Below are 72089 nucleotides of genomic sequence, written 5' to 3'. Positions count from 1 at the left end.
TGGCTGCTCGGATAGCAACTTTAATTGCCTTCAGCTGCATTTGATAACTATCTCTGTTCTCATGAAAGTAATTTTCCTTAAACCTACAAAAATATTTCTGCTTTAATCTAATTTGCCTTTGAACATGACCAGTTCGCAATTTGATTTTGTTTTACCATATGACCTTCTCTTAGCCCTAAGGACATACATGAGGGGGAGATTTTCACTGGTGCCAATGAGTGGAAAGGGGGCAGTAGCGCCACTAAAATGGTGGGGAAAGGTTACCATGCCGTTCCAGCCAGTGCTAATTTCAGAAGGACCCACTGCTGGGTGCCGGGCACTCGCCTGATTCAGCCAGTAGGCTGTTTTCCAATGCAAGGAACATTGGAAATAGGAACAGGAGTAGGCCATTTAGCCCCTTGAGCCTGTTCTGCCATTCAATGAGATAATGGCTGATCTGTGAGCTAACTCCATATACCCGCCTTAGCCCCGTATCCCTTAATACCTTTGGTTAACAAAAATCTATCAATCTCAGATTTAAAATGAACAATTGAGCTAGCATCAACTGCCATTTGCGGAAGAGTGTTCCAAACTTCTACCACCCTTTGCGTGTAGAAATGTTTCCTAACGTCATTCCTGAAAGTCCTGGCTCTAATTTTTAGGCTATGTCCCTTCATCCTAGGGTCCTATGACATAAATATAACCCTGATTGCCATTTTGGGATATAACTGGGTGGAGACTGGTCATGTTCAAAGGCACATTGCACAGAGTTGCATCATGCGGCCCAGCCAAAGGGGAGTCGAAAAGGTACGGTTTAATTATCTTTGTGGGGCTAGGAGAAGCAAGAGTGCACCTCTAGGCTCCACAAAAATAATGTGGGCTGTTGTTGCACCAGGTGCCTCCCCTTCCATGAATGCCCCCACCCCCCTAGTTCGACTGATCAAGTTAAATCTAATACTCTGGTCACTATTGTCCAAGCGTTCCCGCACACTAAAGTCCGATACCACCTCAGGTTCGCTACTAAAAACTAGGTCAAGTACCCCCATTTCCCCTACTTTCTTCCCTTACATGTTGTATTAAGAAATATCCACAAATCTTTCAGCTGCTCTGCTCTCAATGCGAGGATCATTATTGGTCCATTGATTAGATGGGAAGTTGAAATCCTCCATTTCAGAGACGTTTCCCAATTCAATTGCTTATGCAGTTTGCGTCCAGAGTGCCTTATCTTGATGTCCACTTGACCTGGAGAGCTATAACAGGTGCCAAATATCAATCTTGTATAGAGTAGCAGTACTGTTTCCTTTAATTTTTAAGTCAATGCCATTTTTATCATGCAAAGTCATGGAAAGTGGAGTTGAAGTCGAAGATCATCCATGATCTGATTGAATCGCGGAGCAGGCTCGAGGGGCCGTATGGCCTACTCCTGCTCCTATTTCTTATACAAATTGTCAGCTGCACAAATTGAAAGTAGCTCAGTGCAAACTACTTATGCTGTTCTAAAACCCATATTACAAAACGGTTAATAACAACAGCACGTTAACTTGCTTTAACAGCAGGTGAAGCTCTGGCGATTTTCATCTGTAAATGAAGTACGGTGTATATAGTATATTCCTTTTGGGTACTGAGTATGTGTCACATTAAGGATTAGGAGAGCAAAACGCACCACTTAGCCTAATTGAAGATATGTAACTAAAATGTAAAACATTTAACATACAATTCATTGTGTATTATGGACTTCACCAGATCACTGTATAAGTAATACTGTGACTAGCTTTCAATGTAAACTTCTTACTATTTTCATTCAGAGGGAAATCTATAGAATTTTAATTGTATGCTCTATGGACCCAATTTTAACTCAAGGCAGGATCAGTGTGGGGGTGGGTGGGCGTAGGGCATTGAGAGTGACAAGCTCGCATGCTGAGGCCTGGAGAGATTTTAGATCCATGCCTCATTTATATATGCAAGATCGACTGCCGCCCGAACCGAGCAGGAATCACTGCCTGGCCGGCGGGAATTCAGGTGGCAGGAGGCCACTGCTGGGGACCCACCAGAATGGTCCCTGTCACAAGGTAAGTCCATTCGGAAGGGGAATCCCTGTTGAAGGGATTGGGAAGCCCGGGACAGGGGTGGATCAAGGCTTCCTTGTGGGGCCCAGAGGAACACTTCCATTTTTTTTTAAATACTTACCTTCTGGTCCTGGCTGCTGTTCCTAGCAAGTTTGGCCTGGTGAGGAAGCCACCACTGCTCCACATTCAGGCTCAGGTTAAAAAGACAAATTGGGCCCCAATGATGTCATTGGAACCGGAACTGCATATTCAAAGAGGACCCCATCAGCTTGGGGCGGGTGTCCTTGCCGCATGCAATTTAAAATTGGAGTTGGCCAGATCAGGGCGGGAAAGGAGAGGCGGCAGCTGGGGAATTTAAATTCAATTAATTAAATAAAATCTGGAATAAAAAGAATCTAGTATCAGTAATGGTGGCCATGAAACTACCAGATTGTTGTAAAAACCTACCTGGTTCACGAATGTCCTTTAGGGAAGGAAACCTGCCGTCCTTACCCGGTCTGGCCTATATGTGACTCCAGACCCACAGCAATGTGGTTGATTCTTAATCGTCCACTGAAATGGCCTAGCAAACCACTCAGTTGTACAATCTCACTACAAAAAGTAATAAGAATAAAACTGGACGGACCACCCGGCATCGGACCACTAGGCACCAGACACGACAAAGGCAAACCAAGCACAGTCAACCCTGCAAAGTCCTCCTCACTAACATCTGGTGACTTGTGCCAAAATTGGGAGAGCTGTCCCACAGACTAGTCAAGCAACATAGCCTGACATAGCCATACTCACAGAATCATACCTTTCAGCCAACGTCCGAGACTCTTCCATTACCATCCCTGGGAATGTCGTGTCCCACCGGCAGGACAGACCCACCAGAGGTGGCGGTACAGTGATATACAGTCAGGAGGGAGTGGCCCTGGGAGTCCTCAACATTGACTTCGGAGCCCATGAAATCTCATGGCATCAGGTCAACATGAGCAAGGAAACCTCCTGCTGATTATCACCTACTGCCCTCCCTCAGCTGATGAATCAGTCCTCCTCCATATTGAGCAGCACTTGGAGGAAGCACTGAGGGTAGCAAGGGCACAGAATGTACTCTGGTTGGGGGACGTCAAGGTCCATCATCAAGAGTGGCTCGTTAGCACCACAAATGACCGAGCTGGCCGAGTCCTGAAGGACATAACTGCCAGACTGGGTTGCGGCAGATGTGAGCGAACCAACACGAGGGAAAAACCTACTTGACCTCGTCCTCACCAATCTACCTGTCGCAGATGCATCTGTCCATGACAGTATTGGTAGGAGTGACAACCGCACAGTCCTTGTGCAGACTAAGTCCCGTCTGTGCACTGAGGACACCATCCAATGTGTTCTGGGGCACTACCACTGTACTGAATGGAATAGATTCAGATCAGATCTAGCAACTCAAAATTGGGCATCCATGAGGCGCTGTGGGTCATCAGCAGCAGAATAATTGTATTCCAGCACAATCTGTAACCTCATGGCCCGACATATTCCTTACTCTACCATTACCAACAAGCCAGGGGATCAACCCTGGTTCAATGAGGAGTGTAGAAGAGCATGCCATGAGCAGCATCAGGCGTACCTAAAAATGAGGTGCCAACCTGGTGAAGCTACAACACAGGATTTTTTTGCATGTTAAACAGCGGAAGCAACATGCTATAGACAGAGCTAAGTGATTCCACAACCAACTGATCAGGTCAAAGCTCTGCAGTCATGCCACATCCAGTCGTGAATTATGGTGGACAATTAAACAACTAACGGGAGGAGGAGGCTCTGTAAACTTCCCATCCTCAATGATGGCAGAGTCCAGCACGTGAGTGCAAAAGACAAGGCTGAAGCGTTTGCAACCATCTTCATCCAGAAGTGCCAAGTGAATGGGCCCCGACAACATCCCAGCTGTAGTGCTGACGACTTGTGCTCCAGAACTCGCCATGCCTCTAGCCAAACTGTTCCAGTGCAGCTACAACACTAGCATCTACCCGGCAATGTGGAAAATTGCCCAGGTATGTCCTGTCCACAAAAAGCAGGACAAATCCAATCCGGCCAATTACCGCCCCATCAGTCTACTCTCAATTATCAGCAAAGTGATGGAAGGTGTTGTTGACAGTGCTATCAAGCGGCACTTACTCACCAATAACTTGCTCACCGATGCTCAGTTTGGGTTCCGCCAGGACCACTCGGCTCCAGACCTCATTACAGCCTTGGCCCAAATGTGGACAAAAGAACTGAATTTCAGAGGTGAGGTGAGAGTGACTGCCCTTGACATCAAGGCAGCATTTGACCGAGTGTGGTGCCAAGGAGCCCTAGTAAAATTGAAGTCAATGGGAATCAGGGGGAAAACTCTCCAGTGGCTGGAGTCACACCTAGCACAAAGTAGATGGTAGTGGTTGTTGGAGGCCAATCATCTTATCCCCAGGACATTGCTACAGGAGTTCCTCAGGGCAGCGTCATAGGCCCAACCATCTTCAGCTGCTTCATCAATGACCTTCCCTCCATCATAAGGTCAGAAATGGGGATGTTCGCTGATGATTGCACAGTGTTCAGTTCCATTCGCAACCTCTCAGATAATGAAGCAGTCCGTGCCCACATGCAGCAAGACCTGGACAACATCCAGGCTTAGGCTGATAAGTGGCAAGTAACATGCGCGCCAAACAAGTGCCAGGCAATGACCATCTCCAACAAGAGAGTGTCTAAACACCTCTTCTTGACATTCAATGGTATTACCATCGCCGAATCCCCCACCATCAACAACCTGGGGGTCACCATTGACCAGAAACATAACTGGTCCAGCCACATAAATACTGTGGCTACAAGAGCAGGTCAGAGGCTGGGTATTCTGTGGTGAGTGACTCACCTCCTGACTCCCCAAAGCCTTTCCGCCATCTACAAGGCACAAGTCAGGAGTGTGACGGAATGCTGTCCACTTGCCTGGATGAATGCAGCTCCAACAACACTCAAGAAGCTCGACACCATCCAGGACAAGCAGCCCGCTTGATTGGCACCCCATCCACCACCTTAAACATTCATTCCCTCCACCACCGGCGCACTGTGGCTGCAGTGTGTACCATCCACAGGATGCACTGCAGCAACTCACCAAGGCTTCTTCGACAGCACCTCCCAAACCCGTGACCTCTACCACCTAAAAGGACAAGGGCAGCAGGCACATTGGATCAATATCACCTGCACGTTCCCTCCCAAGTCACACACCATCCTGCCTTGGAAATATATCGCCGTTCCTTCATCCTGGAACTCCCTTCCTAACAACACTGTGGGAGAACCTTCACCACACTGACTGCAGCGTTTCAAGAAGGCGGTTCACCACCACCTTCTCAAGGGCAATTAGGGATGGGCAATAAATGCTGACCTTGCCAGCAACACCCACATCCCATGAACAAATTAAAAAAAAGGTCCTCAGCTCCATTTTCTGGTTTCTGCCAGGCGGCGGGAGTTAAAATTAGGGCCATGTTTCTGCATAAAAATAATAGTTGCTACACCAGCAACTAACTGAAATTCTATTTCAATCCAAGAACTGCTTTATTCTGACATTTGAGATTATGGCAGATAAAATTAATTTCAATACAATGATTGAATTTTATTTCCATATCAGTGAGTAGACTCACAAGATCCAAAGGCAGTAATGAATGGGAAGGTGTGCATATATCAGAGCTTTACGACCATGTGAATGATTCCTTCGGCACTTGCCTTTATTTCACAGCCAAAAAAAATCAAGAGTTGTGATTATAAAAAACATACCTAGATTTTCATTCAGTATTTCCTAATTATTCTTCCAATAATGAAGCGTGCTCCAAATTATAGTCAACCTAATACAAACTGGCACATCCACATTCCTTGACACATTAACGTGAGATGTCAAAATGTTTACTTGGAAATATGATTTAGGAAAACAGTGACCCGTATTCATCAAACTTTTAGTGTTTTACTTTAACTACTGTAAATATTTATGAATGTAAACATAAGACTTGTAAGTGGAACCCAAAATATATTACAAAGAAGATGAAATGCAAAATACTGCGGATGCTGGAAATCTGAAATAAGTATGTATTATAAGCCCACTGACTCCCACAGCTACCTTGATTACCATTCCTCCCACCCCACTTCCTGTATGGACTCTATTCCTTTCTCCCAGTTTCTCCGTCTCCGTCGCATCTGCTCTGACGATGCCACCTTCCGCACCAGTGCTTTCGATATGTCTTCCTTTTTCCTCAGCCGAGGATTCCCCTCCACCGTAGTTGACAGGGCCCTCGACCTTGTCTGTCTTATTTCCCGCACTTCTGCCCTCACCACTTCCCCTCCCTCCCAGAACCATGATAGGTCCCCCTTGTCTCAACTTCCACCCCATAAGTCTCCACATTCAACATATCATCCTCCGCCATTTCCGCCACCTGCAGCGCGATCCCACCACCAAACACATCTTCCCCCCCTCCCCTTTCAGTATTTTGAAGGGACCGCCCACTTCGTGACACCCTGGTTCACTCTTCCATCACCCTCAACACCTGCTCCCCTCCCCACGGCACCTTCCCGTGTAAGCGCAGGAGATGCAACACCTGCCCTTTCACCTCCTCCCTTCCCACCGTCCAGGGCCCCAAACACTCCTTCCAGGTGAAACAGTGATTTACTTGTACTTCTTTCAATTTAGTATACTGTAGTTGCTGCTCATAATGCAGTGTCCTCTGCACTGGGGAGACCAAACGCAGATTGGGTGATCGCTTTTCTGAACACATCCACTCAGTCCGCAAGCGTGACCCTGACCTGCCGGTTGCTTGCCATTTTAATTCCCCGTCCCACTCCTATTCTGATCTCTCTGTCCTGGGCCTTTTACACTGTTCCAATGAAGCTCAACGTAAGCTCGAGGAACAGCACCTCATCTTTCGTTTTGGCCCTTTACAACCTTCCGGACTCAACATTGATTTCAATAACTTCAGATCATAACCACTGCTCCCATTACTTTTTTTTTGTGGGAATGCAGCTGCTGATAATGGTTCTGCTGTTGCCATTTACAGCTCCTCTAGACCAATCTTTTGTTTCTTTACTTGTCCCATTACCACCCTCCTTGCCTGGCACCATCATCCCTTTTGTCATTTAATTACTCTTGCCCTCTTCCCTATCACAGACCCTCCCTTTTGTTCTTTCCTCCCCTCCCTCCACCTTTTCCCTGGCTCTGTACTTGCTTTAAAACTGTTAACTCGTTAACATCTTCCAGTTCTGATGAAAGGTCTTCGACCTGAAACGTTAACTCTATTTCTTTCTCTACAGATGCTGCCTTACTTGCTGAGCTTCCCCAGCATTTTCTGTTTTTGTTACAAAGAAGATGGTTGTTCAGTCAAAATCATTGAAGTCACGTTTTATAACGCGTGTATCATTTGCCCATGAGTATTGGAAAATCTATAAAAAAGATTCTGAATTATGTAACTTCCAGATTGCAGAAAGTTTTATAAAACAGTGACTATTTGTCACTTTACATTAAAAACAAGTTGATCCAATGACAGAGTCACATAGTGTATTTGCAAACGCTGTTCTGCAAAATTAATTGCGCTGCTCTTTGTAACATCCTTAATGGTTTCTTGATATATTTTCAAGCACGGTGAAATTTCTAAAGCTAATGTTGTGGCTTAATGTACTTTAAGAGTTTCTGGAGCATGAACACAGTAACAGGCTCTGAAAGCTCTCAATGTCACTTTGCTGTAGCTGGCTCTCCTTCTCCTCTGTTTTATGTTTTAGTGGTGTCACTTCCAGCACAATATTGAATACATCTCTATGACAGTGAATTGCTGTCACCCACACTGCTTAATATAGTCTCTGTTGCAGAAATGATTTATTTCTTTGTGTGCACTCCAATTCAAAGTTAGAACATTTTTGAAAGCAATTTTTAAAAATTGAGCATTTACCTTTATCGCAACACTCCAATACATCTCATTTTTTCAAAATCCAGATATCTTCAAATAATTAATTCTGCTGTATGCTTTTTTCAGTGTAATGTTTCATGCACAAACATGTTCTGATGTCTCTTCCACTACAAATTGAAAATTAATGAAAATTTAAATAGTTTTGAACCAAAATAGTGTGGGCATTTGCTAGTGCTGTATTTTTACATTTTTAAATACTGCGGATTAGAACAGATATATTGTGAAAGCCTCCAAACACTTGGGTCCTGAAATTATGCTGTGAGATACTAGGATATGAACATTTAACACATTTGTCTGAAATTTTTCTCTGTTATTTTAATGGCGGTAGTAATCATGTTTAAAATAAATGGGTTAACATCTCTGCTAAAATTGTGGTGAGAGGAATTTCAGAACTGTAAACTAATATTTCAAGACATAATTAGTGGTTATCTGTCTATTCTCTTTACAGGTGCTGATGGACCTGCTATTTTCATGTTTAGTGATGAGTGAACCTCAGTTGTGGCTTTGGACTTTGATATCTAGAAAATCAAAATGGCTGGCACATTGCAAGCTGTACCACAGAGATCCTTTCACCATGGGTGAAGGTAGACCTCTGTCACGTTGCTGATGATAAAACTTTGAAACTTGGGATGGCGTCTAATGGAAGGCATTACCTGAAGGCCAGGTATGAACTCAAAGATAGGCAGCACTGTAAGCAGCATAGATGGACGCATAAAATTACAGATGGAAGCATAAAATTAATAGGTTAAGTGAATGGGCAAAACTGTGGCAAATGGATTTCAATGTAGGCATGTGTGAGGTCATCCACTTTTGACCTAAAAAGGATAGATCGGAGTACTTTCTAAATGGTGAAAAGCTCAAAACAGTGAAGGTCCAAAGAGACTTAGGGGTCCATGTACATAGATCATTAAAATATCATGGACAGGTACAGAAAATAATCAAAAAGGCTAATGGAATGCTGCACTTTATAGTTAGAGGACTAGAATACAAAAGGGTAGAAGTTATGCTACAGCCATACAAAGCCCTGGTTAGACCAGATCTTGAGAAATGTGTTCAGTCCTGGGCACAGCACCTTAGGAAGGATATACTGGCCTTGGAGAGGGTGCAGCGTAGATTTACTTGAATGATACCTGTACTCCAAGGGTTAAATTACGAGGAGTGATTACAATAACTAGGGATTTAGAAGATTAAGGGGTGATTTGATCAAAGTTTTCACAATATTAAGGGGAACTGATAGCTTATATAGAGAGAAACTAGTTCTGCTGGTTGGGGAGTCTGAGCCTAGGGGACATAGTCTAAAAATTAGAGGCAGGACTTTCAGGAGTAAAGTTAGGAAACACTTCTACACACAAAGGGTGGTAGAAGTTTGGAACTCTCTTCCGTAAATGGCAGTTGATGCTAGCTCAATTGTTAATTTTAAATCTGAGATTGATAGATTTTTGTTAACCAAAGGCATTAAGGGATATGGGGCTAAGGTGGGTATATGGAGTTAGATCACAGATCAGCAATGATCTTATTGCATGGCAGAACAGGCTTGAGAAGCTAAATGGCCTACTACTGATACTATGTCCCTATGTAACACATGCTCATACATTCAATGCTCAGTACCTACCATGACTGTGTTGCAGGGAAGTAAGCTGCAGCATCCCCATTTGGTGGAACCACCATTTGATGGGGTACGGTGTATGCTTATATTGGATTGAGGGGGATGGTGGCATTGCACTCTCATGTCTTATTGTGAGTTTTGCTGTTCACGCAGAGTTCCTGGTATCTATTATCCACCTGGCAAAGGCTCAAAAGAATGCTTGTCAATTTTTCAATGACCAACTTGTGACTGTCTTCCTTGGGGAAAGGAAGCATGGTCTCTTTGGGATTGGCTTGGCTCCAAGATGACACACCTAACCATGAACAGTTGGAACTGAGTCAGTAATCCCATATCTGAGCCAAGCGTGTTAGCAGAACCTCAGGACTTCTGTTAATTATTAACCAAACAACTTGGTTTATTCACAGGGTTTGAAAGTTTAGACTTGCGGGCTGGTGATAGGTTTCTGGACATGTTAGTTCCTCAGAGTGATAGATAGTTAGATATCTTGTAAGTTTAAACTGGACAGGAGCACCTGCAATGGCTATTTACTAATGAAAAATGTAATAATGTTGCTATCATTAAATTTAAGACATTAATTATGTTAGATGTTGGTACGCTTTTGAAACAAATGGCCTTTTCAGCTGATTTTAATCTAAACTTTTCACTATATATGAAAGCAATGGTATTGTCACCAGCATTCTTAAATCCCTTAAAATAAATGGTGGCACCATTACAACTATTATTTTCAGGTCAGTACACACACTAAAGTAAGCTGAAAAGCAATAACATGCTAAGGATTCAAGCAAAGCTCAAGTGATTTCTCAATGTTGTCTCAACCTAGAAACATATTTGGGATAATTTCCCTAGTTGACACTGTTGATGTGGAATATCACCTGTCAGCTGCACATGTCAGTAAATTGTGGGCAGTGCATTCATTTTACTGCACAGAACATTGAGGGCAGTCAGCTCACAGCTTCTTGATATGTGTAGACGATCAGATGATGAGGTTCCCTGCTAGCACTGTGAACTCAGAAAATCAGTCCTATGCTATGTCTTGGAAATACACTTTGGTATGCATATGTGTCGCTTACACAGATTAAGTTTCATTCCAAAAATTTAGTGGGAATAAAGCTCCAGTGGGTTTCATGGCAAACAGTGACTTCTACAAGTCCCACAATCAAATCATGTGATTATGAGGTCCCATTTCCCTGTCTTTGATTTGAACTGATATGATATGATGGTTCACCACATATTATAGAGAGATCGTATACATTATTTATTGAATTGAATGGGGCAGTTTTGCTGTCGGACTGCAAATGACCAGAAAGGGAGCTCAGGAACGCATTGTAGTGACAAAAAATATTGTACAGTTGTTATTTCTATATTACCCTTCAAATTCCATTTTGAGAGTTTCTGCAATCAGAGTTCTTTAAAACTGAAGTTTGACTTCATAGGAACAAAGGAATTGCTAGACGAGAAAAGACCAAAGTCCATCTAGTTTACCTTCTACTATCCTGGTAGAAGATAAAACGATAATGGAGTTGTTGACTAATCATAGCAATCAATCTCTATCAATTAGTCTACAACAGACCCAGAAATGACACGAGGAAAACCGCAGTGGTGGAGATCTTTGGGAACAATGGCTTCAAAGTCACCTTTTTCCTCCCAAGCATGCTACACTTACCACATGTCATATCTCAAATTACTCATATACTGTAACCCAAAATATCAATTTAGCATTTCACAGAATGCTCTGCTTGTGGATGAGTTATACCTGTTCCAAGCTACAGACAGAATGAGGAAACTGAATTAAAGATTCAACCATTCCTGAATTGGTGCAACCAATATAGTACAATTATATACAACATTTCTGAGGCAGATCCAATATTTCTACTGCTCAAATCACATTTTCTATTCAAAATAAGCATTTAATGAACATTTTCTTTCTCTTTCTGCTACAAATACCTACTTGAAGTAGCAAGGCTGTTATTTATTTTGGATTGACAGACTGCCAGATACCGAACTTCAAGTCTTCTTAAAGGCAATTTTCATCTAATTTGTAAATGACATTAATACACAAAAAGCCAGCCACAAATCAATTACAATACAATTGCACCTTGGCCACAAATACATTTCTACTGACAGCCGTACCACAATCAAGACATTCTGTTCATTTGGTTGCAACATTGATTTCTTTGCTTACAAATGAATTTGATTAACAGTCTGTTCTTCAGCTTTAAACCCAGTGCACGTAACGTTGTGAAGCATAGGGGATTATAGAGTTGAACTGAATGAATCATGAGAACTGCGGTTTAAAAATATTTTGTCAGAGAAATTTTGTGGTAGTATTGTAAACATCGCTCCACCACACACAAATGTTAGATATTAAAACTGTTAATAAAAGCTTATGTTTTGTACGTTAGAGTTAGGTATTGATCCTATTCTATAGCAGTGTCAAAGTGACAGATTGTTGTTGCATCGTGACACTGTTTTCATTGATAGAGCTAAGTTTAATTCAGTCAGTGTCCCTTTATACCAACAGTTAGAGTTTATTGTGCTATAGTATCAGAGCCACAGATTTGCATATGACAGCTTTTGCTCCTGCATAGAAGGTGAGAGTACCAATTGGTGGAATTGGTCCCATTGGCGTGGAATTGGCTAGGGATCTCTTTCACCGGATCCCCATGCCATTAACTGAGCACGCTGGTCTTTTAGGTCAGCCTGATGTGCTCTCATGTTATTTGTGTGGGAACTTTGCTTAAACATGATAATGTATGTGTAAAAAGATGCTAATGGCCCCTAGCCTGATTTCACATCAGTTCTGGATGGCATTATGATGTTCGCTCTGCTTACCCATCTGGAGTGGGCAAAAAGGGAAGCTCCAGTAGTGAAGGAGCTATTGAAGGGGTAGAGGCTGTTTTGTTTGCTTTTTATTGTTATTGTTCCAGTAGCTTTTTAATGGAGGCTTTTGTTTATTTTTGTTTTTCTTAAAGAGGAATTGTATTTTTTGGCACAAGAATGTGTAGGGAATTCTTATATAGAAACAAAAGTAGCTAAATATTTTCTATAAAATCACCAGAAAACTAACTGTATTTGCATCTTACAAGATCCAGCAGGACAGAAAGCCGATAATACAAGAGGGAACATGAAAATGGACCCTTATGGGTAGATTTTCTGAGTCCTTGCATGCATCGAGGAACCTTTGTACACTGGGAGAAAACATCAAAAAATCATGGGCAGTCCTTACATTCAGAGAAACATAGAATACAAATTTTCACTGCAGCTTAGGAAGCAATGCGGCATCTAACTTTGTGCAATGTAATATCTTTATTCCGTGAGAAAAGCATGCTGATTGGCATGACAATTTAAACTAATGAAGACTTTCAAAGCACTTAATTGTTGTATTTCATACTTGAACTGGTACAAGATGAAAGAGGGCTGCCAGGGAGCTCAACTGGCATCAGAGCCAGATTACCCTTGTCAGTCATAATGCCAGCAACCATGTGTGCAGGTTTTCGCACACCTATCTGACAATAACTGAGGGGGAGCTCAGTCCATGGGATCTGCGTCTGCAGGAAGGCAGTTTGTTGCATGTGCTGCAGGGATACACGCAGTCAACCTGCAGCAGTGTGACAGCATTTCTAATGGGATCTCAGCTCAGGGCCAATATCAGCAGTTATGCATCTTCCAGGTTAGACTAGGGATTATTAGCCGAATCAGCCAATTTATTGGCCACATATGCGGCAAACGGGTAACTGATGCTTTACTCAACAGGCCCAGCACTTCCGTTTCCTTTCCCATTGAATGACAACAGGAGGATGGCTTGGCTATCCAATGTCACCACATTGTTGCATTCCCAAAGTACAAAGAAATGATAGCTGCCATGTGAATAACCAGGCAGCAGGTTCTTATTCCCCTTCTAGCTCCAGAACCTGCTCCTCCTCACTTATCCACTGCAACTCACCTGATGCTACCTCATCAAGCATCCTCTGAAGTATATGTGTAGCTGTGCTGGCACTTGCAAACCCTGGTGAGAGGAACGCAGAGTACTGTGAGGTGTTACTTTGTTCTGGGCCACTGGTAGTGTTAGCATATTGTTCTTCCAGGCTTACAATAATAGAAAAGGAATAAATTCTGGTTCCGAGACATGCCTTCAAACATAGTTTGTAGGTAATGGGTGTGATATTTATTCATTTCCCTTTATGTTAGTAATTGAGAAAGGAAAAAAAAACATAAAGGCATCATAGTACCAGTGCTGAGCTTAGGGAGATATCTCTGGTTTCACCTTCCCCTAGTCTCTTAATGCTCTCATGGGCTAGGATTTCCATGGTGGTCTCCTTCAAAGGAGTCACAGGCTTTTAATTTTTGGACCTTCCACCAGTTCAAATCTACTCTCGTCATGCCGGCAAAAAAGCAATCTTGAGATGTTATAAGTTGCAGTACATACAATTAAAGATATGTGGCCAACTTGCAGCCCATCCTGTGCATCATTCATTGACCATACATTATAGAATCATAGAAAGGTTACAGCGCAGAAGAAGGCCATTCAGCCCATTGAGTCCATACTAGCTCTATGCAAGAGCAATCCAGATAGTCCCACTCCCCCGCCCTATCCCCGTAGCCCTGCAGTTTTTTTCCTTTCAAATACTTATCCAGTTCCCTTTTGAAAGCCATGATTGAATCTGCTTCCACCATCCCCCATAGCGGTGCATTCCAGATCCTAACCACTCGCTGTGTAAAAAAGTTTTTCCTCATGTTACCTTTGGTCCTTTTGCCAATTCTTGACCCTTCTGCCAATGGCAACAGTTCCTCTCTATCTACTCTGTCTAGATCCTTCATGATTTTGAATACCTCTATCAAATCTCCACTCAACCTTCTCTGTTCCGAGGCGAACAATCCCAGCTTCTCCAGTCTATTCACGTAACTAAAGTCCCTCATCTCTGGAATCATTCTAATAAATCTCTTCTGCTCCCTCTCTAAAGTCTTCACATCCTTCCTAAAGTGCAGTGCCCAGAACTGGACGCAATATTCCAGTTGTGGCTGAACCAATGTTCTATAAAGGTTCAACATAACTTCCATGCTTTTGTACTCTATGCCTCTATTTATAAAGCCCAGGATCCCATATGCTTTTTTAACCGTTTTTTCAAATTGTCCTGCCACCTTCAACGATTTGTGTATATATACCCCCTGATCTCTCTGTTCCTGTACCCCTTTTAGAAATGTACCCTTTAGTTTGTATTGCCTCTCCTCATTCTTTCTACCGATTATGCATGTTCATGTTCTATTCAAATGATATGCTGTGTGAAGCCCTTTTGTCAATTTGTCAGTTGTTTCAGTTGAAAGTTGCAGTTTGAATGTATACCCTGCTGGAGTATGGGTATTCATGATAAACAATAAAAGGACTGTAATGTTTTCTAGCGGTGTGACAAGCAACAAGTATCAGGTTGATAAGCAACACTTTGCAGAATGCATACTTGGACCATCTGGTATAAAGTACTATTGTGTAGCCATACCTCGGCTAAGGACTTCCATCTTCTTACTCATCTGTTCTCATGTGCAGTAGATATTTAACACAGAGCTGTTCCTGGCTGCCACTTCCTGTACTGCACTGCAGTCATCTGGAGAGAGTGTCTTGGAGTGCCAATGGGGCAACTCTTCTCGCACCTACCTCATGCAGCAGCACCTCCACTTTGCCAGCCATTAAGTAGGAGGTTTAGATGCCGCTCCACTCCAACACTTGTCCACAAACTCCATTTTCTGTCTCCACATTCATTTTGCCATTGACTGATTTATGCCAGCTACTTATTTTGCCCTGCACACCCTTTGGAAAGGCTGGAAATTTTTAAGTGACCTCAGCCCTTAAATCCTGATTGCAGCATTTCAAGAGATGCTAACGCAATGAATATACCCCTCCCCCTCCCTTTGCTGAACTTTTATCACAAAGCCCAATCCAGAACAAGTGTTGGCTATACATATAATAAGGGCTAATCCCAGAAGGTTCGGAAGAATTGGTCATTTCCAATTTGTGTGAGCTCTCCTGGTATTAGTTCTGCAATGAAAATACTGGGACTGGGAAATTTACCTCATGAGGTCTGTACTTCTCCATCACAAGCTGCCAGGACCCAAGCATGCACTGAGGCTGAAGGAACCCAAAGTATGAAGTTGGTAATTTGAGGTCAGACACTAACTCACTTGATAGCAAATGTGTTCATCCAGATCACTGAATGAACCTAGTTGCCATCCTTGAAAAAGCAATGAAGAAACACTATCCGTGAGGATCACTAAAGGAACTGGTGCAGATGCTGGGGAGGAAGTAAAAAAAAGCAAAGAGGAGTTTGCCAAAAAGGAGGAATCTGTGTCAGCAAACAAGACTGCAGAAAAAAATAATACAAGCTAGGAACTGACACTCTGATACAAATTATTCAGATTTTTGTGTTGACTAGAGCTACATCTGTGCCAAGCAGAATCTCTGTCAGTGCTCACAGAGACTATTACATAAAGTTACATTGCATGAGATGAACCAGGGAAGTTAATATGGCCTGGAACTGTCAGAATATTTTTGTCTCTACCAATTGAATGGACCTTAGCGTGTTGAATTGCAAGATCTCAGTCGGCTTTCACTGGCTTATATATAGATTCATGGGAATGAAAAAGTTGCCATCTGGTAGACTAAAATAATATAGCCCTAGAAAGATTAAAGATATATCGGTCTGTGGATTATTCTGTGCAACATGCATAACAATTTTTAAATTATAATTTGATGCTGTTAACACTGATACTGCAGTTGATACTTTATAAAACTGATAATTAATTTTAACCCTTTGCATAACAGTAAGCAATTATAAGTTCTGCAGTCTACAATGTAAGTGATTAAGGAGGATTTAATTGACGTATAAAAAATAGTAAATTGTGTAGATAAATCCAGACTATTACTTCAAAGTGAAACGAGAAGCAATAAATTTAAACTGGTGAGAAATAATTTTAAAATAGATAATTGGAAGAATGTCTTGAAGAGTAAGGCTGAAAGGTACAATGAATGAGTAAAGATGATAGAGGGATCAAGCTTGTTGGGTCGAATGGCCTTTTCTTGTACTTCAAACTTCATGTGCTCGATATTTGGACGTCCGAGCGGGCAGGTTCGTGGCGGGGGGCTCCGAAAATCGGGGATTCCTGGGGCGGGTCCGGAGCCCGGCTCCAACCCGCTCACTTCCAGGTTCCCCAGTGACGCGCTTAGATGTGCGATCAGCCCCTGCATGCAGGATTCCCGCCGGCAATTAAAGCTGGCGGGATCCCACTTAAATCAATTAATGTGATAGTTCAGGTCGTTAGGAGACCTGATTTGTAGGATATTTTAGGAGGGTGGGATTTTCAACTAAACTGAGAGCGTTTCCCCTACTGGGGGAAAAGCTCCCAGTTGAAATGGACGTGTTACAGCCACCAGCCTGTGGCATCTGCAAAGGTCCATTTGACAGGTGGAGGGGGAGACCCTCACTCATTGCAGGAGGCCACTCTGTCACTTTGGACAAAATTTGGCCTCCACCACCCTCCTCCTAACAATAAAATTCACAAACTTGCAAACTCAACCCCGGTGTGCAGACACTTTATCTACCTTGCGGACCCCCTCAAACGTATATCTTCCGGATGGGGGCCGCCATAGCTGCAGTCATGACCTCCTCGGAGGGCGAACAGCATCACCAGCCTCGCCGGCCACGCCATCCACCTCTGACACATGGAGCTCCACAACACACTGCTATGACACATCCACCTGTATAGCAGGAGGGAGGGCAACTGCAGAGAGAGATGAGTTGCAGAAGGCACTACCCTCGCCACAGGGTCTACAGACCGAGGCTCGGCTTCCTGGACCTCTCTGAGCAGCAGTGCACACGGAGGCTCATGGACATCTGCAGCCTCCTTCATGCCGAGCTGCTCCCGGCTGGCCCGAGCACCATCTTCTTATCTGTCGCTGTCAAAGTCACCACTGCCCTCAACAACTTCTCCTCCGCATCCTTCCAGGGTGCCACCGGGGACATCGCCAATGTCTCTCAGTCGTCTGCACAAAAGAGCCCTGCAAATACACCTACACCCACTCTGCAGTGACACAATGGGTGGCATCAGTTGTGGGTCTTCATGGTGATCCTCAGGAAAGGGCATTATTGCACAAACCAGACAAGATTTGCAAAGACATGGCAGTAGTGGTGACAATATAATATGTAATGTGAGTTGATCAGAAATCAAATATGAATAAAAACCATGACAAACCTTCAAACACCCTTGTGCATCCCCTTCATGCTCACGACACGTTTGCCTTACGCTTTCTACTGCATGTATGTGATGCATGCCCTGTGGCTGCAGCACAGGTAGTGGCAGGTTGGGTGAGGCTGACTGTGAAAGAGATGCATCAGAGGGTGAGTATGAGAGGCAGCCATGAGATTGTATGAGGATTGGGTTGAGTGGTAGTGGTGGGATGAGTACTAGCAAGGTGAATAAGTGCAGGTAAGATGAGGATGGGCTTTGAGTGGGTGTGAGGAGTGATGTGATGAAGTAGTGTTGGCAGTGCAGAAGGAGATGTGGGGTGGGGGCGGTGATGTGGCAGACGGAGTGTAGGGGAATGAGTAAGTGTACTCACTTCGGCTGACTTACTTAGGTCATTGGAGCGCCTCCTGCACTGTATGCAGGAGCGTGATATGTTGGTGGTGCTGGTGACCTCCTCTGCCACCTCGAGCCAGGCCTTCTTGGTGGCAGAGACAGGCTACTTCCTCCCGTCCTCCAGGTGGAAGATCTCCCTCCTCCTCCTCCTCCTCCTCACCCCATCCAGTAAGACCTGGAGGGAGGCATCATTAAACCTGGGAGCAGTCTTCCCCCTGTGATGCTCCATGCTGTAATTTTGGCTGTTTGCTGCAGCATCAGTCAGTGGAGGACTGCCCCTTTAAATAGGGCTCCTCCAGCTGACAGCTTATGATGCGGATGCGCAGTCTGCCCACTGCGCAGCTTTCCAGCGCAAAACCCGGAAGCCAAGGTAAGTGGCTTCAATTAGGCTGCGATCACGTGCGGAGCACCCCGAATTTACTACCCACGCGCCCAGTCGACCCCCCCGCTGCCAACCCGCCTCCATCCTAATATTGAGCCCCGTATGTCCAAACAAAGTGTGAATTTATAAATACTCTGTATGGTGAACTGAAGTACGTAAGGCTTGATTTTTCTCCTTTTGCTGCTGACATGAATTCTGCAAACTCAATTAATGCTTTTATTGAGGAATTCCATTACTTTCTGAACAGCACTGGTCATAAAATTTGGGCAGTGTATATCAGAATTTTGATATATGCTTCCAGCAGCAAAGACATCCACCAGAACATAGATTTGTAAAGTATATATACAACATTTTTGAAACTGAAGAAAATATCCTGAAAATTAATTTTCCCTAATGAGTTTAATATGCAGGTGGAGTGGATCAGGAGGATTGATGGGCATTGGACGTGGGCTGATCTGATCACATATAAAATCTCAGCGTTTTGATATGGGCTGTGATGGACTACAGGTTCTCTGTCTACCTAATGGTCCTAGGATCCTGTCAGGTTGGGGATTGGTGGGGCAGGGTCGGGGAGGGCGGGGGCGGGAGTGAGCAAGGGAGCGAGATCAACCTGCAGAAAGGATCCATGTGCCATGGTGTTTCCCCAGTTCCATATGAAGCAAAGATGCTGGTGTGAAGCTCCTATTATTTGGTAAAAGGACAACTCTGTGACATGAGGCAATCATTCTTTTTTGGAATTACATTCCAATCCTTTTGCGTTAAGGAAGTAATTTTACCAGGCTGCACTGCCAACTTAATGGAAATCCTGGCACGCACTGACCAGAATTTGGTTGGAAAATAAATGACAGTGCGTGCCTGAATTTCCAATCGTGGATTTCAGATCAATATTTATTGATAAGCTATCTGTAATCACTGGTTACATATCTTTGTTATTAATATTCCATTTATAAATTACAATGTTATTAAAATGCACCCAACACTATTGATAACACATTATAACTGAGCTTCTTGAATTCTTTTTTGGGATTGCCTTGCCTTTCATAAAACCAACATGAGTTCAGAACTTACCCTTTGTTTACATTTTCTCCTTTGTGTTGCTGTATGAGTGTCTAAGAATTGACCCTGACCAATGTTTTCACAGTCTTTGATAAGCTCTTAACAAGAAATTTGCACCAGGAATTTCCTTAGGGATTCTCACAATCAGGTGCTGTCACTTTGATGGCAGGTCAGCAGACTGGAAGTGCTCACAAGGAAATTCCAGGCCCTTTTATTTTGCAGATTTCCTTGCTGACATCTTATGCTGGGAGCAAGACTCAGCAAAGAAGTAGTAATCGACCTTCTTGTTCATTATCACTTTCTACCAGGAGTGCTGATCAATTTACTCGTGTCTGCTGTATTTGTTCACTTTAACGCTCAGAGGAAAATATGCCCATCAGTGATAATTTTCTGACTGCGCTCCTGATGGGTAGGCTTGCCCGCTATTCAGGCAAACGTTGATTTTTTTGACTGTTTAAAATGGCAGTTGGGAAATCACATGCAGCACATGTAGAAATTTCTGAAATACACTCTCAGTGGGTGAAGCTCCCTGCTGGGAACGCATAGTTAAAAAATTACCACTGTAATTTACTTTGATAAAATGTGAAACTAAATACAGTAAATGAAATATTTTGCAGACTCCTTTGCTTCCTTAGAAATTTCAATTATTGAAGTCAAAAATATTGCTTTATAGAAATTTCAACAAAAAAAACACTTATTAGGAGTAAATATCAAGCTCATATATTGGGTGCAGTTGCAACAACACTCAAGAAGCTTGACCATCAAGGAGAAAGTAGTCCGCTTGGTCGGCACCCGATCGCCAGCTTAAACATCCCCTCCCTCTACCACCGGCGTACAGTGTGTACCATCTACGGGATGTACTACAACAAGTCGCCAAGGCTTCTTCAGCAGCACCTCCCATTGGAATGGGAATTATTCCCAATGGAAATAAAAATGGGGAGAGATGTAAAATAAGCTGCTGATTCACCATTTTACACTATTGCACAAAGTCAAGATCTACCCCATAGGCTTGTATTTAGAGCATTTTTATGTTGTCAGCTTTTGAAGGGCTGTATCAGCTCTTCTGACACTGTTGGTTAGGTTTGAGGAGAAAATTTGTCGGAAAAAATGTGAAACTATAGGCTAGAAACTGTTGTTGGAGTTAATTGTGGGTTACTGAAAGTTTTGAGAGTAACAGAGCTGGTTACATCTAGATGATTTTGTCTGTGAAGAAAAGCACAAGTAACACCACAATGCCAACTCAAGCATTCATAAACTACACAATGGGGGAAATAAATGCACTACGTTTGATTAGAACATTGTGCTGAGTATTTAGTTGCCATTGCTGTTAATTCTTCATTGGCATTTTCATCTTATTTGCCATGGCTTCATTATCCTGGTAATCAACCTGAATTCTAAGGTCTTATTAGAATAAAGTGAAGCAGCATGCAGCAGAAGACATTTATGCTGGAAACCTCAGTCAGAGTTGTATAGTAAGGCTCCTCCTATTTGGCCCAGCAATGCTTCAAGTGTGATAATAATTCTGGCTGTAACATGAACTTTGTTTTCTCTGCACTCTGCTTCTCTCCGTGTTTGCTGCATGGCCATGCAGAACTGGCTACAGAGCCTCCAGGTCAACCGTAGAGCCAGGAGGAGCATCCACATTCAGGTAAGCATTAAAGAAAAACTCAGTTCAGTTTTTGCCCAATTTGGCATCGGGATCCTGAAACATAGCATAATAAAAGGGCGTAATGTCTGTTGGAGGCAGGCGCCCGGTCATTCGGAAGTTGGCAGTATGGCAGCCGGCACACTTCCGGAGGGATCGAGTGTGGAATACCGCTGCCTGAACTTGTTCGCCCTAACCTTGGTTTTGTGCCTAGAATTCTACCCCTTATTGTCTCAATGTTGTGAACGTGCCAAAAACATGGCAGTGCCAGTACTATATGGGCAGGAAGGTGATGAGCATCATGCCAGCGTAAATGCTGTGAATTTGCTTGAATGTCAAAATTACAAATTCTAGGAATAATTTTAATATAATTAACTGTATTCTGGAGGGTGCTGCTGGCTAGTATAAGACTCAACCAGAAAATTGGATGAGGCCCCAAATTGGTGGAAATCTGGTGCAGGCAGCCTGTGCCCATTTTTCCAATCAATTCCGCCCACTTTATGCCCATCAATTGGGTGTTGATGACTGGAATATCTACCCTTTCCTGTTTTTCCAAACAGAATGAGATAATATTTTCCCAGCATGTCACTGCATGACAAACCTACTTCATCATCTCCCATTGGGTCCTAGGAAGGGGCATCAGGATAAAAGTAACTGGCTTTGTTTTCCATGTCAGAACACTTTCCAGATCTTTGTCCACATGATGGATGTCTACAGCACAGTTTACATTCCCAAGGCCAAACTGCAGAGCATGTCATTACGTTGGATATTTTATGTTGCAGAGATCTCACCTGATAGATGACATTCCACTCTAAAAATTCAAAATATGGACAAAGAAGGTAAGACAGCATGCTATTTTGGAAAGCAGCTTGTATTAAGATATTGAAAAGTTTAAAGAACATAATTTAAAGATTTTAGAGAAATACTGCTTCATAAGATCATATTCCATGGTTCTTTTGCATTCCAGCCACAACAGACACATAACAGAAACTATATTTTACAAGTTCAATTAGCACCTAATAGTTATTTAGAAATAACTCTTTGTGTGATAAATATGTTGAAATAGTGATTTTTGACTATGCGTGAGTTATAATGAGTGTAATTTTAACCTAACCCGTGTGGCAGGCAACTGACAGGATCAGCCGATCCAATCATGTCAGTTTCTTGCCATACAGATTAGGTCAAAAATAACCCCAATAAATCACATATTGGAACTTGTTATTTTACTCAATGGGACAAGAGGGAGTTTGAGCGCACTATCAGGGACAGTTATTGAACAGCCAGAACACAACTGCTAACAATGCCTTCAAAGAGCGGAAATCTGCAAAGCTTTGTTAAGGTTTCTGTGCAATGTGCATGGGGGAGAAATTCAATGTCATTGCGCCTATTTTTTGGGCATAAAATCAACTTGGGGGGGGGGGGGAAACAATTTTGGGTCACGACCTCCCGCACCTGATTTAATTTCTGCGGAGCCAGGAGGACCAGGAGCAGCTCCACAAAAATACTGCCAACTCTGAGGAGCCCCACAAAAATAATTTAAAACTTACCATTTATGGTCCTATTCGGCTGTAGCACTGGCTAAAATTGGGCTGATTGTGTACCATGCCTGCTCCACCAAGTTGTCTCCTGATATGGCAATCGGGGTTCTATGCATGTCATAGGACTTTGATTTGCATATTAAAAGGGCCTCCCGCCAGAAACAGGCAGGCACTCCGGCCGACCAGCAGTAGATCTCTTTCCGGATGGCCTCAGCCAGATCAGGAGTGGAAACGGGATGATAAGTTTATCCCCACAATTTTCTGATGCTACCACCCGGTTTTCATCAGGCAGAGCTGATGAAAATCTTCCCCTTGGTGTTAAAAATTTATGCTGGACCGATGGACTATTTATTCCTTATAGCATCTCCATGACCATTTAAATGATACAACGGCACTATTGTAAGTTTTGATTAGCAGCTCACTTGCCCATTAGTAATATATCCAACCTCCGAGAAAGTGCACTGAGTGAAGTTGCACATTCCTATGAGTGTGCAAAGGCAACTGGAAGAAACATTTAACTCTCATTTTGTGCATTAGCTCTAAGTTCCAGTAGGACTATTAAAATTACATTTTTCTGTCTCTTTTCCCTTAAAGTGCCCACAACTCACATTTAAAAGTGATCTATTCTTTGTCGGTATGTATCTGTTCTCTAAAAGAACTTTGACAGTAGACTTCTTTTAATGAGAAAAATGGAAAATGTCCATGTTTTTCTCTGTAGTTAATGACCTGTTAAGGAAATTGGAGGACCATGCAGCTTTGCAACATGGAATTTCTGAGAATTGAATTTTGTTAATTGATCCTTATTTATAGCGAAAAGAGGCATTATCATGTTTTTCATTAAAAGAGGAATCTCAAGCCTTAACTCTTTTGTATGTTCTGGCATCATTGGCCATAATTACTCTGGGTGGGGGATTTCAATGTCCATCACCAAGTGTGGTTCAATAGTACCACCCTGACCAAGCTGGCGGAGTCCTGAAGGATATAACTGCCAGACTGGGCTTGGGGTAGGTGGTGAGAGAACCAACACGAGGGCAAAACCTACCCGACCTCATCCTCACCAAATCTGCCTATTGCAGATGCATCTGTCCACGACAGTATTGATAGGAGTGATCACTGCACATCCATAGGCCTTTGATGGAAGTACTGGAATTTGCCTGCCCAGATCCTCCACCACTGACTCTGCTCGGGTTAGCGGGAGGTTCCGTTTTGATTATAAAACTGGTGAGCACCTGCACCACTACAGGTGTATCTCATGTTCTTGTCAGAGTGGGGGGAGGGAGGTGGCGAAAGAAGTGGCGGAGGCCAGCCACTCAAACTATGTTGGTAGCCCCAGGCTCAGCATCTGACTGGATGAGGTCTATTGACCTCCTTGTAAAGCAGGCCAATTCTTCAAGCCCTCCTCCTTCTCTCTCCGGAGGTCCAAGCCAAGTTCCAGCCTGGACACCATGGGTTCCAACTCCTTGGCCTGGGAGGCCAATATGCCCCCTCTCTCCCGGGTGGCAGCCTCCTGGTAGAGCTGATGCCGAGGCTGAAGAAACTCCAAGTGGGGGAGGCCCCTCCTGGCCACGCTGCCTCTGATAAAGTGACCTTGTTTGGGGTGGGTGGAGGTTTTGCCCCAAATAAGCCCTTGCAAAAAGTGGCAGTGCAAGCTGTGATTCAGTGTATCTAGGGACTGGCCTAATTTAGGGGCCTTTCATTGCACACCTCCCCAACTTACAGCGAGAGTGTGCTAGAAGGCTTGCAGAAATTTGGATCCAATGTATTTACCAGGTACCTATTAGGAAAAATCATTCTGCTGTACTGCTCATATGAACAAAATATCTTCACTGGGAAGAAGCAATGGAAATTATCACCTTCTCCCAATGATGCCTATTGTAAAGCTCTGTAGCTATTAAGGAGAAAACACCATTTATCAATGAATTGCTTCATTTATTTGAAAAAAAAAAATTTTCTTGTCTTGCAGCATGCAAGGGTCATATTGTTACAGGTCAGATGTTTCGCATTTAAGGGCTATGGTGGAAGGCCTTGCAAAAAAAATACTACCATTGCCCTTAAATGTTAAGCTTTTAACCCTTTTTAACGTGTTATAATAATTTTTAAAACCTTAACCCTTTCTAATCATAATTTAGCAACTGCTTCCCTGGGAAATAGTAAGGATATATTGCTTCTCATGTCACACTCTGCTAAAGCCTTGACTTGCTGAACCCACTAAATCTCTAATATCTTTACATCCGCCTGTAGTTTGCTTTCAGAAACACATACATTTATCAAACCAGCTCACAGTCAGCCTTATGTATTCAGTAACCACAGGGCCATGACACACAGAGAATACTTCTGGGAATCAGATAGGAAACTGAAAGTGGATTACAGTAGCTGGTTTAGGGTGAAATGTTCAAGATCTTCAAAAGGGATAAACATTTTCTTGGTCATTTTTTTTGCTAAATGTTCCTGTGGCTGTTAGAAACATAGGAACATAGGAATATAGGAACAGGAGTAGGCTATTCAGCCCCTCGAGCCTGCTCCACCATTTGATAAGATTATGGCTGATCTGTGATCTAACTCCATATACCTGCCTTTGGCCCATATCCTTTAATACCTTTGGTTGGCAAAAAGCTATCTATCTCACATTTAAATTTAGCAATTGAGCTAGTATCAATTGCCGTTTGCGGAAGAGATTTCCAAACTTCTACCACCCTTTGTGTGTAGAAATGTTTTCTAATCTCCCTCCTGAAAGGTCTGGCTCTAATAGGAACATAACATGTTTTGCTGTAAATATTTGAGATTGGCTTTTTCATTTGTACTTTTACTGAGCTATCATTCCCAAGTGGAAGATTGTACCTTAATTGGCATGGGGACATTTATTGATATTACCCCCTTTCCACTATCAGTTTAAGGGCTGGATTTTTCCTTTCTCACTCTACAGGATCGGCAGGATTTCAGCCCGCTGTCCCGACCTCGCCATGACCTCATCCCAGTTTCTTGGGTTGAGGGTTATTTTGTAGTCAAGGCAGATTCTTGGTGGGATTCCCGTCCGCAAGTGGGAGCCCACCAGTGGACTCCCAGGAAGATCCAGGGGGTGCTGCAGTGCCGTCACCGCTGCAGCACCAAACGAGGTGAAAAGAAAGTTTAAAGGGACTACAGGGCCCCGAAGGCTGGAAGAAGTATTCCACTGAAGGCTTCAGCTGAGACCGAGACCTTCAACGGGTAAGCCATTGGAGCAAATTGAAGGAACAGGAGACCTCTATTAGATTCTCTTCCTCCACATGCAGCATTTGGGGCATTCGCCCACTAAAATTTCTATGCTCATGACATTAGAGGAGTGCTAAAAGATGTGGGAGATTTGGATTGATTGTGAAGCAATTCAAATGATTTTCTCCAATTGCTTCCTCTAATTACCATAATGGGGTTGAAGTTCCTTGCTTGTTCTTTCAATTGGTCACCGTATCTTTGGCAGAAGATCCAGGAAACCCTGGAGAAACCACATGAATGGTGTTTACACTCTTTCTCTGGGGTTTCCCCGGATCTACCACTGCAGTTGTGGCTGATTATCGGGAGGATCCCTGCAGAAATTCACCCCTAATTTATCTATTTGCACAACATTTTGCTACTAAACATAAAAATTTTGCAATTGTAACATTTTTAGGTAGGAAATAACGTGGATGTTTCAACTAGTACAAGCATAACAACATTCTACAAAAATATACTAATGAACATTGAGCCTGGAGAAGAATAGAGCACTGTGGGATGGTGATACGATGGTGGCTGCCAATGTGAAAATTGGGGTTAAATTTCTGCCTGTCTCACTGTTGGTAGAAAACACAAAGGAGGCACAGACTGTGTGCAAGGCTCCTTAAACCCCCAACTTTCATTTAAATCAGATGCCTGTCCTGGAATGTGGCTGGGGTGTCCCCACCTCCCCACACCATGCTGAGATAGTGCTCAGCATGCAATGGGCAGCCAACAACCCTTGTCTAGTAATTAATGTCTAAAAATGAGAGCCTGGCTCTCCTGGTGAATGGTGGGAGACATGCCTGGAGTGCTGTAAATTGTATTAATCAGCTGCTTTTGTATTATGACGCAGAGATTAGGGGCTCGATTTTAGGGTCGGGTTTCCTGCGGGTTTCCAGCAGGGGGGCCCCGAAAATCCCGATATGAGGTCACGTGACCGGATCGCGCCGCGATCCCGACCACTTCCGGGTTCCCCGATGACGTGCGGGGCTGCGTGCGTGGCCCCCGCTGGTGGGAATCCCGCAGGCAATTAAAGCCAGCGGGGTTCCACTTGAGAGTACTTACCTTGCTTCTTGAGGTCAGTTAATGAGCTGAATCAGCTGTCAAAAGAGGAAGTGTGGGATTTTACCTGCATCGCAGCGTGTTTCCCACACTGGGGGAAACAGTCTCTCTCCAACCAGGCGTGTTGCAGCCAGCAGCCAGTGGCAGGTGCCAAGGTGCACCCCACGGGGGAGAGCCCTCACCCACGCAGGAGGCCACCGCGTCACATAGGGCAACCCCTGCCCCCCACCACCCCCCGCCAAGCCAGAGGACAGACCGACACGAAACTGCAGCCCCAGTCCGAGGAACCACCCACCTACCCTGCACAACCCCTCAGACCAACAACGGCCAGATGGGTGGTGCGTGGACACCCTTGGAGGACGAACAGCATGACCAGCCCCAGCAGCCTCGCAGTCCACGCGGTCCGCCGCAGAGACGTGGAGCCCCCCAACACGGTGTTGTTGCACGCCCACCTGCACAGCAGGAGGGAGGGCTACCGCAGAGAGAGACGCATCGCAGAGGGCACTACCCTCGCCACAGGGTCCACAGACCGAGGCGAAGCTCCCCGGACCTCTCTGAGCAGCAGTGCACAGGGAGGCGCAGATTCGCTCGACATGTAGTCGTGGAGATCTGCAGGCTCTTTCACGCCGAGCTGCTCCTGCCTGGCCCCAGCAACAAGTGCTTACCTGTCGCTGCCAAAGTCACCACTGCCCTCCACAACTTCTCCTCCGCATCCTTCCAGGGTGCAGCCGGCTACACCGCCGATGTCTCTCAGTGGTCTGCGCGGAAGAGCCCTGCAAATACACCTGCACCTACTCTGCAGTAACACGATGGGTGGCATCAGTGGTGGGTCCTCATAGTGATACCCAGGAGCGGGCATTATTGGACACAACAGACAGGATTCGCGGAGACATGGCAGTGGTGGTGCCAATATAATGTGTGCTGTTTGTTGCTCTGAAATTCAATATAGGTAACACCCATGGCAAACCCTCCGACACCCTTGTGCACCCCCTTCATGCTCACATAACATTTGCCTTAAGCTGCCTACTGCACATATGTGATGCATGCCCTGTGGCTGCAGCACAGGTGGTGGCAGGTTGAGTGAGGCTGGCCGTGAGGGAGATGCACGAGAGGGTGAGTATGGGATAGAGCCATGAGATTGTATGAGGATTGGGTCGCGTGTTAGTGGCGGGATGAGTACTGGCGAGGTGAGTAGGTGGAGGTAAGATGAGGATGGGGTTTGAGTGGGTATGAGGGGTGATGTGACAGAGTAGTGTTGGCGGTGCCGAAGGAGATGTGGGGTTGGGGCAGTGTTGTGGCAGATGGAGTGTAGGGGAAAGACTTCGTGTTCTCACTGTGGCTGACCTACTGAGGTCATTGCAGCGCCTCCTGCACTGTATGCAGGTGGGTGATATGTTGGTTGCGCAGGTGATCCCCTCTGCCACCTCGAGCCAGGCCTTCTTGGTGGCAGAGGCTGGCCGCTTCCTCCTGCCCGCCGGGTGGAAGATCTCGGTCTTCGCCCTCCTCCTCACCCCATCTGATGATACCTGGGGTGAGGCATCATTAAACTGGGAGCAGCCTTCCCCCTGGGCTGCTCCATGCTGAAACTTGTTCCATTGGTTGCAGCATCTGTCAGTGGAGGACTGCCCCTTTAACTAGAGAGCCTCCAGCTGACAGATCGTACTGCGCATGCGCAGCCCGCCCGACGCGCAGACCAGCAGCGTGGACCCCGGAGGAGCAGGTAATTGATTCCTATTAGTGTGTTGCCTGCTACGATCGCACGGGCAACCCACTAATTTCACCGAGCGTGTTGACCACGCTCCTGAAACCCAACCCGCCGGAAACCCGCAGGCCTGGTAAAATCGAGCCCTAGCTGTTTCAAGCACAGACAAATTGCGGTTGAAATTGCAGCAATAGTGCAAAACAGGCAATGGTGAACGGGCAGCTCATTTTACATGGCGTCTAAATTTCTTTTCCATTGACTTTGTAGACCAATTTCACCCCCACGGAGTGCTTGAACAGCATCAGCAGCAGTGGGGTTGTGTGGGGAGACATTATCAGCCCCTTTGCATGAAAGAAAATCCCAGAAACAAAAATCTGCACCCAGAGAGCTGAACAGTCAGCACATTAACAACAACTTTCATTTATACAGCATTTTAACATAGAAAGACATCTCAAGGCCCTTCAGAAGAGAAAAAGAGTTGGCGTCAAACCTTTGCAGGAGGAACGTGAGAGATGCCCCTCCTGAAGGTCAGAGAGATGTGTTTTAAAGATGGGAACGGAGGTAGAGAGGCAGATATTGTTGGAGAGGGTGATCCAAAGATGTAGATAAAGGCTCTGCCATTAAAGGTGAAGCACAAAGGCCAGAGTCAGAGGACTGGAGAATGTGGGAGGGTTGGAGAAGATCGCAGAGGTGGAGAGGATGAAGCTGAAGAGGAATTTGTAGAGAGGTACATGGAGTTTAAATTTGTTTGATTAGAAAATGGAGCAACAATGTAGATAACCAAAGATGATGGTGATAAATGAAGGGGGGCTTTTGCATGAGATGGGCTTTTTGGGCAATTTGAAGTCTATAGAAGCTGGAGGGTGGGAGACCAGCAAGGAAGATATTGGTGAAGTCAAATCTAGAGGTGACAAAGGTATGGATCAGGGTTTTGGTGAAAGTGGAGGTAATGGTAAAGGTGGTGTCGAGCAATGTTGCAGTCTTGGCAGCAGATAGGATATGGAGTTCAAAGCTAAGTTCTGGGTCAAACAGAGCACTGAAGTTGTTTACAATCTATGGATGATACCACCAAGGGCCAGCATTTAAATGATAAAGTGGAAAGAGTCAAGAATCGATGCAAGGGGAACTCCAGAGGTGTGCCAGGATATGGAGGAGAAGGCATTTCTGGAGATGTGCTGACTGCTGTGACAGGCAGGAATGAAACAATGTAAGGTTAGTCAAACTGAGGTGGACTAGAGAAGAGAGGCATGAACAAGCATGATGAACACTACAGAGTGGTCAAGTAGGTAAAGGAAAGACAAGCACAATGATCACAAGCACAGAAGATATTGTTAGTGACTTTGACCAGGAAGGACCAGGTCAGAAATCAGACTGAAGGGTGTGGAACAAAGAATCATGGGGAGGCGAGCATCAACTTGGAGGTGATGACATCTTCAATGACCTTCGACAAGAAGATTACGTCAGAGTTTGGGCAATAGTTTTTTGGGAATGAGCAGGTCAAGGATGGACTTTTTGAGAAATGGACTGATTTTACTTGTTTTGAAAGAGGGACAGCACCTGAAGAGAGGGAGCCATTAACAATCTTGGTGAGCATCAATACCAGGAAAAGTATTTGAGTGATCAGAAGTTGGGTGGGGAGGGAATCAAGGGGGCAGGAGGTGGGTCTCATAGAAGACGTGCTTGGAGAAGTCAGGTGGGGAAATGGGAGGGAAGCTGCAAAGTGACGGGGAGTCAGGTTAGGATGAGTGAGGGTTTGGGAGGTGTTCAGCGGTGGGGGAGGAGGGGAAGGTGGCACCTGAGGCATGGATGGTCTCATTCTTTCAGATGAAAAAAATCCATGAACTTGGTATTAGAGATTTTGGTAGAAAGGACAAGGGATGTGAGTTTGGGAAGATGGTTTGTCATAGTGGAAAGGAATCATGGATTTTTTTAATCTCCAGGATGATCCTGCAATGGAAAGAGCATTTGACAAGATACAGCCTAAATTTGGCCGTGGATAATGAGCAATGTGTGCTAGATGCACTCAAATCTAACTTAAGGGCGTGAAGGTGGGAGGTTTATCGGGGAGCGATGGGGTTGGGAGATGGTGAGTGACACATTGAGGATGAGGGAACCAGTTAATGGTCAAGAATGGCTGCAGTGACATGATGGGTGGAGAGCCAGAGGAGTTGGCATTGGGAGGTGGGGATTATGGAATAAATTGGTGAGGGACCTGGGATCTAGGAGCAGGGATGAAGGGTAAGGGTATTTGAGTTGCAATTAGGAAGGGATATTTGCATGGTAAATAAGGTAAGGAAATTATCAGAGATGCCATATCAATGATTGATATCTTTGAAATGGTGAGGCCATGTGAAATGGCAAGATTGAGGAGATGTCCACGGGTATGAGTGAGGGAGTTGATGTGAAGGATGAAGCTAAGGGAGGACAGGAGGGAAGAGAAATCAGAGGAGAATTAAGATGGAGGTTGAAGTCACTGAGAAGGAGTGAAGGGAGGAGAGTTTGGCAAGGAAGTTGCCAAGGAGACTTGAGAGGGCGGGAAATAGCAAACACTTTAAATGAAAGATGGGTGGCGGGGTGGAAGTGTGAGATGCTCAAAAGAGGAATAGATGCCTGAGGAGTAGGGGGAGAGCCCGAAATGGGATATTATGATACCATCGCTGCTGTTTAGGCAGGGCATGTAGTGAGACATGTAGCTTGGTGGGGAGGCTTTGATCAGGAGAAGGAATCACCACCCATAAACTAATACCAGGATTCCAATTGACTCATCCACAATGAGGTTGTGAATGGTGAGGGCTTTGTTTGAGAGGCAGTGTAACTTTTTGGAGGTCAATACAATACAAGTGGCCGATGTTTGATGTGAGGGTAGGGAGGGATGTAGTGGAGGGTGAAGAGAGGGATATGAAGGGGTTTAAATAGGGTAGGATGGTCACCAGGAGCAGGGGATGAGGCAATTGGAATTGATACTCTGGGAGGGTCAGCAACAGGTGCAATGGACAGAAAAAGAAAAAGAGAACTCGCATTTATACAGTGCCTTTCATGTCCTCAGGATATCCTAAAGTGGTTAATAGCCTATGTAATACTTTTGAAGTGTAATCACTGTTGGAGGTGGAGCAAAGGGAAACCATGGGCTTGGTGAGATGAGACTAAAGCTTGGGGCAGTGGCAGGACAGTGGCTCAGCTGGGGAATAGGATTGATTAGGATGGGGATCGAGGGGGAATGTTATTAAAAAGAAAGTAGGTAAAGGGAGTTAGAAGCATGAGGAGGTGGGAGAGAAAGAGAGAATTTGGAGGGGGGAAAGGCTGAGTCTGAGCAGCAACCAACATGAGCACGCAGGTGGGTGCAGGGACAAACCTTAGATTACATAAAGAAGAAGCAAAGATTTAAGCATAGCAAGGAAGTCTGGGTTGGCAAGGCAGATCCCCAGAAGTCAAAGGTCTACAAGGAGGTTGAAGAAGTCCAGGGGCTGTGAGAAAGGTTGGAGTGGTCTAGAGTCTATGAAGAGGATTGGAGAAGTTCAGAGTAAACGAAGAGATTGAAGAAGCTATGAGTCTGTGAGGAAGGTTAGGAAAATCTGGGCTCCTTCAGTGGCAGGCAGGGAGCTTGGATGTTCCAGTAGCACAGCAGAGCTTCAGTAGAGCTGCAGAGTCGCTGGGGGAGAGGAGCCCACCAGATCAATTGGGAGCAGAGTCTTTGTGGTGGAAAAAGCATCCAGGTAAAGGATAGAGCAGCAGGGTGGAGAATGTGGTCAGACAGCTTTAAGTCACAGCACAGAGTCACAACTGAGAGGAGCCCATAAGATACGGTGGGAGCAGAGTCCAGTGGTGAAAGCAGAATGCAGGTGAATGAAAGAGAAGCAGGATGGGGGTGGAAAATGTTTGGTTTTCCAACATGCGGCAAGTTTCCTATAGTAAATGCTAATGGAAAGGGACATGTTCCAATTGGCTGTCTCCTAGCATTAGCATTAAATTGACTAGCAAGCAAAATTGTGTGCATGAAGAAAATCTATAATTATTTTTGAAGAGTGCAATAAATTTTTCCAGCAAAATATTGCGTGCTGGGAACACTGAAGTAGAAAATGTTCCCTTATATGTCTAAAAGTATGCACAGTGTTTCTTATTTACAAAATTTACAATTAACTGGTTACCAAACTTTGGGAGGCAACAGCATTTGAATAACACTCCATAAATTCACTTACTGAATGAAGTGGAAGATCAGCCACAGTGAATCTGGATACTGGGCCCACAACTTCCATAGACTGGCCTTCAGAAACCTTTGAGAGCTCTGAAAGGCAACAGCTGTGAACAGGGGAGTTGGTGACTTCTGACTCGTGTGATGAGCAAAGTAATGTTGGAGCCAACTTGCTCTGCTAACTGCACCCAGCCAAATTGTATTATGTGATCCAATATTGTCATGCTACTTTGCATCTGGATGATATTAGACAGTAGTTTCATGGGTATTTTAAATGCTGCAATGTATTTGGAATATGCCTGCACTGTGACTGATGTATTCCTGTCTCGTTATTTCTGGAGATTCGAGTTTGCATGGTACTTTTCAAAGATGCTCCCCTGGCAGATGCTGCACCAAGAATGAAGTCGTGCAGGTCAACAGTACAGCATATGAATTGAACTCAAAGTCCTTCATCTTTAGCCATTTTAGTGTGCTGTTCTTTGCCAGATATTATGTTGCCATAATTTGCTTTCCTCCTCTGAGAGAACGGGGTTTTGGATTATCTTGGAAGTATTAGTTTTTTATATAATAAAACTTTTCACAAAGAAGTAGTTGTGGACAAAGAGCATTATGCATTACATTTGCAAGATTTTATTAAATATTATCAGCAAGAATATTATAGATTAAATTATGAAAATTGCTACAAATACATTTTTATGATGCTTCTTACATTGGAAATATCATTTGCCAGATCTGCAGAATCAGAAAGGCAATGTTATGGCCATTGCCCAGTGTGAAGTGTTGGCAGTATTGATTTCTGTCCATGTTGCTTTTCTTGGGAATCAATCTGGTTTCTTTACCTGTCAATGCTCTATTGCTATTATGTGCCACTTTAAACCTAATAACATATTTCAATCTATTGATTCATTTTTGTAGTGTCGGATTTTAGAAGTGTAGTTGAAATTATGTTAAGTTAGAAACCGTATCCTTCAGTTTTTTGTTGAAAATAATGACCCCAATATTTCTCTCCCCTCTACACTGGAGCAGAAGTCAGATGCCTGACTCAAAGTGTGCGATGCCTGACCTAATTTAAACCTGCCTGGATTGAAGTTTTGGGCCATTACAAGGCCTTGACCTACTCCCACTGCAAGTCTGCCAACTGCAGCGGCCTGTGCCCTGTATTGGGGATGAGAAACCAGCCTCTACTGCAGGCCTGAGAGGCTGCAAGGCCTACTGTCTGTTGTCTGAAAACAGCTGCAGAAGGTCTCCAACCCCAAAGATCCAATGGATTGATGTTGGGAAAAGGGGCCAGTTACCTTTTTAGGCCTCCTATTGCTCTCAGATGGTTCCGAGTGAGGAGTTGAGCAAGGGTATTAAGGATTTGTCTGGTTCCCTGGCATATAATTATCAGGATTTCAAAGCCCAGGGTTCTTACAGTCACTTATAGGTGCAGACACCCTACCTTCACCACCCCCCCCCCCAACTCTTCAGGGGGAGGCCCTGGAAAACCTGAGGCAATGCAAAAGGGGTGAAGACCTGGCATTGTGGGTTTCCAGTTCCCGGGGCCTGAGAATTGAGGCACATAGGGGATTTTGAGATTTGAGATTTTGAGATTTGGGTTGATATATTTTTTGGTACCACAAAGGAATCTAAACTTTTGGGTAGATTTTGCAATTTGGTTCACCAGATAAATATGGTGAGCAGAGCCCAGGAAATCAGAGGAGCAACACTTAGGCATGTTTCTCCCTGATGCATTGTGTGCACTGTTTTGTATCTGGATAAGATTGCTGGCTAGGAGTGCTCTCACACAAAATATCTAAAGGGATAAAATTATGTTAAAATATTTAGATAGCCTGAAGGTGCAAGATTGGCCTTTTTTTGTTAATTAATGCTAGTCTGGGCCAAATGGAAGCTGCATATGAGATGGAGCTCCTAAAGGCGCACAGGCTTTTTAGCCACGTTTTGTCATGGGTAATTTCACAACAAGGTTATAGGACTGGTTTTTATTATTAATTTTTTTTTGGTAATTTTATTTTTTAAACTATGTAGTTTTCATTTTCCCTTGCAATGCAGAGTTATTTATTCATTCCTGGAAAATTCTGTCCAACAAGCAACAGTGATAAACGAAAAAGAATAGTTTCATAATTTTTTTTCTATTTTACCATAACCTACGTTCTATAAATGTGTGCCTTTGTTCTTTTAACAACATTTATAGAGTGCTGGCTGCCAAACTTTGGGACTACCCACCAATCCAAGAATCCTTCCAAAACCCTGCATTGTGGATCAGCGCCAGAAGCCATGAAGTAGCTTTAAATAACAGCATCGTGGAGCTGTGAGGGGGTGAGCTGCGGGTTTTGTATCAGTCTTGTGAGCAGATTGTCTAGAGACTCGATGTTAAATATTCTGGTTAAGTGCTCACGAGCTGAAAGCACTTCCTGATTAAGTACGCTGATTTTACTGATGGGCATTCACTTGCCTATGTGCAGATTTTTGCTTCATCAGCCTAGGGGAAAAAAATTAACTATACAGGGCCCATTTCCCTAGGCACAAGTCTGGAAATGGGGGCAGAGACCCATATCCATGCACTAGGTGTCCCAATGCAGGAGCGGCCAAAAATTATATTGTATTGGCCTGTCCCCAAGCCTTCACTGACTGGACGGTCTGCGGGGGTCTCAGTGGTAGGCCGAAGACTTTAAGACGGCCCTTTTTAGAAATCATTTCAATACCTCTCCCAAGATGTTCAGGTAATCAGGGCTTTATGCTGTTGATTTCCTGAGAGGGCTACAACTGCACCTCGTTTTTCGGCCGCTGCTACCTGTGCTAGACTGTGCCAGGGGGTAGGCTTGGGCGGGATGCCCTCGGGCCATGTTAATATCCCAGATAGGCAATTTTGGTGATCTTTCGGGTGAGCTGCTCCTATCCATTGCGGGAGCAGAGACCTGGCAGAAAAATCTACCCTCATGAGTGTCCCTACTAGAGAAGAATAAAATTCAAATTTCAAGTTATATCACCGTTTCTTCTTTGTCGCTGGGTAAATATCCTGGAATTCCATACCTAGAACCACTGAGGGAACATTATTGCTACAAGGACTGCAGCACCTCAAGGAGAAGGCCCACCATCACCTTCTCAATACAATAAATGCGGCTTTGCCAGTATTGCCCACATCGCAAGAACAAATAAAAAAATTCTTGTTAAGAAGATGGTAAGATTGCTATAACTGGTCTCAGCATTCCTGGATTGGGGGTGAAGGGGGTGAAATTGGCCCGAGTTGCCATTCCTAATCATTATCCAGTATCCTCTGATGGAAGTGTATAACTTTGGGAGTTAGGCGAGGTCAAGATTACGTTCAGCTGTGCTTTCCCAGAAGTCAAACAGCCTGTTAATGCTCATCAAGCCTCACACGTGACTGCATTTGGATATGTACATTAGCTGGACAAAAACAGTAACAAAAATGCTAGCTTCCCTTTTTATAATCTTCACACTTGCTTCTTCTGATTGAACATAAGAACATAAGAAATAGGAGCAGGAGTAGGCCATATGGCTCCTCGAGCCTGCTCCGCTATTCAGTAAGACAATGGCTGATCTTTGACCTCAACTCCACTTTCCTGCCTGATCCCCATATCCCTTGATTCCCTTAGAGTCCAAAAATCTATCGATCTCAGCCTTGATTATAATCAATGACTGAGCTTCCACAGCCCTCTGGGGTAGAGAATTCTAAAGATTCATAACCCTCTGAGTGAAGAAGTTCCTCCTCATCTCAGTCTTAAATGGCTGACCCCATATCCTGAGATTATGCCCCCTCATTCTAGACTCTCTAGCCAGGGGAAACAGCCTCTCAGCATCTACCTGTCAAGACCTCTCAGAATTTCATTTGTTTCAATGAGATCACCTCTCATTCTTCTAAACTCCAGACAGTATAAGCCCAATTGATTTCTAAGTAAAGCATCATCATCTCACTTTGTACCTCATTTAAAGCAATGCTCCTGTTTTTATGTAATGATGACACCTTAAAATCTGATTCAATGCCATATTTTTAATCGCAGTCCTAAGCGTGTCGTTCTCAAGTGACTAAATGTTGCATGAAACAACAATGAAGAAACAAAAACAAATGTTACACAAATGCATTAATACAGAGCTTTCAGAAAGAAAACAACTAATTTTTGTGCAATAATATAATCACATTAGACAAAATATGCACGAGAACAGTATAGGTACAGCGCAGGAGAAGGCCATTTGGCCCATCATGCCTGTACCGGCTCTTTGAAAGAGCAATCGAATTAGTTTGATTCCCCTGCGTTTTCCCCATAGCCCTGTAAATCTTTTCCCTTCAAGTATTTATCCAATTCCCTTTTGAAAGTTACTATTGAATCTGCTTCCACCATCCTTTCAGGCAATGAATTCCAGATTATTATAACTTGCTGCGTAAAAAAATGTTTCCTCATGTCGCCTCTGGCTCTTTTGCCGATCATCCTAAATCTGTGTCCTCTGGTTACCGACCCTTCTGCCACTGGAGACAGTTTCTCCTTATTTACTCTGTCAAAACCGTTCATGATTTTGAATACATCTATCAAATCTCCCCTTAGCCTTCTCTGTTCTAAGGAGAACAACCCCAGCTTCTCCAGTCTCTCCACATAACTGAAATCCCTCATCCTTGGAACCATTCTAGTAAATCTCTCCTGCACGCTCTCTAAGGCCTTGACATCCTTCCTAAAGTGCGGTGCCCAGAATTGAACACAATACTCCAGCTGAAGCCTAACCAGGGTTTTATAAAGGTTTAGCATAACTTCCTTGCTTTTATACTCTATGCCTCTATTAATAAAGCACAGGATCCCATATACTTTTTTAACAGCCTTCTCAATTTGTCCTGCCACCTTCAAAGATTTGGTGCACCCCCAGGTCTCTGTTCCTGTACCCTCTTTATAATTGTACCATTTAGTTTATATTTCCTCTCCTCATTCTTCCTACCAACATGCATCACTTCACACTTCTCTGCTTTAAATTTCATCTGCCATGTGTCTGCTAGTCTGTCCATGTCCTCCTAAAGTCTGTTACTATCCTCCACATAGTTTACTACATTTCTGAGTTTCGTGTCATCTGCAAACTTTGAAATTACACCCTCTGTACCGAAGTCCGGGTCATTAATATATATCAAAAAGCACAGTGGTCCTAATACTGACCCCTGGGGAACACTACTGTACACTTTCCTCTAATCTGAAAAACAACCGTTCACCACTACTCTCTGCTTTCTATCCCTTGGCTAATTTTGTATCCATGCTGCCACTGTCCCTTTAATCCCATGGGCTTTAATTTTGCAAACAAATCTATTATGTGGTACTTTATCAAATGCCTTTTGAAAGTCCATATACACAACATCAACTGCATTACTTCATCAAAGAACTCAATCAAGTTAGTCAAACATAATTTTCCTTCAACAAATCTATGCTGACTTTCATTTATTAGCCCATATTTTTCCAAGTGCCAATTAATTTTGTCCCGGATTACTATCTCTAAAAGTTTCCCCACCACCGCATTAGGCTGACTGGCCACAAATTGCCGGGTTCATCCCTCTCCCCTTTTTAAACTGGGGTATAACATATGAAATCCTCCAGTCCTCCAGCATCATCCCCATATCTAAGGAGGATTGGAAGATTGTAACCAGAGCCTATGCAATTTTTACCCTTACTTCCTTCAGTAACCTAGAGTGAATCCCATCTGGACGGGTGACATTTCTACTTTGACTACTGCCAATCTTTTAAGTACCTCCTCTTTATCTATTTTTAACCTATCCAATATCGCTACTGCCTCCTTTTACTATTTATATGCTTATTAAAGACTTTTGGGCTCCCTTTTATGTTAGCCGCTAATCTATTCTCATACTCTCTCTTTGCCCCTCTTATTCCCTTTTTTAGATCTCCCCTGTACTTTCTGTATTCAGCCTGGTTCTCGACTGTATTATGGACCTTACAGTCATAAGGTCCATAATAATCTCTATATCTTTAGTCATCCAGGGAGCATTAGCTTTGGATGTCCTTCCTTGCCTCCTTGTAGGGATGTGTCTACTCCACACCCAAACCATCTCCTCCTTGAAGGCCTCCCACTGTTCAATTACTGTTTTGCCTACCAATTTTTGATTCCAATCCACCTGGGCCAGATCCCTTTTTAACTCAGAGATTTGCCCTCCTCCGGTTAAGCATTTTCACATTTGATTATTTCTTGTCCTTTTCCATAACTATTCCAAACCTAATGATATTATGATCACTGTTCCCCAAATGTTCCCCCACTGAAACATACTCTGTCTGCCCCACTTCATTCCCCAGAACTAGTTCCAGCACTGTTTCCTTCCTCTTTGGGATGGAAACACACTATTCTAGAAAGTTCTCTTGTACACATTTCATGCATTCCTTCCCCTCTTTGCCCTTTGCACTGTTACTGTCCCAGTCTATATTGGGATAATTGAAATCCCCCATTATCACTGCTCTATAGTTCTTGCATCTTTCTGTAATTTGCCTGCAAATGTTCTCTTCTATCTCCTTCCCACTATTTGGTGGCCTATAGTATACACCCAATAGGATAATAGCTCCTCTATTGTTCCTTAATTCTAACCAAATAGATTCTGTCTTTGACCCCTCAACTACATCATCCCTTTCCAGTGCTATAATAGTTTCTTTGATCAAAACTGCCACCCCCTCCTTTCTTTCCTTCCCTATCTTTCCTGAATACCTTGTAGCCAGGAATATTAATTAACCAATCCTCCCCTTCTTTGAGCCAGGTCTCTATTATTGCCACTATATCATTGTCTCATGTGGCGACTTGTGCCTGCAGCTCACCAACCCTATTTACCATGCTACGTGCATTTACGCACATGCACTCCAATCTCATCTTAGACTGCCTCACATTTGCCCCTGGTCTGATCCCTCCTATTTCTGAACTCTTCTTTACTCTAGTGCTCCTTGTCCCTCTTAGTCCTCTGTGCATCTTGTTTCTCCTCTCTAATGTTTCAACATGGTGCCCATCCCCCAGCCAAATTAGTTTACATCCTCCCTCACAGCACTAGTTAACCTCCCCACGAGGACATTGGTCCCAGTTCTGTTGAGGTGCAACCCGTCCATTTTGAACAGATCCCTCCTGCCCCAGAACTGGTCCCAATGCCCCAAGAATCTGAAGCCCTCCCTCTTGCACCATTGCTCCAGCCACACATTAACCTGTCTTATTCTACTATTCCTCTACTCACTGGGTATAATCCAGAGATTACCACCTTTGAGATCCTGCTTTTTAACTTCATCCCTAGCTCCTGAAACTCTGACTGCAGGATCTTGACCATCTTCCTTTCAATGGGGGTGATTTTAAACCCCCAGAACGGGTGGTTTGGGGACGGGTGGGAGATGAAAATAGTTGTTTTTTGGGTCGCGACCTCAACCCGGCTTTCTTTCCGGGTTAAATGTCGGTGCATAAAAGTACAGGGCTTTTAACCAGCCAGAAATGTTAAGGAACCAAGGGTCTAGTGAGACGGAGGAACTGAAGGAAACCAGCATTAGTAAAAAAAATAGTGCTAGGGAAATTAATGGGGCTAAAGGCTAACAAATCCCCAGGGCCTGATAATCTACATCCCAGAGTACTAAAGGAAGTGGCCCTGGAAATAATGGATGCATTGGTGATCATCTTCCAAAATTCTATAGACTCTGGAACAGTTCCTACAGATTGGGGGGTGGCAAATGTAACCCCACTATTTAAAAAAGGAGGGAGAGAAAAAACAGGGAATTACGGACCAGTTAGCCTAACATCAGTAGTGGGGAAAATGCTAAAGTCTATTATAAAAGATGTGATAACAGAACACTTGGAGGGCATTAATGGGATTGGACAAAGTCAGCATGGGTTTATGAAAAGGAAATCATGCTTAACAAATCTACTGGAGTTTTTTGAGGATGTAACTAGTAGAATAGATATGGGAGAATCAGTGGATGTGGTGTATTTGGATTTTCAGAAGGCTTTTGATAAGGTCCCACACAAGAGATTAGTGTGCAAAATTAAAGCACATGGGATTGGGGAAATATACTGGCATAGATTGAGAATTGGTTGACAGACAGGAAACAGAGGGCTCGAATTTAGCAGGCCTGTGGGTTCCCAGCGGGTGGTCCTCCGGGAGCGTCGAAAATGCGGACGGCGAAATTAGTGGGTTGCCCACGCGATCGTAGCAGGCAACACCCTAATAGGAATCAATTACCTGCTCCTCCGGGGTCCACGGCGCTGGCCTGCGCGTCGGTCGGGCTGAGCATGCGCAGTACGATCTGTCAGCTGGAGGCTCTCTAGTTAAAGGGGCAGTCCTCCACTGACAGATGCTGCAACCAATGGGACAAATTGCAGCATGGAGCAGCCCAGGGGGAAGGCTGCTCCCAGTTTAATGATGCCTCACCCCAGGTATCATCAGATGGGGTGAGGAGGAGGGGGAGGACACAGATCTTCCCCCCGGCGGGCGGGAGGAAGCGGCCTGCCTCTGCCACCAAGAAGGCCTGGCTCGAGGTGGCAGAGGGGGTCACCTGCGCCACCAACATATCGCCCACCTGCATACAGTGCAGGAGGCGCTGCAATGACCGCAGTAGGTCCGCCACAGTGAGAACACGAAGTCTTTCCCCTACACTCCGTCTGCCACAACACTGCCCCCACCCCACATCTCCTTCGGCACCGCCAACACTATTCTGTCACATCACCCTTCTTACCCACTCACACCCCATCCTCATCTTACCTCCACCTACTCACCTCGCCAGTACTCATCCTGCCACTAACACGCAACCCAATCCTCATACAATCTCATGGCTCCATCCCATACTCACCCTCTCGTGCATCTCCCTCACGGCCAGCCTCACTCAACCTGCCACCACCTGTGCTGCAGCCACAGGGCATGCATCACATATGTGCAGTAAGCAGCGTAAGGCAAACGTCTCGTCAGCATGAAGGGGGTGCACAAGGGTGTCTGAGGGTTTGTCATGGGTGTTACCCATATTGAATTTCAGAGCAACAAACAGCACACATTATATTGACACCACCACTGCCATGTCTCCGCGAATCCTGTCCGTTGTGTCCAATAATGCCCACTCCTGGGTATCACTATGAGGACCCACCACTGATGCCACCCATCGTGTTACTGCAGAGTAGGTGCAGGTGTATTTGCAGGGCTCGTCCGCGCAGACGACTGAGAGACATCGGCGGTGTAGCCGGCTGCACCCTGGAAGGATGCGGAGGAGAAGGTGTGGTGGGCAGTGGTGACTTTGCCAGCGACAGGTAAGCAGTTGGTGCTGGGGCCAGCCAGGAGCAGCTCGGCATGAAAGAGGCTGCAGATCTCCACGACTACATGTCGAGCGAATCTGCGCCTCCCTGTGCACTGCTGCTCGGAGAGGTCCGGGGAGCTGCGCCTCGGTCTGTGGACCCTGTGGCGAGGGTAGTGCCCTCTGCGATGCGTCTCTCTCTGCGGTAGCCCTCCCTCCTGCTGTGCAGGTGGGCGTGCAACAACACCGTGTTGGGGGGATCCACGTCTCTGAGGCGGACGGCGTGGACTGCGAGGCTGCTGGTGCTGGTCATGCTCTTCGTCCTCCGAGGGTGTCCACACACCACCCAACTGGCAGGTGTTGGTCTGAGGGGTTGTGCAGAGTAGGTGTGTGGTTCCTCGGACTGGGGCTGCGGTTTCGTGTCGGTCTGTCCTCTGGCTTGGCGGGGGGTGGTGGAGGGCAGGGGTTGCCCTATGTGACGCGGTGGCCTCCTGCGTGGGTGAGGGCTCTCCCCCGTGGAGCGCACCTTGGCACCTGCCACAGGCTGCTGGCTGCAACACGCCTGGTTTGAAGGGTACTGTTTCCCCCAGTGTGGGAAACTGACTGCGTTGAACCTAAAATCTCACACTTCCTCTTTTGACAGCTGCTTCAGCTCATTAACTGACCACAACGAGCAAGTTAAGTGCTCTCAAGTGGAACCCCGCTGGCTTTAATTGTCTGCGGGATTCCCACCAGCGGGGCTTTCGCGCGCAGCCCCGCACGTCAGCGCGGTACCCGGAAGTGGCCGGGATTTCGTCCGAATCCTGTCACGTGATCGGAGATCGGGATTTTCGGGGCCCCCCCGCTGGAAACCCGCAGGTAACCCGACCCTAAAATCGAGCCCAGAGAGTAGGAATAAACGGGTCTTTTTCCGGGTGGCAGGCAGTGACTAGTGGGGTACCGCAGGGATCAGTGCTTGGGCCCCAGCTATTCACAATATATATCAATGATTTGGATAAGGGATCTAAATGTAACATTTCCAAGTTTGCAGACGACACAAAGCTGGGGTGGAATGTGAGCTGTGAGGAGGATGCAAAGAGGCTCCGGTGTGATTTAGACAAGTTGGGTGAGCGGGCAAGAACATGGCAGATGCAGTATAACATGGATAAATGTGAGGTTATCCACTTTGGTTGTAAAAACAGAAAGGCAGATTATTATCTGAATGTTGATAGATTGGGAAAAGGGGAGGTGCTACGAGACCTGGGTGTCCTTGTACACCAGTCGCTGAAAGCGAGCATTCAGGTGCAACAAGCAGTTAGGAAGGCGAATGGTATGTTGGCCTTCATTGCAAGAGGATTTGAATACAGGAGCAGGGATGTCTTACTGCAGTTATACAGGGCCTTGGTGAGACCACATCTGGAGTATTGTGTGCAGTTTTGGTCTCCTTATCTGAGGAAGGATGTCCTTGCCATGGAGGGAGTGCAACGAAGGTTTACCAGACTGATTCCTGAAATGGCAGGACTGACGTATGAGGAGAGATTGGGTCGACTAGGCCTATATTCACTCGAGTTTAGAAGAATGAGAGGTGATCTCATTGAAACATATAAAAGTCTAACAGGACTAGACAGACTAGATGCAGGGAGGATGTTCCCGATGGCTGGCGAGTCCAGAACCAGGGGTCACAATCTCAGGATACGGGGTATGCCATTTAGAACGGAGATGAGGAGAAATTTCTTCACTCAGAGGGTGGTGAACCTGTGGAATTCTCTACCACAGAAGGCAGTGGAGGCCAAGTTATTAAATATATTCAAGAAGGAGATAGATATGTTTCTTAATGCAAAAGGGATCAAGGGATATGGGGAAAAAGCGGGAACAGGGTGCTGAGTTAGACGATCAACCAGAAGAAATTTCTCCTCAATCAACACTCCCAGGGGACTCCTGCACTGCCTATCTGTTCCTCCTAGTCTGCCTGGTGATCACCCACTCCCTCTCCACCTGAATTCTCTGTAGCGTGACCACCTCCTGAATTGTGCTATCCATGAATCTCACAGCTTCCCTTAGGCACTGTAGTGACGCCAACCGCTTCTCAAGCGCAGAAACTCTGAGCTCGAGCAGTTGGCGGCACTTCCTGCACATGTGGTTTTTCAGGACACATAAAGTGTTCTGGAGTTCCCACATAGCATGCAACGAGCCCCAGCTGTCCTGCCATGTTAGCTACAGTTATTTAAACTGTTTGTTTAGTTTTAAGGCACTTTATTGTTTATCTAACACTAAAATACTAACCTCTAAAAGACACTAACCACTAAGAATAATAATCACTAAAAACACGAACCAGTGAACTAAATACTTACTGACTTATCCTCGGTGCTCTTCCTTGTCTTGTAACAACACTTTTTGACTTTTTCTTGAATTTTGATTCCTTTTGTGGCTCCCTTTATGCTCCACTCAGTCTTAGTCTATAGTTCTTTGGTTTAAATCACTTAGCACCTCCTTCCTCCTCTGCACCAAATTCCCACACTCACTAAATTCCCAGTTGAAAGTTCTCACTCTGTTAACAATTCACTCTATTTGAGGTTCACTCTCTGTCTTTCCTAACCTCTGTGCTCAAGTTATGTCCTGGGCATTTAATAATCAGAAGACAATAACATTTTTTATGTTGAAAGCTGAGCTTCTTTCAAATTTTCTTTTGTTTTGGCATCTTGTTCTTTTGTTGAAGTCAATCTTTTGACTATACTTTCTTTTTAATGTGCTAGTTCTTTCTCTAAGATTTTTATTTCTAATTGTTATACCGTTAATGCCATAAGCTAGATATATGTATGAGACAGCTGCAGACAATCAGAACACTTGCAGAATATTGTGTGAATAAACTATTGAAATTAATCAAATTTTAGATTTAATCTTAGATTTAAGTAGGCTATAGATCCTTTTTAATAAAGTACATTAATAAAAGAACAGATCCCAAAATGTGTATCATGCAGAGGTATATTAAAAATTGAGACCTTGAAATGACACCAGGGATTCTCGTATATGAAATTCTTTCCTCCACTATTTTAACAGACGCATTAACTTGGATTAACACCTCTGTTAAAATAGTGGTTGGAAGAAATATGTTAAGTGACAGTAAACTAATACCCCACTGTGTAATTTCAAAGTTTTAGATGGATTCAATATAAGTAAAGATGCCACATTAACATTGACTTTTGCATCAAAGGTTGTGAATCATCAGTCAACCTGACATAGTCTTGTTATACTACGCAGCTTACAGTTTCTTCTTTGCCTTAATACAAGTTGAATAGTATAATTCAGGTGTGAAGTAGTCCAAATATAATTTAGGTAGCTGGTGTGAGGCTGCAGCATAATTTTTCATTTTGAAAATCTTGTTAATGTTAACAGAAATGGGGCCATCAGCACTCCCTTAACATTAAAATTTAACCAGCATTTGAATGCCATTGAATGGAACTCTGCCATATGTGCAAGCATGCATGAGGAGAGATCAATTTTGCTTGGACAGGAGCTGGCAGTATAACTCAGATCTGCTGACCGCACATCACAATATGCAGATCTTGACTCACACCAGTAACTGCACTATAAGTGCCCATAAAGACAAAATATTACATTTGATTTTTATAATTCTGAAGCACTAGAATGCCAGGTCAGTCAAACATCCTGTGTCATGAAGCTTTTGTTAATACCATGGTCCCACATTTAATTCCTTATGCCAATCCTTAGTCATAATCAAAAAGCAGGAAGATGTCACTTAAGCAGATGGCTGTTATCGTAGTTTAAATTACAGGTGGGAGATCATCAATAATTGATTTTTTTCAATAGATGAATCATTTGCAACTTGTAAAAAGAACATAGTAGAGGTAATACTACTCTACTAATTGAAGCAAGTACTCAATTTCCATAAATGTTTCATTATTTAAATTCTTTACTTCAGACATCACCTAAGGCTGCTATATAGAGATTGCGCACTTGGAAGTGCAAGAGAAGCAAATAACGTATCAAAAACACAATTGGATATCTATATAAAAATATAATGACTTTTACTTGTAAAATGGTACATTTACCTAATTTAAAGTTGACTGCAGGACTAATTGAGTATTGATTGAGTTTTATGAAGAAATCATTTTGACTAATTCATACCATATTGTGAATGACAAACCATTTAAAAAATGTTCAGCTGTTGGCTAGCATTTGTGTATATATTATAAATATATAAAATATGATTTGGTATGTTTTGTTGTAAAACTGCCCACATACTCATATCCACAGGCACACCTACCTCGGCATGTCTGTGGGAAATAGTCTTCGTTGGCTGTGCTGCACTCAAGAGTTAGTGAAGTGTTGTGTCATCTAAAATTGATCTTCAGACAAACTCCACCACAATGATGATGCTGCCAACGGCTAGCAAGGTCAGCTCAGCTCTGAACTTTTATGCTGCTGGCTTTTTCCAAGCTGTCTCAGGGGGACATCAGCAACATCTATGGTTCACATATATATTGGGCTGTATTGTTTGCCATGGTGAATAATTCTGTCATATTCCTAATGGTAAACCTACAGCAGAATGAGAGGGTGCACTGCATTTTTATTTTGCATAGCAAAATTCCCCAAAGTCCAGGGCATCATTGACAGCAGCCATGTTTCCCCAAGGGCTCCTGCACACAATCTGGTTGCAAATGGGCTTCCATTCCATCAAGGTACAAATCATTTGTGATCACCAAAATTAGAAGAAATATTTCAATATTCTCAACAAATATACATTCCATTTAGAAATAAAAACTCCACGGGAGAAGTGATCCACCTGTGGCTAACTAAAGGAGTTAAGGAGCATATTAGATTGAAAGAAGATGCCTATAATGTTGCCAAGAAGAATAATAAGCCTGGGGATTGGGAGAGTTTTAGAAACCAACATAGGACGACCAAAACCTTGAAAAAATGGGAGAAAATAGAATATGACAGTAAACTAGCAAGAAACATAAAAACGGATTGTAAGAACTTCTTCAAGTACGTAAAAAGGAAGAGAGTAGCAAAAGTAAACGTTGGTCCCTTAGAGGCTGAGACTGGAGAAATTATAATGGGGAATTAGGAAATGGCAGATGCGTTAAACAAATATTTTTTATCTGTCTTCTTTTGGAAGACAAAAAAGCACACCAAAAATAGTAGGGAACCAAGGGGTAAATGAGAGTGAGGAACTTAAAACAATTAATATCACTAGAGAAAAAGTACTGGATAAACTAATGGGACTAAAAGCCGACAAATCCCCTGGACCTGATGGCCTACATCCTAGGGTTCTAAAAGAGGTGGCTGCAGAGATAGTGGATGCATTGGTTATGATCTTCCAAAATTCTCTAGATTCTGGAACAGTCCCAGTGGATTGGAAGGTAGCAAATGTTACCCCGCTATTAAGAGGGAGGGAGAGAGAAAACAGGGAACTACAGGCCCGTTAGCCTGGCATCAGTCATTGGGAAAATGCTGGAATCCATTATTAAGGAAGCGGTAACAGGGCACTTAGAAAATCATAATATGATTAGGCAGAGTGAACATGGTTTTATGAAAGGGAAATCGTGTTTGACAAATTTATTAGAGTTTTTTGAGGATGTAACCAGCAGGGTAGATAAAGAGGAACCAGTGGATGTAGTATATTTGATTTTAAAAAGGCATTTGATAAGGTGCCGCATAAAAGGCTGTTACACAAGATAAGGACTCATGGGATTGGGGGTAATATATTAGCACGGATAGAGGATTGCTAAAGGACAGGAAACAGAGAGTAGAGATAAACGGGTCATTCTCAGGTTGGCAGTCTGTAACTAGTGGGGCGCTGCAAGGATCAGTGCTTGGGCCTCAGCTATTTACAATCTATATTAATGACTTAGATGAAAGGATGGAGTGTAACGTATCCAAGTTTGCTGACGATACAAAGCTAGATGGCAAAGCAAGCTGTGAGGAGGACACAAAGGGCGTAATTTTAGCACCCGCTATCGGGTGCGTTCCTGGCGGGGGGGCTCCGAAAATCGGAGAATCCCGGAGCGGGACTGGAGCCTGCCCCGAACCCACGCACTTCCGGGTTCCCCGCTGGCGTGCCGGCGTGCGCGCGCAGCCCCCGCTGGTGGGAATCCCGCAGGCAATTAAAGCCAGCGGGATGCCACTTGAAAGTATTTATTTAGGTATTTCAGGTCATTAACTGACCTGATTAAGGGATTATGTGAGGAGGAGTGGGATTTTAGAGCAAACTGGGACTGTTTCCCACACTGGGGGAAACACTCCCAGGTCAAATGGACGTGTTGCAGCTGTCAGCCTGTGGCAGCTGCAAAGGTCCATTTGACAGGTGGGGGGGAGACCCTCACCCATTGCAGGAGGCCACTCTGTCACTTGGGACAAAGTTTGGCCTCCACCATCCTCCTCCTGACAGTCAAAGTCACCAACCTGCAAACTTACCCCGGGGTCCGGAGACATGTACCTACCTTGCGGACCCCCTCAGATGTACATCTTGTGGATGGGGGCCGCCATAGCTGCAGTCATGACCTCCTCGGAGGGCGAACAGCATCACCAGCCTCACCAGCCGCGCCATCCTCGCCGTCCACCTCTGACACGTGGAGCTCCACAACAGAGTGCTGTGACACATCCACCTGTACAGCAGGAGGGAGGGCTACCGCAGAGAGAGATGTGTCGCAGAGGGCACTACCCTCGCCACAGGGTCCACAGACCGAGGCTCAGCCTCCTGGACCTCTCTGAGCAGCAGTGCACACGGAGGCTCAGAGTTACTCGACATCTAGTCATGGACATCTGCAGCCTCTTTCATGCCGAGCTGCTCCCAGCTGGCCCGAGCACCATCTTCTTACCTGTCGCTGTCAAAGTCACCACTGCCCTCAACAACTTCTCCTCCGCATCCTTCTAGGGTGCAACCGGGGACATCGCCGATGTCTCTCAGTCGTCTGCGCAAAAGAGCCCTGCAAATACACCTACATCCACTCTGCAGTGATACAATGGGTGGCATCAGTTGTGGGTCCTCATAGTGATCCTCAGGAGAGGGCATTATTGCACAAACCAGACAGGATTCGTGAAGACATGGCAGTAGTGGTGCCAATATAATATGTAATGTGAGTTGGTCAGAAATTCAATATAAGTAACACCCATGACAAACCCTCAAACACCCTTGTGCATCCCCTTCATGCTCACGACACGTTTGCCTTACGCTGCCTACTCCACATATGTGATGCATGCCCTGTGGCTGCAGCACAGGTAGTGGCAGGTTGAGTGAGGCTTGCCGTAAAAGAGATGCACGAGAGGGTGAGTCTGAGATAGAGCCATGAGACTGTATGAGGATTGGGTTGAGTGGTAGTGGCGGGATGAGTACTGGTGAGGTGAGTAGGTGCAGGTAAGATGAGGATGAGGTTTGAGTGGGTATGAGGGGTGATGTGACAGAGTAGTGTTGGCAGTGCTGAAGGAGATGTGGGGCGGGGGCAGTGATGTGGCAGACGGAGTGTAGGGGAAAGACTACGTGTACTCACTTTGGCTGACCTACTGAGGTTCTTGGAGCGCCTCCTGCACTGTATGCAGGTGGGCGATATGTTGGTTGCGCTGGTGACCTCCTCTGCCACCTCGAGCCAGGCCTTCCTGGTGGCAGAGGCAGGCCGCTTCCTCCCGCATGCCGGGAGGAAGATCTCTATCCTCCCCCTCCTCCTCACCCCATGTATTGATACCTGGAGTGAGGCATCATTAAACTGGGAGCAGCCTTCCCCCTGGGCTGCTCCATGCTGTAATTTTTTCTATTTGTTGCAGCATCAGTCAGTGGAGGACTGCCCCTTTAAATAGAGCGCCTCCAGCTGACAGATCTTACTGCGCATATGCAGCCCGTCCGACGCGCAGATCAGCAGTGGGGAACCCGGAGGACCAGGTAAGTGGATCCAATTAGTGGATTGGATGCTACAATCGCGCGGGAAGCTGACTAATTTCACCGGGCGCGTGGATAGCCCCCCCCGCCGAGAACCTGCAGCCCTGCTAACATCGGGCCCAAAGAGTCTGCAAAGGGATATAGACAGATGAAGTGAATGGGCAAGATGGTGGCAGATGGAGTATAATGTGGGGAAATGTGAAGTTATTCATTTTGGTAGGAAGAATAGAAAAACAGAATATTGTTTAAATGGTGAGAAACTATTTAATGTTGGTGTTCAGAGAGACTTGGGTGTCCTCGTACAAGAAACACAAAAAGTTAGTATGCAGGTACAGCAGGCATTTAGGAAATCAAATGGCACGTTGGCCTTTATTGCAAGGGGGTTGGAGTACAAGAGTAAGGAAGTCTTACTACAGCTGTACAGGGCTTTAGTGAGACCTCACCTGGAGTACTGCATACAGTTTTGGTCTCCTTATCTAAGGAAGGATATATTTGCCTTGGAGGCGGTGCAATGCAGGTTCACTAGATTAATTCCTGGGATGAGAGGGTTGTCCTATGAAGAGAGGTTGAGTAGAATGGGCCTATACTCTCTGGAGTTTAGAAGAATGAGAGGTGATCTCATTGAAACACATAAGATTATGAGGGCACTTGACAGGGTAAATGCTGAGAGATTGTTTCCCCTGGCTAAAGAGTTTAGAACTAGGGGCATAGTCGCAGGATAAGGGGCCGGCCATTTAAGACTGAGATGAGGAGGAACTTCTTCACCTAGGGTCTTTAGAATTCTCTACCCCTGAGGGCTGTGGATGCTGAGTCATTGAATATATTCAAGGTTGGGATAGATAGATTTTTGGACTCTAGGGGAATCATGGGATATGGGGATCAGGGCGGGAAAGTGGAGTTGAGGGCGAAGTTCAGCTATGATCTGATTGAATGGCGGAGCAGGCTTGAGGGGCCGTGTGGCCCACTCTTGCTCCTATTTCTTACATTCTTACGTCCTTAGAACCTGCTAATGAAGTTCCGCTTCTCAGGTAGCAGTCATGGCGGCTTCATTTCAAGGCAGTCCTAGGATTATTCAAGTCACAAAGCTAAACGCAAAGTTGGCTCCATAGCAGGCCTAGGCTATCCCCTTGAACCCTGGCTCACGCTACCTCTTAGTTAGTTGTGAACGGCAGCAGAGTGTAGATATAATAAGGTTCAGGAACTGAACAAACAATTTTAACTCTGGTTTGTGTGGGGAACCTGCTGCAGCTTTCCTGCCCAATGATGATAACAGGAAGAGGATCGGGGATTAGAAGAAGCCATTCAAGGTTAGCATTTTTAGTTTTGTTTTGGGGCCTGAAGGAGCACAAGTGTTCCTCCGAGTCCCACAAGGAAAGTTTAGACCTCCCCTGCCCTTGGCTTCCTCTTCATCCATCTCATGAAACACTCCCGAAACTGCCTCCTTGTGACTTACCTTCTTGCCAATGAGCCATTGTTTGGTGCCGGCCGATGGCCTCCTGCTGCCCAAACTTCTGCTCCTACCCACTGGCCAGCTGCTACTTTCTACCTGATATTGAATGGGCAGCTGATTGTCAGCATGCAGATGAGGCCAAGGAATTGAAATCGCCCAGGCCTCATGCTGCCAACCTTGGGTACGTTTGGAATTTGACCCCCACCTGAATCCCTCTCCCAGTTAAAATCGGGGCTAGTGTGTTTTTGTCCAGTGCTTCTCCTTGGTGGTGGTGTACAATTTTACATGTCCTAGTTCTTAATCTTGTGATGCTTCTACATGTTCCCCCAATGGCTGGAGTAAGTGAAATGGCTGGCTGCTGGGTCTCAGCAGATCATAAAATATCCCTGCAACTACTCCACCATGTTTGCTAATGCAGTGGCTGTCTAGTCTTGCCTGCTTTGTGCCTTATCTTCTGTCATTTAGGGGGTCGAAGTTGCATTAATGTGCAACATTGTTTCCTGAGCAGTTGTCTATGTGAATGGTGCCCCTGTGTGCCAAACAGAGTCACCCTCCTTTGCTGCACTTCAATCAGCAGCATCTCTACGTAGGTATCAGTAAACCCTGATCCACATTCATGATTGCTCAGAAATGTATGCCTTTTACTGTGGGCCTTTAAATCCTAGGAGCTCATTATTTAAATAGAAGAATGTGTTTTATTTTGGAGGGGAAGATAGGTTCAATCTGACGCTCATAATTTCCACAAAAACTAGCTGTGTTTAAACTTTCCTAGGTAGGACACATTTGTGACATCAACAACTTCAGCTGATCAATAAACTCTACCATTTGAAGCTGTACCTGGATAGATAAAACTATCTAATGCTATCTCCAGTTTGAAAAGGAGATTGGAATGCTCTCAGATCTTTGAGGATTTTATAAAAATATGTACCTTTGACAGAGCTTTACTCTTTCTGGTTTAAATCACTGCATGTGCCTGTGTGAGGGAACTCGACACGTATATGTGTAAAAACATTACTGAGCATCTGTGTCCTGCATGAGAACTACAAGATTTGATGGTTGCTGTCTACAAAAATGGAAGGTGTGTTAGCTTGCCTCTGAAATACAGGCTTTGAGTTTGTGGTCATAAATTATAAAGTATACTCACCTACTCCCAGGGGGCAATGCTGTCTTATCTTTCTTGGGAGGTAAGAAGGTTTGAAAGATAATACCAAATATAATTTTTCTATAAAATGGCAACTACAGAGTTTTAAAGTGCACTTTCAATTGTGATTTCAGAGACCCAGTACCTTAGCCACATAGCGTATCAGAATCTGCATGAAACAACAATGTTAAAGGATCTTCAGCACGTTGTATGGTGCTGAATGTTTGACAATTTCACTGTCCACATTTAAAAGGCAAAATGAGACTTTATACTTCTGTGAAATAACACTGAATGAGACTTTACACTTCTGTGATATAATACTGAATGAGACATTACACTTCTGTGATATAATACTGAATGAGACATTACACTTCTGTGATATAATACTGAATGACCTGTACCAGCATGGGGCTGTTCAGAATTCATTTGTAGAAATGCTTAAAATAACTCAGCAACTGTGTTTCTTTTACAAAAATAAACAAAGAATTGTCCTTGATCCCAGGAACTGGGAGAAGGCCCGGTGGTATGGGAGGGAAGGAGTGTGTGCATTGCACAAGGTTCCTTTAGAATATTAACTGTCACATTCATTTTGTATTTTATACTGTGAGAACATGGTGATTATGGAGCTGACGCACACTTCCAACAATGTTCAGTATGCGTAGATGTGCTTTAATTTATGTTGGCCAATCTTATGAGGTTGTTAAACCTTTCCTGGCACTGTGTAGTCACAGACTGGATAGTGGCGATGACACTCACTGCCCACCTTCCTCCATAAATCTTGTCCTACCCCCATCTATAGCTTTCTGTCTCCTGCCACTAGGAGATGTGCTCTCCTTGCCCGTGTCTCTGGCAGTATGATGTCAGTGGTGGCATGCGGGAATCTCTATGCTATTCCAACAGCTGGACTCCCTGAGATTGCTGCTCCTCCTGCTATTCTTGATGAATTCTTGCTGTAGTCTCTATGTTATTGATTTTTTGAAGTCACCTTTAAGCAGCTGCAGCATTTTATTCACTGTAGCTGCACAGAGCTTTTTTCACTTCCTGTGGCGGTCAGCTAGTCAGGAGTGAGAATACTGTTCCAAACTCACCGTGCATAAAAATGTTGGCCTGCCACTAAAAAATGAAACAGGGTTCCAGCAGCATCACATGGGCGGTCAGAAGTCCTGACCCCCGCCCTCTGTACCTTCACCAGGAGGAGGAAAATCCAGATCTGACTTTTTTCAAAGAGATTCTTCCAAGAGACTGCCCATTCATGGCCAATAGGCAGAAAATCTAGTCTGTTCTATGTTGCTGCTTGTTCTTTAAAGTCTTGTTAGTTAAATTGTTTATCTTTGTATTCCTAATATGGATGCTTCTTGTCCTCTTATAGACTGTCCAGATGGTGAAGATTTGCTCAGTGCATTCGTGGCTGTTTTGCCCATCTGCTTGACTGGTATTTGGGAACAGTGGCTTAGACAACCAGCCAAACAAGTCAGAGAAAGCAGAGAAGATTCACTGCTCAATTATTGCTTCATAAAGCAAATCTACCACCCAGACCCCTGGGGCTGTTGCAGGGATTGTACCACACCAGATGGAGGGGAAGACAAGGCTCTTAGTGTAGACTCCCAACATAAAGAATACGTTGAAATTCTTCATATATCCTGGCGTGCCCTTTGCAGTCTAGTGGAATTAGTGAGACTTGATATGGAGTCAGTTCCGATCTCTTTTAGCCCACTAATCCACTTTGAGAAATGCATTGCAATTCTACTGCATTGATTGGTAACATGTAAGTCAAAGTATAGTTATGACTGTACTTGCTGTACTTAAGACTGTATTAAATTACTTTCTCATGTTTTATTCGGTTGTGGTCATCCATGTACAATATACATGTGAGGATCTCTGATGAGGGTAAGTACAAGTTATCATTAATAACCTATCATAGTAATTATTATACCTGTTATATGATGGCACTGTTACATTGCAACTTTAGAAATTGCATGCATAATTTTGCCTACTCCCAGGAATAAACATTCATTGTTCCATAAGTAAATATTGATGACCAGCTAGTATTAGTATTTTTATGAAAAATATTGATCATCAGTATTGTGTGACTAATTTGTCGATGGTACCTTCTGCTGGTGGGCTTTCCAAAGTGCCAGTTGTTGCATCTTTGGTCATCAAACGGTAATTTAAAAAAAAAATTGGGGTCCCATCACAAGTGTAATCAGCCATGAGTGCATATCAGGAATTTAGGGATGGAGGCTAGAGGACACTGCAGGATTTTCCATCCTTCAAAATTACCTCAATACTCAAATTTTTGATTTGTGCTCCCAGCTTGTGAAGCTACACATTGGAAGTACAAAATCACATAATTTACCCCATTTGATGTCTATCTACCCTGATGTCTCCATGACTTTCTGTTAGTCATTTGCAATGAGGCTTCTCATCAACCTAACATTTTTATTCTTTTTATTGGAATAGCTTTGTTTTGCTATGCAGAGTCTACTACGCATCCAGGTCAGTGGCTGTGCCTCTTTTTACATAACAATTTCTGTTGCCTTCATGCTGCTAGTATTGACCTGCTTTTCATTATTGGCCTGGTTTTGACTCATGGCATTACATTTGTTATGAACTCAATTCGTTTGACTTATGTTAATCATTCATGTCAATGTTTTTTTAGGAATTCCAGGTTAAGAGTTGTCTAACCCGCAAGAAAAGATATTCAAGAACTATCTTCACAGAGTTTGGTGCACGTAGCCATGGTTAAGTGAGAATGATGAGCACTTCTAAAGCGCCTAGAAACCAAACACATTAATTTCCCACATACTGAGAATCTGAGTTGTGTTGCATAATTTTTTGTGGAGCAACTCAGGAATGTCTGTCACCAATTATTGATTTGCTAGGGTACACAATGAGCAGGCAGCAAGCTCAGGCACGTCCATGCTTCAAATGTTAGATTTATGATCTATGGAAGAGACAGCGATGATTCCAGTACTCACACTGGGGTTGCACCTACTGGTGTCTTCTAACACTGACCCTGTGGGAAATCTGGTCCAGGAGGAGGTGTTGAGGTTCCCCAGAAACACAAACATTTTCCCCCAAGCAGCCCTTTTTATAGATATAAACACACAAAAAATTACACTGTGATCTTCAAGGGTCCAGGCCACGATCCTGGCCTGGATCCCTCCAGTGGGGCCCACCTCTTCTCCCTGGACCGCACCGGCCTCCACGTAATGTTGGGTCCCTGTGAGGCCAGGGTGCAGGAACTCCTGATTTAGAGAGTTCCTTCCCTTGGCCCCACCCACTCCACCTGATGGGCTTGTAGGGGTGGATCCAGGTCTTAGCAAAGTCTAACAGATTTCCTCTGAAGCTACAGTGGGAATCTGCTGGAACGGCTGAGGAATTTCAACCCCAATATTGCTTAAATTTGTGCGAACTAAATTTTTGATGAAAAATTGATGGGGTCAATTTTAACTCGCTCCACCCAGTTTAAAGGAGGCAATAGCAGTGTCAAAATTGCAGTGCCAGCATTACCACCGCATTCATTCTCCCGATCCAACTGCCAAGACCATGTGTAGGGTCCTGAGAAGGGCGGCCCAGATATTAACCTGTTCCCAGCGGGAACCTTATTACAGAATGCCACTTGGGGTCCTATGATGTACATTGCCTTCTGATGCAATTTTTAGAACCAATGGGCTGGGTGTGCACTGTATATGCTTCGGCTATTGACAATAGGGCATTCAGCAATCGAACCCGCAGTCCTTAAAGGGATCGCTGCAGGCTGGTCGGGTAAAGGTTATTTTTTTACATTTTTGTGGGGCCAGGAGAAGCACAATGCTGGAACAATGGTCAAAACTCACCAGTCTAATGTAAATGAGGCCCGGTCCTCAAAATGGTTCGGACCTCTTGGCAATGTCCTTGGCCCAAAGTCCGTCCAATGGTAAAACAGACCCCAATTACATTTAGCAATAACTTTTATTTCACAATCTCTTTCCTACTGAGGTTCTCATTGATCGTGAAATTCTGAGGGGGTTCTCTTGGTCTCTTGCTGTAACTCTGACCATTTCTGCTGCTTCCCCAGTGTCTGCTGGAGTTATGATGGAGATTATTGGAGCCACCCTGGGAATTTCACACTTATCTTTTATCTAATTAGTTAACATCACATACAAAGGCAATAAAATCACATCATGCTTATTTACAAAAGTAGCAACGTTCCTTTTCCCTCCAAAAAGTAAAAGTTAAAAACACATTTTGGCATCTCAAAGAGGAAGATCTCAATTCTTTTACAGATGATGATGAACAAATTGCCAAAATCATTTATTTCTACAATTTTTTCTTGGAAGTTCTCACTTTGGTGATTTTTTTTGTGAGCAGATAGACAGAGAATGGCACTTAATGGTTTAAGTATGAAATTTGTCTCCTTGATTCTTTGACTTTTAACTTACTGAGGCTTAAAAAAGATTTAAGGCTGTAACTATGGCTCATCTGCCGCTTGATCATCTGATGCTGATGATGGCCTACTGCTAGTTAAAAGTTCACTTGATTGATCAGGTCAGTTGCAGAACTTACCACATCTGCAGGAGGGGAATCTGCTACCTGGTCTAAAACAGGGATCCCACTCGTAGCTAATACCAATTGGCCTGCAACCTCTGTCGTGATGTTATGGGGTCAAAAGTGCTTATTTACATTTTCCTGTGTAACCAACATGGTGGTGTCAGGAGTGGCAATCAGGAAGGGCTCTCTTCTAAGGTCCAAGAGCCTCTAGATTTTCTTCCTACGTTCTTAAGTTATTTTTGAGATGCCAATGTTGCTTTAATTTTTTCATTGTGAAATCACTTTTGCTATTGAGTGTGATTGCTTGATTTGTTTTAGTCATCCATTTGGATATTTTCAAGAATTCTACTGATGTTTTTCTTCCTGTGGTCTTTTAGTTCAGCCGTGTGCATAAAGGATAGCTGTCTGATGGATGTACTCTATCTCCTAGTGTGAGGATCTGCTTAACCTGCCTGGTTATTAAAATTCATGTGACTTCGGGTTTCTCGACAATGCAATAAGAGATTGATTTGCCTGCAGTTTGAAGGGAACTTCAATTCAGAGGAAACTGTTGGTAGAAGACAAAATTCGAACAGGACTAGACAGACTAGATGCAGGGAGGATGTTCCCGATGGGAGTCCAGAACCAGGGGTCACAGTCTCAGGATATGGGGTATGCCATTTAGAACCGAGATGTGGAGAAATGTCTTCACTCAGAGGGTGGTGAACCTGTGGAATTCTCTACCACTGAAGGCAGTGGAGACCAAGGGCTCGATGTTACCAGGCCTGCGAGTTTCCGGCGGGTTGGGTTTCGGGACCGTGGTCAACACGCTCGGTGAAATTAATGGGTTGCCCGAGCGATCGTAGCAGGCAACACACTAATAGGAATCAATTACCTGCTCCTCCGGGGTCCACGCTGCTGGTCTGCGTGTCGGGCGGGCTGCGCATGCGCAGTACAATCTGTCAGCTGGAGGCTCTCTAGTTAAAGGGGCAGTCCTCCACTGACAGATGCTGCAACCAATGGAACAAATTACAGCATGGAGCAGCCCAGGGGGAAGGCTGCTCCCAGTTTAATGATGCCTCACCCCAGGTATCATCAGATGGGGTGAGGAGGAGGGCGAAGACAGAGATCTTCCACCCGGCGGGCGGGAGGAAGCGGCCAGCCTCTGCCACCAAGAAGGCCTGGCTCGAGGTGGCAGAGGGGATCACCTGCGCAACCAACATATCGCTCACCTGCATACAGTGCAGGAGGCGCTGCAATGACCTCAGTAGGTCCGCCACAGTGAGAACACGAAGTCTTTCCCCTACACTCCATCTGCCACAACACTGCCCCAACCTCACATCTCCTTCGGCACCGCCAACACTACTCTGTCACATCACCCCTCATACCCACTCAGACCCCATCCTCATCTTACCTCCACCTACTCACCTCGCCAGTACTCATCCTGCCACTAACACGCGACCCAATCCTCATACAATCTCATGGCTCTATCCCATACTCACCCTCTCGTGCATCTCCCTCACGGCCAGCCTCACTCAACCTGCCACCACCTGTGCTGCAGCCACAGGGCATGCATCACATATGTGCAGTAGGCAGCTTAAGGCAAATGTTATGTGAGCATGAAGGGGGTGCACAAGGGTGTCGGAGGGTTTGCCATGGGTGTTACCTACATTGAATTTCAGAGCAACAAACAGCACACATTATATTGGCACCACCACTGCCATGTCTCCGCGAATCCTGTCTGTTGTGTCCAATAATGCCCGCTCCTGGGTATCACTATGAGGACCCACCACTGATGCCACCCATCGTGTTACTGCAGAGTAGGTGCAGGTGTATTTGCAGGGCTCTTCCACGCAGACGACTGAGAGACATCGGCGGTGTAGCCGGCTGCACCCTGGAAGGATGCGGAGGAGAAGTTGTGGAGGGCAGTGGTGACTTTGGCAGCGACAGGTAAGCACTTGGTGCTGGGGCCAGCCAGGAGCAGCTCGGCATGAAAGAGCCTGCAGATCTCCACGACTACATGTCGAGCGAATCTGCGCCTCCGTGTGCACTGCTGCTCGGAGAGGTCCGGGGAGCTTCGCCTCGGTCTGTGGACCATGTGGCGAGGGTAGTGCCCTCTGCGATGCGTCTCTCTCTGCGGTAGCCCTCCCTCCTGTTGTGCAGGTGGGCGTGCAACAACACCGTGTTGGGGGGCTCCACGTCTCTGCGGCGGACCGCGTGGACTGTGAGGCTGCTGGGGCTGGTCATGCTGTTCGTCCTCCGAGGGTGTCCACGCACCACCCATCTGGCAGGTGTTGGTCTGAGGGGTTGTGCAGGGTAGGTGGGTGGTTCCTCAGACTGGGGCTGCGGTTTCGTGTCGGTCTGTCCTCTGGCTTGGCGGGGGGTGGTGGGGGGCAGGGGTTGCCCTATGTGACGCGGTGGCCTCCTGCGTGGGTGAGGGCTCTCCCCTGTGGAGTGCACCTTGGCAGCTGCCACAGGCTGCTGGCTGCAACACGCCTGGTTGGAGAGAGACTGTTTCCCCCAGTGTGTGAAACAGTCTGCGATGCAGGTAAAATCCCACACTTCCTCTTTTGACAGCTGATTCAGCTCATTAACTGACCTCAAGAAGCAAGGTAAGTACTCTCAAGTGGAACCCCGCTGGCTTTAATTGCCTGCGGGATTCCCACCAGCGGGGGCCACGCACGCAGCCCCGCACGTCATCGGGGAACCCGGAAGTGGTCGGGATCGCGGCGCGATCCGGTCACGTGACCTCATATTGGGATTTTCCGGGCCCCCCCGCTGGAAACCCGCAGGAAACCCGACCCTAAAATCGAGCCCCAAGTCTTTAGATGTATTCAAGAAGGAGATAGATATATTTCTTAATGCTAAAGGGATCAAGGGATATGGGGAAAAGCAGGAACAGGGTACTGAGTTAGACGATCAGCCATGATAATTTTGAATGGCGGAGCAGGCCCGAAGGGCCTACTGTTGCTCTTATTTTCTATGTTTCTATGACAGACTCACATCTGCTAGAGCTCTGCAAATAGCACTTGGGATGAAGACTGCTGCCAGGCGTGCTAGCGACTTACAGGCCATAGGGCCCAACAGCTCTAGAGTGAACAGTCACTCAATTATGTTGGAGGTGTGGTAAAAATAAACATCATCCAGACCAATGTTTCTGTCAGAAGGTTAAATGTCATAACTAACTAAGCCATTTAGCTAAGTGTTGCCAGAAACCAATAGGTTCTGCTAGATTGGAGGCAGGGAGAAGCAAAGAAGGTCCCAAGTCATGTCATATAATGCTATGAGGAATCAACAAGAAAAGACAAAAATATGAGCCATGATTTTAGTCGGGAAAAACGGGTGGGTTGGGGGCGGGGAGGCAGTAATAATTGTAAAAATCTAAAATCCGACCCCGACCCGCCCATTTCTGGTTTTCATGGGGGTGAAATGAGGGACAGGCAACCAACCCTCTCTCAGGCCTTTAGAGCACAGCTTGTGGGCCTGGAGGAGCAGGCGTACTTCCCCCAGGCCCAACAAGCCTACCTGCAGCAACCCCCCCCCCCCACGATCTCCGACCCCCCAACGATCTCCGACCACTCCTATGATCTCTGACCCCGTGGTGACCACCGACCCCAACCCCCCCCCCCCCCGATGGCTTAACCCCTCCCAATGACTTAACCCCACCCCCCCAATGACATAACCCTCTCTCCCCGATTACTTATCCCCCCATGACTGACCCCCTGGTGAACCCTGACACCCCCCTTCCCATCTAACACTTACCTGATCACGTTCTCTTCCTGGCTCTTCTCCCGTTCGACTGAGAACCAGCCTGTCAATCAGGCTGGCCTGTCGGGTGGGAAACCGGCAAAAAAAAACAATGTCCTTATGTAAAATCATAAGGACGTCCAGGAAACCCATACTTCTGGTTTTCCCGTCAGGAATTCCACCCCCCTGTCTCCTTCCCAGCTCCAGGCTAAAATCATGCCCATGATCTCCAACTGAAGAAGTCCAAATGCTCGCTGTTCCAAGTCTCCATATAGAGTATTTTTTTCATTGTTAACAAGATTGGTATTCAACCATCAAAGAAGAAGGTTGAAGCAATGACTTCTCTACCTTCTCCAACAAATGTGGAAGTGTTTCAATCATTTCTGGGTCTCGTCAATTATTACTGGAACTTTGTTCCAAACACGTTGATGGTCACTGTAAGAATTCTGGGAATTCCACCTTTTCCCTGAGTATGGAAAACTTTGGCCATTGACTAAAATCCTAAGATGGAAGGATAGGTGAGAGATCACCAGACGAATCAACAACACACACAGTGGAATGTGGGAGAATTACTGCTTCAGACATGTCTCTGTTTTAATGCAAAACCTACAGCAGGTGGTCAAGATCAGAAAGGCAGTAGACCATTGAAAGAGGCAACTGCTCCAGACATGGTGGGGCCTTGTCTTTGTTTTAAAGCAAAACCGATCAACACCTAGGACATTGGATACAAAAGGAGCCCTGTGACAAATACTCTACAAATCAGAATTAACAATGGCCCATCGAGAAAAGCAATTGCAACATGATGAGAGATCATCAAAAGCCATCAAAGATTTTTAAGGACTTCCTAAGAACTGTTTAAACCGACATGAAGTGCCTCATTTAACGGCGGGGACCACTGTGGGAGAGGGGTATATAGGTGGAGGCTCGAAACACCTTTCCCTCTTGCTTTGTGCTCTTGCTTTTGCTCCCTCTTGTTCTGCTCTCTCTTGTTTTGCTCTCTTGCTTTTCACCCGAGCTCTCCAGGGAGGCGAGGAGCTTCCAGCGAAACCAACGAACCCTACGTGAGAGAACCGGTCAGCCAGACCTGCAAGTGCAAAGGATTGGTGAGCCTCGACCATATGTGTGTGTGTGTGTGATAGGTGTCTCTAGGGTCCCCACCAAACTCTTAGTTTAGCTGGATAAAGTACTGTAGTGGATGTGTGTAACTCAATGTACTGTGTAGGACCGTTTGTATCATTATTTTCTTCGTGTTGATGGTATAATAAAACCAACATTCCAATTCAATGCAAACATCGAGTTTGTGTGTTCTCTGTGCTATTCGACTGTGTGATCCATCACTGGGTGCGTGAGCGTAAGTCCCGTTTTCCTGAACCCCCGATCCGTGAGGTATAACTGATCCTTGGCTAGACCGGGGACCAGATATCTGCACCAATCAATAGGGTGAGAACAACCCCAAAACACCTTACATCACATACCCGTTGAGTCGACTCCTTCTTAAAGTGGGAATGGTCGAAAGACTGTCAGAGTAGTTTTGAACAGCTGAAGACTTTAATAGCAAGTGGACCATTTTTGGAACATTATGACCCTAATTTGCCGCAAATTTTATAAGTTGATGCATCTCAAGTGGGTGTAGGCGCTGTGATTTTTCATCGTTATCGTGACGGTTCCCAATGACTGATAGCGTTCACCTCCTATACCCTAACTTCCTCCAACACCAATTATTCACAGGTTGTACATGAAGCCCTTGCAAACATATTTGGAGTGAAGAAATTTCACACATATCTATTTGGATGTCATTTCATTCTGTAAATTGATCATAAGCCTTTAGCTTTCATACTCTTGGAGAACAGAGGAATGCCTGTTTTAGCTTTGATGAGAATTCAAAGGCAGACTGTTGAATTATCAGCTCATTAGTGTGACATCAAGTTTAAACCATCAAAATTGAATGCCAATGCAGATTTTTTGTCCTGCCTACACAAACGAAGTTCACGTATTTCTGAAGATTTGTGCTTCATGAAATTATTTACTGAGCAACTGAACTCACTTCTCAGTCAGTGACTTACGTAATGTTACAGCACACAACCTACACTATCCAGTGTTAAGTACTATATGGTGAATGGCTGGGCTGATGATGGAGTTTTGTCAGCAGAACTATGATTATACGGTAGACATCAAGATAAATTGTCAATTGAAGATAGGTGTTTGCTTCGCAGACTTCATGTTGTTATTCCACCTAAATTCTGAAATCGTATGATCCAGGAATTACATACCGGTCATCCTGGTACAGTAAGAATGAAACAATTATCTAGAATGTACATGTGGTGGCCTTCCCTAGATAACAACATAGAAGATGCTGACATTGAGTGTCAAACTTATCAGATCAACTTACCTGTGGAAACTAATACTTGGCGATGGCCAACAAAACCATTGCGGTGTATTCATGTTGAGTTTGCTGAGCTGAAGACGCAGAAATTTTCACTTATTTTAGATTCTCATTCTAAAAAGCTCGAAGTGGTTCTGATGTCATCAATAGATGCAATGGCGATGAATGACGCATTATGGTATTTGCTTGCCTGATATGGACTTACTGTAGAGCTGGTCACTGACAATGAACCACCTTTTCAGTCATATGGGCCCCGATATTTACAGAGAGACGGGGAGGGAGTGGGGGTGCGAGTCAGCAGCCAGGATACCCGGAAATACCAGGAAGGCGGAGGTCCTGCCGAAATTAACGGCAGGACCGTATTAGAATTTTTTGACTCGGTTTCCCGCCTGGCAGCTGGCCAGATTGAGAGGCTGGCCCGCTGTCGGGTGGGAATGCCTGCTGTAGAAGGCAGCAGCCGAGGACCGCTGAGGACAGTCCCCTGCAATCAAGAAGATCGGGGGTCGGTGTGGGTGGGAGGGGTGGCGGGGCTCGGAGCGCAGCAGTGAGGAGGTTGGGGGGGTGAGATTGCAGGGGGAGAGATTGTGGGGTGGGGGGGTGATCATGGGGGAGATATCGCTGGGGAGAGTGATCACTGGGGAGAGCGGGAGGGGGAGACATCGCAAGGGGAGAGATCATGGTGGGAGACATCGCGGGGGGAGACATCGTGGTGGGTCGGCATATTGTGGAGGGGTTGGAAGATCGCAGTAGGTTTGCTTGGGGAGCAAGGGGGAAGCACTGCTTCTCCTGGCCCACAAGCATTGCTGGAAAAGCACTTCCCTGCTGGATCCAGCAGTTCTCGGCTCCCTTCAGCTGCCGGGTTCCCCAAGCCCTGAGAAACCCAGTCCACAGCCATTAAATTCAAATGGCTGCCAAAATCTGAGGAATGCAGCGTCATTAATGAATTAAAATGACTGACCCCTTTCCAAAGTGGGTCACTTGACTGCCCCCCCACCCAGCCCACCACCGTAAAACCAGAAGTAGGAGCGTTCGTGGTGGGTTGGGGTCGGGTTTCACATTTTTAGCAATTTAACCCCCCTCCCCGACTCTCTCCTGCCCATTGTGTGTGTGTGTGTTGGGGGGGGGGGTTTAAAACTCCCCCAGGATTTTTCTTAATTTTTGAATAAGAATGGTGTGTCTCATATTAATTCTTCACTCGGACATCCGCAGTCAAATGGGGAAATTGTGAGGGTTGGACGTTTTTTCAAAACTCTAAAGAAGGTGTTACAAGATCCTGCCACCGTACATCAGAAATTAGCTGTAATTATTTTGAGTTATTAAACTACACCTCACACTGTATGCCACCATCGGGTACGGTAGCATAGTGGTTATGTTACTGGACTAGTAATCCATGAGACCTGGACTAAAATCCGGAGTCATGAGTTTAAATCCCACCACGGCAGCTGATGAATTTAAATTCAATTAATTAAATTCAATTAATTAAATAAAAATCTGGAATTAAAATATTAGTACCAGTAATGGTGGCCATGAAACTACCGGATTGTCGTAAAAACCCATCTGGTTCACTAATGTCCTTCAGGGAAGGAAACCTGCCGTCCTTGCCTGGTCTGGCCGATATGTGATTCCAGACCCACAGCAATGTGGTTGATTCTTAATTGCCCTCTGAAATGGCCTCGCAAGCAACTCAGTTGTAAAATCTCGCTACGAAAAGTCATCATAAGAATAAAACCGGACGGACCACTAGGCACCGGACGTGACAACGGCAAACCAAGCCCAGTCGACTCTGCAAAGTCCTCCTCACTAACATCTGGGGACTTGTGCCAAAACTGCAAGAGCTGTCCCACAGACTAATCAAGCAACAGCCTGACATAGCCATACTCACAGAATCATACCTTTTAGCCAATGTCCCAGACTCTTCCATCACCATCCCTGGGTATGTCCTGACCCACCGGCAGGACAGACCCACCAGAGGTGGCGGTACAGTGATATACAGTCAGGAGGGGGTGGCCCTGGGAGTCCTTAACATTGACTCTGGACCCCATGAAATCTCATGGCATCAGGTCAAACATGGGCAAGGAAACCTCCTGCTGATTATCACCTACCGCCCTCCCTCAGCTGATGAATCAGTCCTCCTCCATGTTGAGCACCATTTGGAGGAAGCACTGAGGGTAGCAAGGGCACAGAATGTACTCTGGGTGGGGGACGTCAATGTCCATCACCAAGAGTGGCTCGGTAGCACCACTGCTGGCCGAGTCCTGAAGGACAAAGCTGCCAGACTGGGCCTGCGGCAGGTGGTGAGCGAACCAACACGAGGGAAAAACTTACTTGAACTCGTCCTCACCAATCTACCTGTCGCAAATGCATCTGTCCATGACAGTATTGGTAGGAGTGATCACCGCACAGTCCTCGTGGAGACGAAGTCCCGTCTTCGCACTGAGGACACCATCCAACGTGTTGTGTGGCACTACCACCGTGCTAAATGGGATAGATTCAGAACAGATCTAGCAGCTCAAAACTGGGCATCCATGAGGCACTGTGGGCCATCAGCAGCAGCAGAATTGTATTCCAGCACAATCTGTAACCTCATGGCCCGGCATATTCCTCACTCTACCATTACCAACAAGCCAGGGCATCAACCCTGGTTCAATGAGGAGTGTAGAAGAGCATACCAGGAGCGGCACCAGGCGTACCTAAAAATGAGGTGCCAACCTGGTGAAGCTACAACTCAGGACTACATGCATGCTAAACAGCGGAAGCAACATGCTATAGACAGAGCTAAGCGATTCCACAACCAACGGATCAGATCAAAGCTCTGCAGTCCTGCCACATCCAGTCGTGAGTGGTGGTGGACATTTAAACAACTAACGGGAGGAGGAGGCTATGTAAACATCCCCATCCTCAATGATGGTGGAGTCCAGCACGTGAGTGCAAAAGACAAGGCTGAAGCATTTGCAACCATCTTCAGCCAGAAGTGCCGAGTGGATGATCCATCTCGGCCTCCTCCCGAAATCCCCACCATCACAGAAACCAGTCTTGAGCCAATTCGATTCACTCCACGTGATATCAAGAAACGGCTGAGTGCACTGGATACAGCAAAGGCTATGGGCCCCGACAACATCCCAGCTGTAGTGCTGAAGACTTGTGCTCCAGAACTAGCTGCACCTCTAGCCAAGCTGTTCCAGTACAGCTACAACACTGGCATCTACCCGACAATGTGGAAAATTGCCCAGGTATGTCCTGTCCACAAAAAGCAGGACAAATCCAATCCGGCCAATTACCGCCCCATCAGTCTACTCTCATTCATCAGCAAAGTAATGGAAGGTGTCGTTGACTGTGCTATCAAATGGCACTTACTCACCAATAACCTGCTCACCGATGCTCAGTTTGGGTTTCGCCAGGACCACTTGGCTTCAGACCTCATTACAGCCTTGGTCCAAACATGGACAAAACAGCTGAATTCCAGAGGTGAGGTGAGAGTGACTGCCCTTGACATCAAGGCAGCTTTTGACCGAGTGTGGCACCAAGGAGCCCTCGTAAAATTGAAGTCAATGGGAATCAGGGGGAAAACTCTCCAGTGGCTGGAGTCATACCTAGCACAAAGGAAGATGGTAGTGGTTGTTGGAGGCCAATCATCTCAGCCCCAGGACATTGCTGCAGGAGTTCCTCAAGGCAGTATCCGAGGCCCAACCATCTTCAGCTGCTTCATCAATGACCTTCCCTCCATCATAAGGTCAGAAATGGGGATGTTCGCTGATGATTACACAGTGTTCAGTTCCATTCGCAACCCCTCAAATAATGAAGCAGTCCGAGCCCGCATGCAGCAAGACCTGGACAACATCCAGGCTTGGGCTCATAAGTGGCAAGTAACATTCGCGCCAGATAAGTGCCAGGCAATGACCATCTCCAACAAGAGAGAGTCTAACCACCTCCACTTGACATTCAATGGCATTACCATCGCTGAATCCCCCACCATCAACATCCTGGGGGTCACCATTGACCAGAAACTTAACTGGACCAGCCATATAAATACTGTGGCTACGAGAGCAGGTGAGAGGCTGGGTATTCTGCGGCGAGTGACTCACCTCCTGACTCCCCAAAGCCTTTCCACCATCTACAAGGCACAAGTCAAGAGTGTGATGGAATACTCTCCACTTGCTTGGATGAGTGCAGCTCCAACAACACTCATGAAGCTCGACACCATCCAAGATAAAGCAGCCCACTTGATTGGCACCCCATCCACCATCCTAAACATTCACTCCCTTCACCACCGGCGCACAGTGGCTGCAGTGTGTACCATCCACAGGATGCACTGCAGCAACTCGTCAAGGCTTCTTCGACAGCACCTCCAAAACCCGCGACCTCTACCACCTAGAAGGACAAGAGCAGCAGGCACATGGGAACAACACCACCTGCACGTTCCCCTCCAAGTCACACACCATCCCGACTTGGAAATATATCGCCGTTCCTTCATCGTCGCTGGGTCAAAATCCTGGAACTCCCTTCCTAACAGCACTGTGGGAGAACCATCACCACACGGACTGCAGCGGTTCAAGAAGGCGGCTCACCACCACCTTCTCAAGGGCAATTAGGGATGGGCAATAAATGCCGGCCTCGCCAGCGATGCCCACATCCCATGAACGAATAAATTTAAAAAAACCTGCTGGGTTATTCACTGGAAGGAAGTTACATACTCCTTTTGATATTTTTAAACCTGACTTGGAAATATCAGCGTCGAGAAAGAAATTTCATAATGCTGGATAGCCAACTTCAAAGCAATATCGTGTGGGAGAAATAGTATGTTTTGATTTTCATGGGAATGTGAGAAAACAGAGTGTTGGTGTTATTGAACAGAAGATTAGAGTCGTTACATTTTTAGATTCAGTGACTGGTTTGCTGTCGAAGCGTAATAAGGATCAATTGCGAGAACTGCGTCAATCTTCTGCCTTTGATGTACCAAATGATAACGCTGCATGTGACCTACCACCGATAGCTATTTCACCTAAGGAAGTAGCTGTTGCAGCTCCTCAGAAAGCTTCAGATGTTTCGCCTATTCCCATGTGCAACAAACCAACCACCTCCCATGATGCTGTTCATGCTCCTGGAAGGCTGTGGAGCCAAATCTGAAAACTTACCATCCACTGCTTCTGTTATTAGTCCCAGTTTACCCATTGTCAATCCTATTCAAAGATATCTTCAAAGGTCAAGAAAACCTCCAAATTGTTTGGATGTGTAGATATGAGTGTAATGGTTGTCATTATGGCTCTAGTGTTCGCATAACCCATCTTTCCTGCGCACTACCTTGAGAGTTCTATGGTTATTGTGTTATCATGTTATTGTAAGATGTAATCGCTGAATTTCTTTACTTAATGTTTTTTAGCTATAAACCAGGCTTATTCTTGGTCATGATTATTTTCACCTTGTAATTCTGAGGGGGAAAATTGATATGTATTGTATGTGCATATTGTTAACTGAACACCAGATGGCTCCCTGATGGGAATACGTACTAGGGTGAACATTAGGGACATAGGAACAGGAGTAGGCCATTCAGCTGCTCGAGCCTGTTCCACCATTCAGTCAGATCATGGCTGATCTGTACTTTTACTCCATCCACCTGACTTGGCTCCATTTCCCTTAATTCCCTTGGTTAGCAAAATCTATCGATCTCAGATTTAAAATTATTAATTGAGATTGCATCTACTGCTTTTGGTGGGAAAGAGTTCCACACTTCTACTACCCTTTGCGTGAAGAAGGGTTTCCTGACTTCTCTCTTGAATGGCCTGGCTCTGATATTAATGTTATGTCCCCTTGCCCTAGACTCCCCCACCAGCAGAAAAAGTTTCTCTCTATCCTATCAATTCCTTTCAAAATCCTAAAAATCTCAACCAAATCATCCCTTAACCATCTATATTCCAGGGAATACATGTCCAGTGTATGTAACCTTTCCTCATAATCCAACCCTTGGAGCCCTGTTAACATTCTGGTGAATCTGCGCTGCACTCCTTCCAAGGCAAATCTGTCCTTTCTAAGGTGTGGTGCCCAGAACTGTACACAGTACTCCACGTCTAACCAGGGCTTTGTATAGCTGTAGCAAAATTTCCTCTTCTTTATATTCTAGCCCTCTAGTTATAAAGGCTAACATTCCATTAGCCTTTTTGATTATATTTTGTACCTGACCATTACATTTTAGTGATCTGTGTACATGGACCCCATAATCTCTATGGACTTCCACTATTCCTAGCTTTTCACCATTTAAAAAATACTCTGAACTATCCTTTTTTGGTCCAAAATGGATGACCTCACACTTACCTGCGTGGAAGTCCATCTGCCACTGTTTTGCCCACTCAGTTAATCTATCAATGTCTCTTTGTAATTTTGTGCTCTTGTCTACATTACTTACTATGCCACTGATCTTTGTGTCATCAGCAAACTTGGACATATGGCTCTCTATTGTGTTATCTAAGTCATTAATAAATATACTGAATAGTTGAGGCTCCAGCACAGATCCTTATGGGACACCACGAGACACATCCTTCCAATTCAAGTGCATACCCATTATCCCTACTCTCTGTCTTCTACTGCCTAACCAATCTCCTAACTAGGTCAATAATTTGCCTTCAATTCCATGAGTTTTAATTTTAGCCAACAGTGAATTATGTGAAACCTTGTCGAATGCCTTCTGGAAGTCCATATAAACTACATCCATAGACATTCCCCTGTCTATTACTTTAGTTACTTCCTCAAAAAATTCAATTAGGCTTGTTAGACATAACCTTCCCTTTACAAATCCATGTTGGCTCTCTCTAATCAAATTTCTCTATGTACTCAGCCACTCTGTCCTTAATTATAGATTCCAATAACTTCCCTACAAATGATGTTAGACTAACAGGTCTATAATTTCCTGGTTTCTCACCGTCTCACTTTTAGAGAGGAGATACAAGGGGCATGATTTTTACCTGGAGCAAGGAACTCAGCGGGTGGGTAGATTTTCATATGGGAAACCCAGAAATAAAGTGAGCGTGTCGGAATCTGCGATCACAACTCAATTGAAGGCAATTAATTTTACTTTCGGGTTTCGCGTCTCTAAGCTGCTCAGGAGGACTACTGCATACCTGGATGACGTGATCTGATGTCCGCTATATAAAGGGCCAATGCAAAAATGGATTTTGGAGGAGAAAGGAGGAAGTGAAGCCATGGCTTTGCAGAGAGCAAAGGCAGCACCCAGATTCTTGGATGCTTGACTTGAAGTACTGCTGGGTGCTGTGAGAAGCAGGAGGGAAGCCATTTACCCAAGCAGTGGGAGAAAGAAACCTGGTTCTGGCACCATGAAGGCGTGGTTGGAGGCGGCAGAAGAGGTGAACAGCAGGAGGACGGTGCCCAGATCTTGGCTGCAGAGCAGGAAGCGGTTTAATGACCTAACCAAGTCAGGAAAATTTAGCACATTTGCTGATTCACCCACATTCTGTGTTGTACAACACTCTCCCTCTCTCTCTGTGTTGGCAAGCCTACTCCATCACATTATTCCTCACACACACTTCAGTTTCAGCAGCAACCATCCTTCACTTTCTATGCACTTGCTCGCCTTCCCATTTATGGTCCCACCACTGTCACTCACCCAATCCTTGTGTAAAGTGATGCATCTGTCTAATAGTCAGTCTCACCAATAATGCACTGCATCCATTGGGTGAATATAGCACCTTCAGTCACTCACAAGTCTGTTCTTTCACCCCTTGTAGGAGAAGAAAGTGTAAAATGCAAAGGAAAGGACGAGGACTGGAGGTGGACCACCGCAGATAGTCCAGCTCACAGATGGAGCAGGAGGCCATGGAGATAAGTGGGACAGCTTCATCACTATTCATCAGAGATGGAGAGACTGGGGACCTGCAGATGCCTGGTGTCAGAACTTAAACATCTTTCACACACATACTGACTTTATTTCATAAATGACTGAACTCTGACAGACCTCATTATGGTGATCGGCAAGATGGTCACTTTGTCAATGACTAATTCATGTCGCTTTCTGTTGTCTTCCATGACCTTCATGTGCACAAGAAGAATGTGGCGAGATGGAAGACATCGATTCCTCAGAGGACCTCATTCCTTCTGAGGGTGCACCATCACATGACATGCAGCTATGCACCAGCGCAAATACTCACACTTCGGTGGGTCCTGTTAGCCAGATAGTTGGTCTGTCACCTGGTGATTCACAACTCAGAAGTAAGCATAAGCAGATACTGATGGCAGGAGCATCTGTGGAGAGTCCGCGTCGGAGGGCGCACTCCTCTCCAAGCTCTGCTCTGCTCACACAGATGCTGAACCCCGGGGGCCATCATTGAGAAGGAGGATGATTGAGGTACAGCTGCAACTTTGCGAGGTAGTGGAAATGTGCCACGCACACTCTCCACAATAGCGGAGAGGATGGACGAGTCCAACTTCAACACTAGTGCATTGATGTCGCACGTAATTGTGAGAATGTCTGCCATTGAGAGAGTGGCCCCCTCCATGGACCTTCAAGCAAGGCTCTCAAATGAGTCCATGCAGGCCATGACCATGGCTGAGCAGACTTTGGAAGCCAGCATGTCTGCCACCTTTAACAGGATGACAGATACCTTATCCGTGGCCTTACGATGCGGCACATATGTTCACCAAGCTGCTGTCCAGCAGAGTGGTAGGAGTGATGTGCCGTGGCCCGGGAGAGGGATGATGGTAAAAGGGGACATGAAAGTG

The sequence above is a fragment of the Heptranchias perlo genome, chromosome 5 (assembly GCF_035084215.1).
Source record: "Heptranchias perlo isolate sHepPer1 chromosome 5, sHepPer1.hap1, whole genome shotgun sequence".
Taxonomy (NCBI): domain Eukaryota; kingdom Metazoa; phylum Chordata; class Chondrichthyes; order Hexanchiformes; family Hexanchidae; genus Heptranchias; species Heptranchias perlo.
The sequence above is the reverse complement of the archived record's forward strand: the minus strand, read 5'-3'. Positions refer to the sequence as shown.